Source organism: Poecilia reticulata, linkage group LG15, assembly GCF_000633615.1.
Source record: "Poecilia reticulata strain Guanapo linkage group LG15, Guppy_female_1.0+MT, whole genome shotgun sequence".
In the NCBI taxonomy this organism is placed as follows: Eukaryota; Metazoa; Chordata; class Actinopteri; order Cyprinodontiformes; family Poeciliidae; genus Poecilia; species Poecilia reticulata.
This window is the reverse complement of record NC_024345.1, coordinates 10,381,341-10,444,896: the sequence shown is the minus strand read 5'-3', so window position 1 is coordinate 10,444,896 and position 63,556 is coordinate 10,381,341. Positions and strand designations below refer to the sequence as shown.

Here is a 63,556-nt window from a genome sequence, read left to right as displayed (position 1 = left end):
TATATATATATGAAAACATTAAATTTTCTAGGGCATGTTCTTAAATAAAATGGAGTTATAAAATTATTCATCTGACCTGTTATGAGATTGTACATCAGTTAAACCAGAACCAAAATGACTGCAGTTTGGACCTGCAGCAGAGAAGAGGTTATACAACATACATCACTGGTCCTGTTATGCACTGAAGGGCTTTTCCGTCATTAGGTCGGTAATGGCCAAGAGTGTCTGCTCGTTTCCTCATTTAAACACTAATATTTGTGTTAATGTAATGTTCAATAGGCACTTAATCTTAGGTTGCAGAATGCCGACTTGGAATCAGAAACACATGGTGCCGGCTTTTAATCGAAGCATTGTCTTTGACTTTCCTGAACTGGTTTATTTTATTCCCAGCACATCATTTCAACATGTAGCAACCAAGTAAAAAAGGATGGTGAATAAAGAGCAGAAGTCCAAACAGAGAGTAAAAAATTATAATAATGAAAAAACACATCTCAAGTTTGTACCTGATTGCTGAGTGCAATTTAGTCAAAGTAAAAAAAAAAAAAAAAGGTTTTCTACTTACCAAGGCCTGAAAGTTAAACATGAAAGAAAAGTCTTGAAAGAACAGGCAATCGTGTTCGCAGAGAGAGCATTTCAATTTCTGCTGATGACAATTAAAGCAGAGATAATTACTGAGCGAACGCTAAAACATTTAAAACAAACAAATGAAAAAAAAAAAATAGAGGAACATTTAAAAAACACAGCATGAGTCCCTGCAGAAATGTCCAACGTGCTAGTTTTCTGTTTATTGAGCTTTCCCCTCCCTCCCCCTATATGCCAGGACTCCGGGGGGTAAGCTGAGAATGTGACTAGTCAGTGAACGCAAATTGAAACGTGTGAAGGAAAGCAGAAGACACAACGTTGTTAAAATCCATCTTCGGTCTGTGGAGGATTCAGGAACGCAACCTGTTATTATGCAGCATCTTTTCAGCAGAGATGATCGGAGGAGGTGTAAACACAAACTTTTCCACTTTAACTTTCACAAATTGATTCAGGAACAGATAGAAATGACTTAAATACAAAGTTTATTCAACTCGCTCTCATGGACTCTGTCGCTGCCTTTAAACCATACAGCTAAAAGGAAATCTGCAGAAAAGTCACAGCTTGTATAGAAACATCATTTATTTTGTGTATAGTATAGGAAAAAAAAATCTTTTATATGTACATATATCTTCTGTGCATACTTAAGTCTGCTTAGGGCTGCAGGGAGATAATGACAAACCATATGAGCGATCGGATGGATCCCAGACAAACTGCCCGTACATGTCAGGGCCAACACAGACAAACAAGCAGTCGGTCCTGAGGGACACTAGAGAGTCATCAATCCAACACGCATGAGGGAGGGAAAGGAAGCCAGAGTAACCAAAGAAAAAGCCACAAATCAGAGGAGACAGCATCAAATATCCAAAATGGACATGAAGGAAAAGTCTGAGCCACCACTCTACTGTACAGCTTATCGTGGAAAATGAATTATTCTCCTAAATGACTCCCACCAAAGTGATTCAGATCCTAAATTGTGTGTTAAACTCTGTAGAAGAATCAGTTTGGGTGTTTTCTGCAGCCTGGAGCAATAACACAAAGCCAAGAAGGAAAAACATTAGCAATGAACTTTAAGAAGCAATCTTTGACCTTTAACCTTAGAAATTTTTAAATGCAATGCCAAAAACTGCAGGTGTAGGTTGAAAAATTTACTTTGACTGCATTGTTTTTATTATTTATTTTTATCTTTCAGAAATTGTTGTAAATTTGTGGCAGTGTTTAGATAACAGTTCTGATGGCATCACATATGACGAAGAGGTGACTATAAACTTAACATGGCTGCCTGCTGGGATTTTAATGCATGCTCACCTCTCAGGTTTATAGCGATTGGTCTAAAAGAAAAAAAAAGTGTAAATATCCAGCAGTTCTGTGCATTCATGACCGGACGGTACCCCGTCTTTCCGAAGGTTGTAAAACAAATACTGCGCCATGCAATGTTTAGATCAAACTGGTTTCTTAAAATGTACTCCAGAAGACCTAAATCTACCTGAACACCTTTTTGGATGTGGCCAACATGAGCGATTTACTACATCTGCTTCCGACCGGCTGCAGCTACTGTGTGATGCTATCACACAGTAGCTGTGATAGCACAGTAGCTATGTGCTACTGTGGACCAAAAAAGCAAAGGTATTGCTAGTGTCCATAAACGACACTAGCAAGATGTACCTACAAAAATGGCTGGTTAGTGTATCCCTATCACATATTATTTAAAATACACACTAAAAAAAACCCCTGAACTTTTTTTTTTTTTACAACTTTTTTTATTTTATCCGATATACGATATAAAACATAAACATGCACATACAGTTTTGAGTATTTTGCAGGGGAGGATGATACTTTTTTCGTTTTAATGATCTCTCATGTCTGTGACAGGTACCAAACCGACCTCTGTCAGCACAGATCTTTGATCCAGCAGTATCACGCTGCGCCACCTCTTCGCTGTATCAGACTTGCTTTCCCGTCTCATCAGAGGTTATTTGGAAGTGGGTGTGCTTTATGATCCTGGAAAAAAAACAAAAAAAACAAGAAAAACAAGTGAAAAAAATGCTTCAAAAAATTGGCAAATTATTACAGGAACCTGTACCTGATGCATGAAATTTTCATTTGCAGTAGATAACCTAATTTTTATTTGACTCATTTCTATCATATTAAGGGAAGATTCCTGAATAATAGCCAATTGGAGCGACGACAGCATGAGAAAACCTCTAAGACCCGGTTTGGATCTTTTCTAGAGCCGCTTTCTTCTTGGCGATCCAGGTTTTTCCAGACCGTGTTTTCGCTCAGAAGAGCCAGCTCAGCAGTTCACAGTTACCTGGGAAGCGGGGCCTTGCGGCCGAGCGATGCGGCTGAAACAAAAGCTCTGACAGCAGAAGTGTGGAGAGAGTGATGAGACCCCATGCTGGTGAGTGAGCGCGCCTGGCCTCTGAGCCTCCTCTCCGGCTTTCCCTTTCACATCGCTGAACCCAGAGGGCTTTGCGCCACGGAGGCAGGAGCTCCCCGGGTTAACAGCAGTCACCTCTCAAGCTTCATGTGGCCTTTGCAACATCTGAGATATCTTAGAAAGCCTGCTTCATTCATCACGAAGCAAAAAGCAAATGCACTTCAAATTTAAAGGATGGTATTGTGTTTTTTTTGATGGCTTGAGAGTGTCCTGTGTAATGAAGATCGTATAGGACACAATGTGAAAATACTTCATCTTTTAAATATTAACATGCCTCACAGCCATATCATGTGCAACAACTATATTTCTGTTGTTGTTTTAATGAGGCACGTCCTGATGAATACCGCCTTCTGTTGATGCTAATGAGTGTTTTCTTCTTACTCTGAATTAATCCGTCCATTCCTGTGTCAAAACTGTTGCTAAGGTCCTGGCAACGGGAAATGAAGGTTGTTGGGGGTTTTTTTCTGATTATATGATTTTTCTGTTGCTATTTTTGTAGCAGAATAATTATTTTAGGAACCCTGACATGGGACATCTCAATGTGTTTAAGATGACGTGTCAATCACTCGATTGCGCTGCTTCAGAATAATCTCGTCACCTTGGAGACCTGGCTTTCAACCCCTGCATATGTTTGATACGAGGAGCCACGGCGACACCAGCTTCCACCGCCTTTGCCAGCGTCTTGTTGTTGCTGCGCTGAATGTCAAAACAAGCACTCGGCTGGCTGTAGGGACGGAGCGGGGCGGGGGGTGGGGGGGGACGTCTGGCTGCGACGGGGCGTGTGACATGATACGGGACAATCAGACACCATGACAACCTGGCTGCAATGCTGTTGCTTCAGCAAACTGGCCGAACTGTATAAAGAGCCCGAGAGGGGAGACGATAAATCAGATGCAGGGCTGACACGGGATGTTTTAATTTATGCAGAGGATTTAGCAGAAGTTTGAAATGCGAACGTTATCCCGACTCTTGCTTTCTGTCAGCTTCCTTATGTCACTTTAGAGATGATTAAAAAGTTAATGTTGAAGAGGATTAACATAAGCGTAGCATGTGAAAATTATAATCCTAGTGGACTTGCTTTCTCCCCCCCCGTTTGTTTGTTTATTTAGGTTTGTTTCTTATTCTTCCAAGATGACATCAAACAAAAATCTTTTAATAACTCTGGAGTTATTTTGGAGCTAATCCATCTACAACCCTCTGTGTAATCCTCCTAATATACAGACCAGAAACTAAAGACTCTGCAAACAACGGATTTAGATTTTAAGACTTGAAATGAGTCAAAATCTCACCCTCCCAGAATATAGTTTTTATCCTGAAAAAAAGTTAGTTTTACTTGGAAAAACATAAACTTAAGAAAAGGTCAAATAAACAGGATGAGACTTTAAATTTAGAAATAAGCGCCTTTTGTCGATGCCATCAGCTACAGTCAGTCTGATTAAACTGGAATAAACATCAGCTTTGCTGGCAACATTTTACTGCCAATTACTCATTTACATCACTAGAGTTTAGAAAAGTTAATGTAGAACTGTGCCAGAAGAGTACTGATTTATCCTGATTATGGGTGGATATTTCATTTAAATAGACTTTTCTCAGTTCATTTATTTGGTTTAACAGAAACATTGATGCACACCCAGAAAATCCCAATGATGCACCTTCAAAAATGAAGTAAGTTATGTATTGAATAACAAGGGACAAAGGATAAAATTAAATTGCTTGGTTTGCTGGATCAAACTGATATTTTTCTGCTGCAGCAGAACTTGGTGGTTTCAAGAATGTGACTATGTGGAGAATCAAGTAAAATTGTAAAAAGAAGCCAAAATTCCAGGTCTGACACATTACACACTCTAAGACCTTGATGGAAAATGTCTCACATTGTGGTGAAACAACATTTAGTCTGTCAGGACAAAATCCCAAAAATTTAGTTTAACACAAAAGACCTTGAAAGTTTTGGACATCAAGATGTGCTGCGGTAGAGTACCAGTTTAAGGGCATACAGGCTTCCTGAAACAGATTAAAGAGAGATTTTTTTTTATCTTCCTCCAACAGATTTGTGTCATTAGTGTACCATCAAGGCTTCATTTGATTGTAATGAACCAACTATAAAATCTAGCCAGCAGGTAATTAAAGGAGAACCTTTGGAAGGGCCTATCTGCTGACTGCAGTGCAGTGGTTGTCCATAGTTTAGTTTTTAGATAAACTAAGCAATGATTTAACAGCATATAACAATTATTTAGTTCTAAAATTCCCAGTTTGTCCTTGTGGATAGGCTGCGTTTAATAAAAGTAGCTTTAATAACGTGAACCTTAAACGATGACAGCAGACAAATGGCAAAGCTACGCAAATATGTACACGCCTACATTGCCACCTAGTGGTAGCAATCTGAAGTTTCTCATTTATCCTCACCTCAGCTTCATAGACGTAACTTCGTTCCTGAGACTACAGAGAGTACATTAAATGCCAAAGAGGGTGAAAAAAAAAATAAAAGAATTGCTGCAACATTTAGTTAATTTAAGAGGTGACATTCCTGGAGATTACTGTTAATTTTATACTGCAAGGTCACTGCGAGTAAAGTAAAGGAAGATCATATATAAGGACCCTAAAATTAAGAGCATGGGAGAAATAGTATCATACATAAAGACATGATTATACAATAAATAGTATCTATTGTCCCTGGAAGTTATTTGCACTGTTCCAACTTATAAACGTTATCTGCGGTAGGCATCGGTTCAGAAAGTTTTCTGTTGTGAAAAATTACATTTACGAATGTCTCTCTTCTAACTTCGGCTTAATTTCTGGTTCAGAGCTGTTTACTTTTTATTTAGCCTATAAAAGCCCAGAGATGGCTCTCAGAAATGATATTTTCAGTCTGGTGTTTTCTTTTGTTATTGTTGTTTTTGCGAATTAAATCAGATGCTGTGATTGGTCACTCAGTTTGGTACTCTGTCGTGACTATGTCCACCTTTTATAAAAACCCACTGATTGAACTTCAGTAGAAACAGATTGAAGACTGAAGTGTACCGGCTGCGGACACTAGAGGGAGCCTTTTGTTTAATTTAATCAGTGAACATGTCCGCAGAAAAACGTGACGGTATTGGAAATAGACCATCAGTTTTAGAGGCCGACTGAGTTGTACTCCAGTTTTTCATCAGTGGCAATAATGGCATGAATACATTTAAGAAAAGAAAAGCAAACTTACTCTTCAAACAACGTCCAGGTGGATAGGATCCTCAGACATCTCCTGTAAGACGCGTGCTGTTGCTGTTTACACATCTGGTGACGTTAGCTTCTCCTGAACCTCCCTCTAAATTTATCAGGGCCGGTTGTCACGTGTGTTTCTCGTGTTTCTGTGGCCGGTGGGAACAGCTAAATTTAGCTCAGCCGCGGATTAGCACAACAGGTTTGCCCTCCTACTTACTCTTTAACAAAATCTATTATGATTCATGCGTTGCTCTTAGAGTGATGAACCCCCATCGTCTACATGTGCCCACCTTCACCTTTCCCCCGTCTTTATAACTCTTCCTGCTACAGAGTCGGCACGTGATTGGAAGAGGTCAGGTAATCAGACAAGGACGCAGCATTTAACAATCGGATCATGTCTAGAATGTACCGATAAAACTAGATATGTTTTGCCATCGCCTGCCCTTAGTTTCATACAGGAACGACTAGAGAGTGACTCCTAAATGTCACATCTAATCCGGGGATGAAGACGGATCTCCTGGTGGGCTTGCCCCTTGGAGAGAAGTGGGCTCAATCAGATTCTGTTTATATAACCCATGTAAGTAAAGAAACTAAAACACAACCTATTCTACCACAGGATTCCTCACATTGAGCTCCACCGTTCAGCTGTTTTTAAGTGTTGTGAAACTCTTCAAGCTGAAAGTGCATTTGGCAGCTTTTCCCAAAAAACAGTAACCTAAGCACACATGTAGAAAGGCCAGTGTAAACACACCTGACAGTTTCTGCTAACACAAACAGCCTGGACCAAGGCTACTGAGAACCAGCTAAAAACAAATAACTGCAGAAAGCAAACTTTATTTTGCTGCCACTTCCAGTTCAGTCGCCGTTATGAAGGATTTGTTTGACTCCAGAAATGAGTCAAACAAACAAACAAACAAAAAAAATCCAAATCAAATTTCTGATCACATTAGCACAAATGAAAATGCAGTTGTATGTGTTGCCAATATAAAAGATGATGAATTAATTAAAGTCATTAATGGTTTCAAATGGCGCTATTAAACTAAACCGCCTGCCCTGTTCTAGGGAATTCAGCATTATAGAGCCCGAAGAACAGCTGCCCTCCTTTTTCTGCATCTGTGTCAGCACTGAGGCTTTATGGGTATTTATTTGAGAGTCATCACAACTGAGAGCAGTGAAAAACATTATAAACTGCAATAAAACGCGGCAGCATTTCCCTCTCTGCTGCATCACAGTCGTAGAACTTATCAGCAGCTTATCTTACCTGGCTGGGCAGAATAATAAACGTAACCTTTGTGAGATGAAAGCTGTTTATATTTAGATCATAAGTAAAGCATTAAGGAATAAATGTCCTGAGTTTTTTTTTATTTTTATCTTTTTAGATTTATTCATCTGGCATTCTTAGAGAGTTGGGTTATAGTAGAAACAGAGTTTCTACTCTGCCAGAGGCCGACACGTTTTTTGTTTACATCTTTTTGAAACGCGAGATGGCGTGCGCTCCAACAAGTGCACAAGACCATGTTGTTGCTGCAGACACGAGTCAGGCAGGGTCATGCTGAAAGGGAATTTTAATGGAGAATGAGAGAGCAACGAACTTAATGTGCAAACAAAATTGAGCACAAGACGGACCCGAACGGCGAGGCACGAAGCGGGTCATGTTGGGATCTGACAAAACTGTGGAAACTGTGCCAGTGTCCAGCTGAAACCAGATCTTTACAAAAACTGCACAAAGAGTCACACCCTTATTTCTTATTGTCTCACATAAACTCAGTCTAAAACTCTTTCTGTTTTAGGTCAGTTCCAAAAATGAGTGAGAGAATTTTAAAGTACCGTATATATTTCCTTAGTTTTCAGTAGAACTGTCTTTTAGCTGTATGACTTGAGTCAAATCTTCTGTTTCTATGAATTTGCTGAAATTCTGGTCCACTCCTCCTGACAGACCCAGTGTAAGTGAGTGACGTTTATAGACCACCTGCTAATACATAACTTTTCAGCTGTGTCCACATATTTCCCATAAGACTGAGATCAGAGGGAATGGCCACTCCGAAACATTGACTGTGTTGTCCTTTTGAAATGTTTAAGCTAATTTATTGGCATAATAAAGGCAAATGTCCATTGAAACAACTTTTTTCTAGTTATGCTTTCACTTCCTTTTCCAAAAAATTGTATCTTCTCATGACACCAGTGCCTTCTGCAGCAAAAAAATCCCAAAACATAATGCCAAAAACCCTATTTTTCAGTTTGTATTGTTTCCCAGCCTTGCCTTGTCATTTTCAAGCTGTAATTTGTTTTTATCTTGCTTTTAGATTAATGGCTTCTTCATCTCTTGAGTGGCCTATCAGTGCATGTCACTACACTTATGTTCCACTGTGGATAATGACACTTTCTGACCCTTCTCAGCCTTCACCTTCACAAGCTCTTGCTGTTGCGGGACTGATTTTTGCACCAAACAGTTAGAACAAGTCTCCTTCCTGGAAAACATAATGACTGAACATTCCTGTGCTGTTAATACTTGCATGCAATTGTCTTTGTAGATGAACGTGTCCCCTTCACGTGTGTTGCTCTGTCTCCAAGGATGAACCAGACTTGCGCCACGATTGGTTTCTGTAGATTTTTTTTTTCATGATGTCAAACAAGGAAGCAGTGTTTAAGGTGTCGCTTAAAGGGTTTATTTGGAAGTTATTAGTGGTAACTATTTCCTTAACCTGCAGGAGTAGAAAGATGTCATGTCACGTTGGAAAGGTGAATACACAGAATGGTGGAAAGCTAACACATACTATCAGTCAGCTGATTGGCCAAGATAGTGATCATTTTTCAAAAAAAAGCTATGAGAGCAGGAAATCACATGTACATACCAACAGTCTGGCGAAATAGCTACAAGTTTTATCCATTTTTGATGGAGATAGGTTGGATTGAGTCCCAGCTGATCTGGACTGATAAAGCCAAAAGGCTAAACTAGCGCTAGCTTAACACGGGAACAAGAAAACTGTTAGCACAAATTGTAACAGCTGTCTTGTGACATTGTTATTTTGTCAGACTTTTACTATTCCCTTACATACCACTCTGTTTCACTGATATGAACGGTTTCAGAGTAAGTTGTTTCAAATGTAAAGTCAGTGAAAACAGAAGGCCTACATCTGGCTAGCTTGTTAGCCTTCCATCACTAAGAAGATTGTTTTACATTCCAACAAGCTCAAAGTGACATGACGTCTTCTTCAACAGGTAAGGGAACTGCTACTTAGAATAACATCACAAAAACTTCAAAAATATTTCAACGAACTCTTTTGGCACATCCACGGGTGAGTCTCCAGTTTCCCAGTCAGAAGATTTCAAAGTCATGACATCACCGTCTGGGCTTTCCAACCTAAATGTCATTCATTGTCATATAAATGACAATGAATGACACTATATTCTATGTCCATTTCTGACTTTGATTAAATAAAATAAATTAATTAATTTAATTAAATTAAATTAAAAAATAATACCTCACTAAAAAACTAAACATAACACAGAAATCCCTCTAAGCATAAGAAGAACAAACCAGACAAAACTAAACTCAGACACTTTAATATCATGACAACAAGAAAAACAGGCACACATCATCATCCTCTACCGTACCTAAAAGTGGGTGTGAGGTATTTTTTCCTACATATTTTCTTTTTTCCACCAGGAGTGGATTGTTTTTGCCAAAAAAAACCCACCAAAAATCACAGCTCACGTAAAAGGTTTATAGCATTTAGAGAAGTCTACATACTTGTAATGGAAAGATATAAATACTTTCTTACTTGCCTCCAAAACAACCAGTTGGCATGTAGATATGGGCAATTATTATGGAGATATGGCGATCCCAATCTCACATTCTTTGCTCTGGTTCTCTGACTGATGTTTGAAGTTGTTCCCAACCCTACCTGCTAACTCACTGTGAGTATGCTGCAGTAGAGAAAATATATACTATGTAGAAATCAAGCTAAACAGGTCCTTAGCCAAAACTTGTTTCTCATTGCTCCAGTTGTTTAAATCTTTTTACATTTTGGTCTGACTATAGATATGGGCAGGTTTGGGCAAGTAATATTTTTCATCCCATACACACATCTGTCTTTCTTGAATGGCCTGTTTCTCTTTCTGGGGAAACAGAAGTTGTGGATTACTATTTCAAGCTTCCTGGAAATGGTGACTGACTTAAAAACAAAGTGTATATGAAGAAAAGTGTAAATTAGATTATAAGGATTTTATTAGGTGCAAATGAATGTGGCACATGTGATATCATACACATGCATTTCTTAATAAACAAAACTTTTTACCACTGTTTAAGCGTACTCAAACGAAAGACAGAGTTTCTCTATAGCTGTGAGACAATGCTACTGCAGCAAAATTTGAATTATCTTGAAATGACGCATCCTGACCAAAGTTGCCAAACAAAAAAGTGGGACTGAGACTGGACAGACTGCTGAGACCTCCTGAGGAAATTATGCTAATTTCCTCAGTGATAATGGCTCAGATATCTCAGTGGAATGTTGACTGAGATAAAATGCACTGAATGGGATCCTGTCAAGACAAAAGAGGAACACGGCCAAAGTTTAGTTGAAAACATTGCCAGGAGATTCTGAAGGAGTGGTAAAAATGTGTTTTCAGGGATGCAGTTATATTTTATTTTAAATATTAGATATTCTATAGTTCATTCGGGACGAAACTGAAGGCTGTCTTAGTAGATGGCACCAACCTTCAAAGAGCAAATTTTACTGTAAAACTGAACCATTCAGATAAAGTTAGAAATGTAATATCACATATGATTCAAATTTTGCTTTTTAAAAGTCTCAATAAAAATGTTGCCAAAAAATATGTTTTGTTGAGTTAATAATGTTGCTAGAGTTAAACTGTTAGTCTCTCAGTCTATTGCAGAGACACAGTCGTGGTTATATGGTTTTGAACACTATTCACACTGTAAGGCTATATCTTGTGGTTTTGAAATTTACCTTTTTTCTTTCTGTTTTTAAACTTCCTCATTTCATTTCTTATTGTTTCTTTAGGTCCTTAGCCTCTATAGTTATTTTTTTTATAATAATGGTTGTTTAATTTTATGTATATATTATATATTTAGATTTTCAATAATACGTTTGAATATTCTAGCAAAAACACAAATCATATAAAAATCAATAGTCTAGTGGTGTACTTCCATAACATTTTCAGCATACTTTGAAACAAGTACCACTCACTTTTTTATTTAGAATATATTAATGAGAAATATACTTTCAGTGACATTTATATATGGGTAAGTGTATTCAATTTACACTTTTTGTAATACATATTTCTAATCATTGAAAAAAAGTCACTTTAATTTAATATTTTGACCACTTACTAGAAGCAAATTTGTGAAATATAAATAAAACTAAAATTGTTTTAAGCATATGTTTACAAATTATGTATATTTAATTCTAGTAGGTGTAGGAATTCCTGCTACATAGGATAAGTATTACTGAAAGACCAGAACGTCTCGAGAAGCTCAACAAACATCATTGTCCAGTATCATTAATTCTCTGTTTAATATCAAGACCAACGGGATCCTCTGTCTTGGTGCCAGATCCTGCTCTGTCCAGGACCTGATGTGTAAATATGGTGGCAGAAGGCGCAGCATGGACAGGATGTTTTATCTTTGTAAATCATCAGTGGAGCTCTTTCCAACCACATTTTGTGTTCTTGCTTGTTGGAAACAATAATAAACACTGTATTTACAGTAGCAACAACACATTTGGCTGGTGTACTCTTGTAGAAGTACATAGCTTTTCACCACGGCCAAAGAAATCAAATTTAACATCCGCGTAATATTTTTATTTATTTATTTATTTATTCAAATAAGTAATAAAACGTGAATAACCAACCAGTTTAATGATAGAAAATGAGCAGATGAAAAAAAAACAACACAGCGCAGCTTTGCAACTGCTGCAGCCTGGGGGCGGAGCCTTTTCCGGCAAGCAGCGCGAGAAGAATTAAAAATGCTTGACGTCAGCCACGTCAGATTTCAGTAGTCCAAGATGGCGAAGGCGAGCGGGCCGAGGAATAGAAATCACTTCGGTTGCAACTCCAAAAGCCGACTCGAAGACGAAGGTAAACTCCCGCTGAATTATTTAGTCGAAATTTTCGAGAAAGAGAAAAGAAGTGCTACGTTTAAACGGGATAGAAAGAGAAAGCGTTTTATTAAGGTGGTCTTTGTTCCTCTCGCTTTTCCGTTAGTCAGACGTTTCTGTTTTCAGTTGGAGACCCGCGGTGTTGTGCCAAATCTGGGTTCCCCGGCCAGAATACGTCCTCTCTCCCTCTGAGACCCAAGCAGTAGCGACAGGCGGATGCAAATAAGCTCTGGTTCGGCATATTCGGTCTAGCCGTGTTTTGGCTGAGCATGTGTTGTTTGAATCAGATACTGACCCGGATACAAAACTCAACCCCGACACCTGTCGCCTCATTTATCCTAGCATTAACTTTCACCTGGCCGCTCCTTGAAAACCGCCAGTTTCCTGCTGTTTTTATCTTTAAGTTGGCCTGTTTTCCCTTAGGTCGCTCAAAAAAAAATGCCTAAAAACCATTGACATTCCGCAGGGTATATACTGTGTATACGCTAATCTTATCCCAGTACTTACTCGGATATTTTTAAATGCACTATAAGCGGGCTGGAGAGTTTGCCAGCAAGTTTATCCCCTTAACTGTGAAGGAGCCCAAACAGTGGCATGCAGTCACTGGCTCCCTTGTTATCATGAAAATAACATCAGTCTGGTAAATAATCAAATTATAACTACCAGTGTTTGTTTCATGTTTATTTGGTGCAGTCATATTTTACAATAAAATCTCATACTTTCAGCTTAAAAAAAGGTGGAAAAGTACAGCTCAGTCTCGCATCCCAGAGGACGGGTCCACTCATCAGTCCAGTCAATCTGGTTCATTTTCTTTTCTCAGTCTATGACACGTCTGTAATTCAAACGAGAGATTTAAAAAATGAGTGTGCCTCTATTTTCTGTTAACTATTTCAACTGAATACAACTGTTTACTTGTTTAATATATATATATATATATATATATATATTCTGCTATGCATTTGTAAATGTGATGCATGCTGTGCTGGTGGTCTTCTACGCAGAAATTGAGCATCAACATATTAGCTAAAAAACATCCAAAATCATGCAGTGCATGATGTTTATTTTATTTTCTGACTGAAAAAAAAATGTCTGGTAGCTTTTAGTATATGGACTAATAACTAGAATAAACACTTGCAAAATTTAATAGTATTGTGCTCATCCTCCTAATCAGCATTGGAAGTGAGGGATTGCTTTAGTTGGATGACCTAAGTGTGTCGTAACAAGTGGGGGTGGGGTAGAACTGTGTTGCTCTATACCAGGGGTCTTCAACTCCACAATTCAAGGGCAGCTATCCTGCTTCAACACACCTGAATCTAGTAATCAACTCTGGAGAACTTTACTGCATACTTTAAAAAAAATATCAGTCTTTTGATTCAGATGTTTTCATAATATGTAGCAGTTATACACTTAACCATGTGGTCTTATTTAACCTTTGTTTAACCGGTCAGGATATCAACCTTGATATGTTTTATTTACTTCCTGGAGTGGAAATCTTGTGCCATTTTCTTCTGCTATATGTGATACCATTCATATCTTTGGATTTTAAAATGTAGGATTAACAGTTTTAAAGACTTGGTTTTAGGGAAACTAAGAAAATATAATTTATTTTTTTTAGCCATTTGCTTTTTCACTGTTGCCCCATAGTTGCTCAAGTCGTCTTAGACCAGTTGTGTCAAACTCCAGTGACAGAACCCAGAGTCCTGTAGGTTTGAGACGTTTGTCTGCTCCGAAGTATCGCAGACAGACTGCTGACTTACTTTCTCAGCATGCATCACGCTCTCCAGAGGCCTGGTAATAAGTTATCATTCGATTCAGGTTTGCTGAACTCGGCGAAAGCTCTAACAGATGTGGGATCTTTGCTCTAAGGGTTTGGTCGCCACTGTCTCAGACTTTGTATTTCTGAATTTGACCATATGGCATATGAACTCAATTGTTAGAATCTGAATTTTAACTGTGGGGATTTTATGTACGGATGCCGCTCAATAAACTAGAATATTACCGAGAAGTAAATTTATTTCAATAATAGAAGGTAAAGAAAACAAAACATTTATGTTGAATAGATTCGGTGATACATTTCAAGTATCACTGAAATGTATCACTTGCTTTTGATCATGGAAACCCAAAATTTAATCAGAAAATCTGAAATAAAAAAAGGAGATGGCAATAGAAAAAGGATTTTTAAACAGAAATGTTGGTGTGCTAAAAGTATGTTTGTGAAAGCACACTTAGTACTTGGTCGGTTTCCGTTTTGCATGATTTACTGCATCAGATTGAGGTGGCATGAAAAAGGTCAGCCTGGGTCAGCCAGCTGAGGAGGTAACGTAACAAATGTCTGCAATGTTGGATCTGATGTCCCTCGTATTATTAGTATTACAGCTCTACAACACTGGGAAAATATATAATTTGACTGTTGAATATTTGGATGGAAATATCAACTAGGAGTGCATGATTTCTTGTAAACATGTAATTTGTCATTTTCCTGACATCCTTTTCAGTCATTACAGCGGTTCCACCATAGAGATGAAGCTTTAGGACCTAACTATTGCAGCTTTGCCTTGCAGTCCTCTCAAAGCCATGGCTATTTCTGCTGCATCTTTTCCTAACATGTTGTCCTTCCACCGAACTTTGCATTAATATGTTTGGATGTAACACACTTTGAACAGTTTCTGTAGCTTGACTGGGGAAACCAAGCAGTCTTGACCATGATTGGGTGCACAACTACGCAGCCACAGTGTCAGCTGCAACCCGTAAGCATCTAAATGAACAGACTCTTGTAAATGATTACGCTGTGTGTAATGCCTTTTTATAATAAAATAGGCATTTCGGATTGAAGCAATGAAGTAAACTTATTTTTCAGTAATCATAACTAGTCTCACTTGTGACTGGATGGCAGTTGTAGCTGCCTTTTTAAAACCTTGAGGTGGCATTTACTCAAAATAATGAAACAAAATTAATTTGAAGATTTCTAAGCGTATGTTTTTGAATGTGAAAATTGATCTTTTGGAGAGAAGTGACATTTAGTTACATTTTCTGAGTGATTTTTAGAGGCTAACGTACATTACGAGTATAAATCTGTTATCATATTGACCTTTATGTCTGATTTCATACAAGGCTGACTCCATCTTAATCTGCACTTTGTCCTTGTTAGTTGGCCTGAAGCAACCAAACATTTGCTCTCCCTGAAGCAAGGATCAGATGGTTTGATACTGTAAATGTAAAAATGTTGAAGTGTTTGAAACATCAGATTGCTTTTACTCTCTGCATCACTGTTTTTGTTCGAGTTGAAGCTTTAGGACAGAGTTTTTTGATCACTCAGATAAAAGAGTAATCAAGAATATTTCAAAATAGAACTTTAGTTGCTTGCAATTTTGCTTCCCATTTCTTACTCAATAAGTGTCATTACATCATTTTTTTAAAAGTCTAGATTAATGATTTAGAGCATTGCTATAGTTAGTGGACCTTGGTGTCATCAAAGGCTATGTCAGATGTAGAGCAGGAGTCACGGGAGTTGAAAGCTGAGTTTTGTGTTCGGTGTACTAATGTAGGTTAGACTGCACAGATGCAGAGTGAATGATGGAAGCTTATGCAAATTACAAAAGAGATGTTTCCTGTTAACATACATCGAACCAGTGGCATCCTTTGGTAAAATTGTGAGGCTATTTATTTATTGGGTCAGGTACAGGACGCAGTGTGTGTTGTAAAGTATCTGCTGCTCTGCAATAGTCCTTCTAGCCACTGGGGAATTAACCAACACGGTCCCTGGTTGGACTTTTCCTGGTAAAACCTACAACAAATTCTACTAGTAAGATGTTAATCCAGGGGTGGACAATCCTGGTCCTGGAGGGCCGGTGTCCTGTAACTCTTAGTTGTCTCCCTGGTCCAACACACTTGAATCCAACAGCTGAATCGCCTTCTAAGTGCAGTCAGGTTCTCCAGAGTCCTACTAACGACCTTATTATTTCACTCAGGTGTGTTGAAGTAGAGACACATCTAAAATTTGCAGGAGACCGGCCCACGAGGCCTGGAGTTGCCTACCCCTGGGTTAATCTAAAGCTCTCCATTACAAACAAAGATAAGAGACTAATTTGACTCTTCAAGTTATTGATATACTAAACATGAAGGGATACTTTCAATAACTGCCCCAAATGGATAGAAGATGTATATAAAAAAAAAACACTAGAAAAGCATTTCAGACTAGATGTGACTGCACATTTTGTTCCTGAACTAGCAAATATTAAACCTGTTTCCCGAAAAGATACAAATTTACAAGAGTTCAACTGAGCAGCTGGTGTTTAACAGCTTTCCTCCTTTGACACAGAACGATGACTCTGGGCAAGACATACTTTACAAAATTGGTAATCATTTATTCTGTTGCAGTTCTGTAGTTTCCTATCGTAATTCTAAAACAGCAGTGATGCCAGTGCATTTAAATACAAACCTTTGGTAACAAAAAAAAAGACAATGAAGTTTGCAACATGTCTACACATTATATCAAATTGCAACCATCTCCTCAGTTTCAGAGTGTGCAATATTGTAAGCACAAAGGACTGTTTGGATGCAACATTATTGCAGCCTATAATAGTTCAGGTTCCAGTATTAGTTTGCCTCTTGGTTAGACTTTCAATGTCTTCATGCCCACAACTGATGCAGCTTTAATTATTGAGATGCCAAAGCTCAAGGAGAGTTGTTGGGATATGATGATGATGATGACGACGACGACAAGGAAGACACTGAGCTGTGAATAAAATGTCATTTAAGGACAGTTGAAATTTACTACATTTACAATTAATGTAACAATTTCTTATTTTGCTTTTGCCTTGCAACCCGATTTTCTTAAACATAAAGATTTTCATAGAGTCTCTATAGATTTGGTCATTTATCGTTGATTTGACACCATAAGCTAAATGTAATATTAAAAAGAAGACAGTCACATGTCTGTTACTTCTAATCATAAAACGGTTCAGAATCAAAATCAGAAATCCTTTTCTTCCAACTTTTTCATTTCTTAGAGTGCAGTGCAGTAATTGTTGGCTGATAATATATTCCTAGTGTTATGAACTTGCATATTTCATGCTAATGTAATACTTTGCCAGTTACAGTCTGACTCCAGCAGATGTTCACAGCGGACACAAAGGACGTTGCTCAGAACACTAGAAGTCAGAGTCATAAGCATACATGAGAACTAGAAAAAAGGTTCATATCTGATGCGCCTAATGGCAATATTGTCAATATTATTCCCATCTCAAGATTTTCTAATCCAATGATCTGATATCTTGGTTACTTAAGAAGGATCAAAGTATGATGGCAGATTTTTCTTTTTGTTGTTTTTTGTTTTGTTTTTTGTTCTTGCTTTGACCTCTTTATTATAAAGGTCCAGTCGGGATATTTGAACCATGCTGTGCTTCCTTGTGTATTTTCTCTCCTCCTCCACATGTTCTCTGTTGCAGTGCAATGCTGTCTCCTTGCAGTCTCTGCAGAATGCTGTCTTTGTGTCAGTCCGCTTCTCTCTACGGCTCCAGTCTGCTCCACTTTATTTCGCTAAGTGCTTCTCTGGGCTGGATGGGAACCTGCAGTGCCACAAACTGAGGAAGTGTTCAGGGCTCATTTGTGTGCGGAGCAGATTACAGTAACCGACTTGTGCTTTAACCTTGCAGCAAGTCCAGGTTGATTACGGAATGTTAGATTTACTTTTTTTCCCTGGTATAATAGTGTTGCCTTAATGTTTTTAAATATTCCCCTTAACCAGATTCCAGAGTTATTGGTATTATAGTATGTAATTAATTATCCTTTGATCTTTACCATTAGAAAATGGGGGGGAAAAAATCAGTCAATCAAACTGAAAGTTAAAGATTTAATTTCTTTGTCAGCAAGTTTGACTTTGAGGAAGCGTCTCTTAGACTTGTAAACAAACTAAAAGTGACGAGTCTTGATGGGAGTTATTTGAGATGCTTAACTCCCCAGGTAACTTGGGGCGGCTAAGTGATTGAGTGACTGAGATATTCGGATGAGTAATGTTTAAAATTTGTGGTTCAACTTGTCTTGATACATTTTTGTCTGAGTTCAGGAAGTTTTATTCAAATCTTTAATCTGAAAGAGTTCCCCGATTGAAAAGAAGGAAGGGAGGTTGAAATGTTTTGCTTTCAAGAGACTTGATTTAAATTAGCAACAGATTTACAGCTTGAAGAAGGAGCAACTTTTCAATTGTGCACATTTAAATGCCTGAACGACTGCCACCAATATAAGCTAAAATATTGTGACACACAAGAGATGTGCAAACTGGTCGGTTATTCCTGAAAAATCAATGTGACAGACGGCAAATATAAAAATACTGTCCTGGTGACATACTTGCTTCTTGTCTTTTTTTTTTTTTTTCCGGCCCTTTGTGTATTTCACCACAAGGCTATTTTCAGTTTGACCTAGATGAGAAGTTCAGAGTGAAAAACAGTGTTCGGTGTATCGCAGAAAGCAAGAGGAAAGCATCCTCTCTCCAGTTTGATGTAGTTTATTATTTTTCCTCGCAATAAAATGTTACATCTTGACTATAAAAAAAAATGTGTATGCCTTAGTTTCGGTCTGGTTTACCTTCTGATTCCAACATTGACCTGTCACGACGAGGTGACTTTTGTTTGTATGTTTATCTTTCTCTTTTTGCTTGCTAAAGGGTTTAAAGACATGGATGATGGCCCGATCATTCGCCACAGTCAGAGGGCTCCTCTCGCGCGGCCAGAAGACCTGACGGACGGGTTAAACATCAGAACCATTACCCCAGAGTCCTATCAGACCGACAGCATCAGTCCTTCACCAGATGAAGGGATTGACGAGGAAAAGGTAATATTTTAACATGTTTTTTTCTTTTAAGCTCCTTAAGGTCTTCAGTTTTTTTCCTCCTATGAAAGACGGATGGTTTTAAGGTAAAATTGTATCTGGAAGACAAAAAGATAATCATTAAAAGAAGGGAATCTAGAATTATAAATGTGTATGGCACAGCTGGTCGGTGGGGAGAGCCGTCTTAATCTTCATGAGCTCGTTTGGATGCCAGTAAAAGCAGTTTTTTAAACTCCTTTAGCCTGTGGTGGAGGAGAGGCCGGGGCCCGTCCAGATCGTCCGAGCCAACGAGAGCGATGGCATTTTTCAGCTGGACGTCGCTGCGCTGGAGAAGATCCTGCTGCAGGATCATGTGAAGGACATGAACTTGGTGGTCGTGTCTGTGGCTGGAGCGTTTCGGAAGGGCAAGTCCTTCCTGCTGGATTTTATGCTGCGCTACATGTACAATCAGGTACGGTTTAACATTTGTTTAGGTTTTTAAAATTACAAGGGCACATATGCTATGCCAGGCAGAAGGTCACATACACTCACTGTTTCATGAAAGTCATTAATTTTATAATTTTAGTGATGCTTTGAACTCCCCCTTTTCAGGGGGGAACATGTACACAACCAACGTTTGATGTTCAGTGATCCAGAAATTTTACTCAAATAAGAGTGGCAATGCTTCATAATAAATTACTCATGTAAAAGTAAAAATACAGCAAAAATTCTCCTAAAAGTAATTTTTTTTTCAAAAAACATTGCTTGAGTAAATATAGCTAGTTACTACCCAACTGTGGTTGCAACACACAACTGGGTTCAAGACTGAACTATTTTCTTAACAAGACGTGCGTTCTGGAAAAAGCACTTGTCTTTTTGTGGCAGAGGTTAATAAGAACAATCACAATCCATCATTAAAAGCCACACATTAATATAAGTTCATAATGAGTGTATGTAAACTTTTTGTTGGCACAGTATATGTTGGGATTAACTAAATTCAGAATAGATTTTTATAAAATTTAAACATCCCAGTAATAACTTGCATAACGAGGTATTGGTGGAACTTGACAGTGTGGATCATAATTTTTTTTTACTACCTTCAGTAACTTGGGTGATTTCTTGGGTGATCTTTCTCCCTGCTCCATTTCTGCTGCATCTTTTTCATTTTAACACTCCTGTAAAAAGAAAGAAATGCAGCAGAGCACTGGCTCTGTGTTGGACCCCATGGCGGAGACCTGCTGGTGAAAAGTCCACGTCTCAGAGTTCGAATGTGCCTTATTTAAATGCTGAACTCTTTCTTTTCTCAGAAGTATAAAAAGGAAACTTTGCTAAGTGTCATGCTTTTGAGTCATGTTTCTAAATGGAAGTTTAAAGTTCTGTTTCTTTTGACACAATGATTGTTGCTATGGATGAGGATTTTTTTCTTCTTCTGTTGGACGGGACTGCAGCGGTGTTCCTTTGACAAATTATTTAACAGTTTTGCTTTGTAGTGCAACAATACTTGAAATATGGCATTTTTTGTAGACGTGGATGACGATAATTTTTTATTACAACTGTCTTTTCCCTAATGTTTTTATTGTTCGTTTTGCAGAGATCGGTCTCATCCAAAGTAAGTTTAAACCACTGTTTTTGGAATAACACCTTCTCTTCTATAACATACTCTAAACAACTTCTGCTTGTTTTCATTTGTGATATTCTGGGTTGCACTGTCAAAAGGAGCCTTAAGAGACATGGAGACATCACCCGCTGCTAATTAGGAGGATATTTACTGCTCACACAATCCTTTAAGACCTCAAGACTCCGTCTCTAGAATGTTGTTAAAAAGTAAGCCTCCTGTAGCTTTTATAGGATTTGCTGCAGGGGGATAAACGTTACAATCCAACAACTTATTAGAGCATTTGAGAGTGCTGAAACATGAAATGTACTGCAGGTGTTGTGTGCCAAGTTCTGCTTAACTTGGGTCGTTTAAGCATTTCCTTTTTTGTCTCTCCCACGCCGTTTTTCCACCATCGTGCAGCACAGCGACACGTGGATAGGAGGAGACCATGAACCCCTGATTGGGTTCAAATGGAGGGGAGGCTGCGAGAGGGAGACCACAGGAATTCAGGTGTATGTGAACGCCATCCCCAAACAAACCCGTCTTTACTTTGAGTTTTTTTTTTTTTTTTTTTTTATTCCCTGATGCAATTGGAAAGTCTTAACCTCCTTATTTAGAGTGAATTTTTCCACACTGACTTGTGTTTTGTAGGTCGCTGTACTCCTCGTCGACACTCAGGGAGCATTTGATAGCCAGTCCACCATAAAGGACTCTGCTACTGTGTTCGCTCTCAGCACCATGACCAGCTCTGTCCAGGTAACAGAAAACATGTCATTTGTAGGAATGTTTACGTTTTGTTTCTGCTAGAGACATAAATGTGTGATTTTTATTTTTTGCTCCATTTGCTCGTCTTTAGGTGTACAACCTCTCCCATAACATCCAGGAAGACGATCTGCAGCATCTGCAGGTTTGTGTTACTTCTTTCTTCAAAAACTAAATGGTTATTTTGACTTTTTATTCTTATTTTCTGCTTTTGTTTTTCATGAAGCTCTTCACTGAATACGGACGGCTGGCAATGGAAGAAACTGAATCCAAACCTTTCCAGGTGCTCACTGTTTGATGTCTGAATCCAGAATATACAAGCATTTAAAACTAATTAAACCCAATGAAGTATCACCATAAAACATGCCTATTAATTATATTTGTCAAATAAAAATATAATATAAAATTACTAAAAAATAAAAATGTTAAATGAGTCTCATACTCTATAAAGTGTTATTGGTGTTGCTGCTAGGCACTGACCAGAATCAGATTTATACTTGAAAATGCAGACATAAATTCTTGTTTGTGGGGAAAATACATCTCATCTCAACGATTCCTTACAGGTGCATCTTTTTTAGAATCTTATTGAAAAGTTTTCAGTCCTTCAATTCAAAAACTGAAACTATTGATTGATTACACTCAGGGCTATTTGATCGTAGCTAAGATGACTGACTGGATCTTTGTCCAGCAGAAGGTCATTGACATGGAGACTGAGCTGCAGCATGTCCGTGTAATTGAAGCTGGCTGTTCAGCGTGCGGTATCCAGTCAAATTAAGCTGCTGGAACAACTTTTGCAAAATAACAAGTTGTGTAGTCACTGGTTCAAAGCCACCACAGACATACTGGCCTCTCTAAGACATATGGGCTAAAACTGTCACATTTCTTGAGTTACTCCTCAGCCAGAGACACTAGAAGTTGTTTTTATTTTTGACCCAGAGGAAGGAAAAATGACAAGACGGTTGTTCAAGGGCACAAAGCTTTCTTTTTAAAACTACATTTAATCAAATTTTAGAGCATTACGTTGGTCCTGTTGCTTACAGGATGCTGTAAAGACGCTGATCTAATGTTTTTGATTCCAAGAATATACATTTAAATTTTATATTATGTCTTGAGATGTACCTTTGTTTATAGATGCTGAATAGCAGGGTGGTGTCTGAACTTAGTCGCTCTGTTTCTCCAGCAGCCTGTCCACTTTTTAACCTTGGTTTATTCCAGACGATTTCTATTCTTTAAACAATCCTCATCAAAATTCTTTGTGAGCACGACATCCTGTAAAAGCCCAGAAACTTGTGTGTGTTCATTATGAACTCCAAGGTTTTTTCCTAACCATCGTTTTTCTTTTCTTTTTTTTTTTTAGTCTTTAATGTTCCTGATTCGGGATTGGAGTTCTCCGTATGAATACGATTATGGACTGAAGGGAGGACAGGCCTTTCTACAAAAAAGACTGCAGGTGAGATTTGTTGGAAATGTTTGCTTGTTCCTAAAATGCATGGAGACGCGTGGAGTTGATCTGAATAAGAAAACGTACCTCCAGACATTTCTCCACAATCCCTTTTTCTAAAAGATTTAAGCAAAATGTAAATCTGTGCATTTACCGACCATTTTGCTCTGACAGGTTAAAAACTGCCAACACGAAGAGCTGCAGAACGTCAGGAAGCACATCGACTCCTGCTTCAGCAAGATCAGCTGCTTCCTGCTGCCACATCCAGGCCTCAAGGTGGCCACCAACCCAAAGTTTGATGGGAGACTAAAAGGTGGGCCTGAAATGAAGCTAGCTCTTACTTAGAATCCAGGTTAATATCCATGTTATGCTTGTGGTGAAACGGTTTTGCGTGTGTTCGTCTCAGACATCGAAGATGATTTCAAGACGCAGCTGGCTGAGCTGATGCCTGTGCTGCTGGCCCCAGATCAGCTGGTGGAGAAGCAGATTGGTGGAAGCAAAATCACCTGCAAGGATCTGGTGGAGTACTTCAAGGTGCTGCAGCGATTTCTGAGTAGCTTCAGTGTCGGTTTTGCTCTCACATTGTACTAATAAGTACACAAATTATACAATTTTATTGATTCTAAGAAATATGTCTGTTGCCACCAAAGACTTCTCATGGTGTTATGGATGGCAAGTCCAGTTTGAAACTTCCTGCTTTGTTTCCTCGGCACACCTGAAGATATTTGTCTGATTATAGATTTAAAAGTTTTAAAATAATGTTTGATTTGCATGTTGTTGTTTTTCTGCAGGCCTACATAAAGATTTACGAAGGTGACGAGCTTCCTCATCCAAAGTCCATGCTGCGGGTCAGTCGACGTGTCTTCAAATAAAATAAACCGATTAATGGAATCTGTTGAAAGCTTTGAAATAAATGTATTTAGTTGTTAATCTTTTCACCTCTTAAAGCTGGATGTTTTCTGTTGCCGTTTTATCCTATATTTAACTGCATGTTAATGAGCTCATGAAGTCATTTCACAATGATGAACACGATCAACTTTCAACATCTGCAGAGCATCAAATTGTGCAAACATTCAGAGAGTGTTTGAGTATAAAGGGCGAGACTAGAAACCTGTAGATGTTTAGGAAATGCTTCTAAAATCACAGGTCCGAATGAATTAACAAGTAGAACATTTTATGATTGTCATATTTGTAAAACCTTTACATTTTTCTTGGTTTTTTTAAATTTAAAATGTCTTTTTTTTTTTTTTTTTTTACTTTTTGTGATCAGGCTACAGCAGAAGCCAATAATCTGACTGCCGTGGCTGGAGCCAAAGACTTGTACGGCAAGAGCATGGAGAAGGTGCGTACATTACGATAAAAAAATAATTAAAAAAAAACTCTCCAAAGCCAAAAATCATCCAATAATATGAGAAAAAGGGCACAAAGCATTTATTACCAGACTGTTTAACGCTAAACCAGCCGTTCACTCATTCAGGTGTGGCTGCAGAAGTGACAAAACCTCAAGACTTGTAGTCAAACTGAGAAATGTCTTTGGATTTCTCATAGGATGTTTGATAATAAGCTTTTAAGTGTTTTTCTCTTAAAAGCGGAAATGCCACTATGTTGTTGAGGAATTTAACTCCACGCATAAAGCAGTAAAATTGTTTTTGCTTAAACTGGGAACATGTGTGACATCATCCTTGATTTATTTATTTTTATATAATCACATATTTTACCTATAAACATCCAAAATGGGACTACATCTATTTATGAAGTAACTTATGGGATTTACGGAAATGTAATGGCATAAAGCCTGAAGACAAAATGCTTGGTTCTATTTTGTCCATGTGACTGAGCTTCTGGTCAAGTGGATCCTGCAGCTCCCCCTAGTGGCTTCTGACAGGCAATTTGAAAAATTAATGGATAACAATATTGTTTATAACAAATCTGAGCACTGCTGCAGTATGATTTGGAAATTGAAGTTATTTCATCAGTCTGACATTTTCCTGCCCTGGAGGGGGAAAAAAAAGTAAAATGTACTGAATCAGAATCCTTTGTGGTTGGAGGAGTCTGCTCCTCTCTCTCTGTACATCAGAGCTTCTGCAGCAGAAATACACAAACACACTCTGGTGTGCTGCTGATACTGGTTGCAATAAAATTTGCCACAATTCATATAAATGTCACCCCTTTCATTATTTCCAAACTAAACCGAGCTGCGAAGTCAGGGCACCCCGAGACGGCAAAACCTAAAAACATAAAAAGTTTTGAACAAGTTTCAGATAAACACGAAAGAAGTGCTGTAGCTCGCTAAACTGAGGAACCAGATGAAGCGTTCGTCTGCACAACTAAATGGTTTAAACCTCGATGTTTGAACTGAGATTAGAGACCCACATCCACTGGTCATGTAAACGTCAAATTGATTTTTATCCTTTTGATCTCTGGGTGATTAAACTCATTTTTCTGGTAACACAAAATAGGTTCATTTGTGTGTCTGTGTGTTTCAACAAAATAAGCTCCTAAAACTACAGATGCATAACAAGAACGAAATTATGATTTTTATACAACCTACTAATGTGAAATGGAGGAAAGGAGACGATGACGCAAAGTTTCAGAAAAGTTCACTACTGCACTAATTGATGGGAGCCTTTATTCTGAGCTCAGCGTCATGTTGAAGAAAACAGTTTAAGACGATTTGAGCCGTCATGAACTCAGTCAGGAACAATACTCTGGTCATGTTTCTTTTATTTCTTTGTTTCCCGTCCCGGCAGGTTTGCGGAGGGGACCGGCCCTACATGGCCCCGGCCGACCTGGAGAGGTACCACGAAGCTTTCTGCCAAGACTCTGTCACGTTTTTCCGCTCCGTAAAGAAGATGGGCGGCGAGGAGTTCTGCCAGCGCTACCAGGACCAGCTGGAGTTGGAGCTGAAGGAGGCCTACACCAACTTCTCCAAGCACAACGAGGGCAAAAACATCTTCTATGCAGCCCGCACGCCCGCCACGCTCTTTGTGGTCATGTTTTTCACCTACGTGTTGTCGGGGGTGACCGGCTTTATTGGCCTGAGCGTCTTTGCGGCGCTGGCCAACCTGGTCCTGGGCGTGGCGCTGCTGCTCCTCTGCATCTGGGCGTACGTGAAGTATTCGGGAGAGTTTCGGGAGGCGGGAATGTTGATAGACCAGTTGGCCGAAGCGCTCTGGGAACAGGTGAGCGATCAGAGTGAAAGCTGGGCGGAGTGTGTGTTTCCCTTCATGTTGTTGTTGAGTATAAATGGATTTCTGTGGGATTATGAAGCGTAATTTTGTTTAAGAAATTCATCTTGGTCAGTAGATAAGAGGTATTCTGAAACATTTGACCAAATGGAGAATCTTGACCAATGAAGTGGAGCATTTTATGGTTTTTATTTCAGGATACACCAACAGGAACAATCTGATTGGGACACTGTTTTTGAAACCTGCCTCAAAAATCCAGTTGATGCTAAATCCAGTTTAGGCGCTTAATGCTCAAGTAATTTTCATCAGGATAAACATCAGGGGATTTTTGTGCAATTCTTGGCCTTCTTTCTCTAGTCTCTCCATTTCATGCATTTTGCTTGAAATATGTTACATTACGTAAAGTCTTTTGTTCTTATTTGGATGTATTTTGTCATCTAAGAAAAATAGACCATATGGAGTCTTCAGAAACGGATAAACACCTGAGCAACGTTCCTTATATCTGACATTTTCAATTTTTGGCAACGCAGGGCATGAATGAATAGTATTTTTAAAGACCTTTGGCCTTAATTATGAGCATCATTGCATCATTTACTTGCAGTGCTGTCCATCTGTGTGTCGTCATGCTCTCATTGTTTAACATGATTCAGTTCCCACTAAGTGGAACACTGCAGAGGAAGCTGAGTGGTTAGACTGGACACTAACGTTTATCCTGGGTTAATTAATCAGAGCAAAATGCAGGTGTAAACAAACTGAGAGCGTTTCTCTGACCACATGAACTGACGGGTGAACTGATGCACCTTCATTTGGCTAAATGTCTTCAGAGTCGATATCAGTTTTATCGAGCTGAGTTTTATTACTCAATGTTTGTTTTAATGAGGGCGCCAGGTTTACGCTTGAGCTCTAGAGCTCATGTTGTAGTTTTTCTTTCCTCCCTAAACCCGCCGTTAGCCAGGAGAAGCAGCTCTGTTTTCTGTCCCTCATGTCTCCTGTTGCTTCTCCTTCCTTCCTGTTTGTCTCTTCTTGTCTTCCCTGCTTTTCAGAGGACAGTCAGAAAGGTGAGACGTATCGGTTCCCGTTTCTCGATCTTCCGCCTGCCCACCTTTCAAAGCATCTCGTCTGATTTTCTTCCCTTCTCCTCCTCCTCTTTCTTTTTTATTTATGTGCTTGAATCCTAAGCGATGCCCCTCTTTTTTCTTTTTCCCCCCACTCAAGTCTCGTCCCCACGTCCCTCTCTCCCGCCGTCCATCTTCACGCCAGTCCTCCTCGTTTAACTCCGCTGTTCCTCCTTGCTTTTCCTTCCAGGTGATTTCCAAACTCTTGGAGCCTGTCAGGAGCCACCTGGCGTGGCCCCTCTCTCTGCTCCCTTCCCTCCCATCAGGAGCCACGCTTGGACTCAAAGCTCTGGTTCCACTCAACAACAACTACAAGAAGACCAACTAGCTGCTGGTCAGCTGCTGGACTCTCAGACTCTTAACTTTGCCTCTCATGTAGAAATGTCCTCCGTTTGCAGCCGTCTCCTTTAATCATCTTTCAGTCCGTTTTGTGTCGGATTCTTGAACTTTGTTTTGCTCGGTGCGGAAACCTGCAGAGCTGCAGCCGTCTGTGGATCTTAAAAAGGCAAACTGTTTATAATCTTATTTAAAGTAGAAAAGTGGTTTTTATTTGAGCATCTTTGGAGCATGTTGGAGTCTGCTTCCTGTGTTTCTTCAGTTTCCCTTTCTACATGAATGAATGCTGATTGTTGTGTTTTTTTTCTCCTTTAGGTTTTGAAGCCACTTGTTGAAAACTACATGGAGGACAACGTCCGGCAGACGGTCTTCAACTCCATCAGAGCCAGTTTGGCAGAACAGGGCACCCAGCCCACCAGGTTAAAGACTGACTGACCGCTCTCCCTCTTCGTCTCCCCCATCATCATCATCGTCGTGTTCCTCCCACCGCCGTCTGTCCACTGCTAGAGCTGTGGGACTAGATCAACACCAAAGCTGACCCTCTTTCTACGTTGTTTTTGTCGGCGCCCCGTCCGTCTCTGTTTCGTAGCCTTGCAGCGTGACCTGCTCTTCATCGCCCCCTAGTGCCTCACTCAACATGCTGCACAATCAAAGGACCGAGCAGAGCGTCGTCTGCCGTGATACATGTTGTCTTTTTGGTGCATTCGTTGTTTTTCGCTGGAGTCGGACTGCACTCAGTTCAAGATGAAGGAAACTGACACAGCTGTGGGCAGCTGCTAACGATGGATGCACCCCCCTTCAAAGTGTGTGTTTTCTTTTCTGTTTCCCTGACATCTTCTCAGCACTACTGACTCATCCACTCGGAAAACCAACAACGGGTCGATTCCTTGAAATCTGTCAACGAAAAACACAAGCTACGGAAATAAAGCAAAGCTGAATTTCTTTCCCAACACTAGGAGGCGACGTTTTTAATGATCAAACTCTTTGGGGTCAGGCTGCCTTCACCTTTCCCTGTGTCCCTTTAATACTTCCTATAAATTACTGAAGAGCTGCAGGTAGCACCAAGTGTTTCCCTTCTGTTGTTTCTTTAAGGGGGTCTGTTGTTTTTTGATTGTTTTTAGATAGCAAGGTGTGCTTTGAAGCAGCCTTTGGTGTCTCACAGCAGACGTGCCAGTATTGAGCTCTGTGCATGCTGTAAAGAGCTTTTAGAGCCCAGCTATAGACGAGAGGTTAATTTTTAAAGTTGTTTTTTTTTTTTTTTTTTTTTCTCATCCATGCCTTCCATTAAAGCTGCACCAGCACACACACACTGGTTGCAGCCTCAGAAGCTGTGGGAGCTCCAGCTCAGACGGTCGGTCTCATTCACGGTTTGATTTGATGTTATGTGAAGTTGGTTTTGGATTTGTTGAATTGTTCCTTTTTAAAAATGAGCTGAACTTGAATCTCTTGCTGGACGTTTCTCGGCCAGGGCTGGAACCTCCCAGAAGTAGAATGAAATGGATTTTATTGCACAACGCGAACCTCCCTGAGGAACTCCGCCATGTTTGTCGATTCTTTTAGCTTTTCACACCAACAGCTTGCACGTGTCTTTCACGCTGATTCCATCCTCACCTCGATCAGCAGTCTCATAATGTACAGTTTCTTTTCTGTGCTCTTATATTAAATCAGGCATGTATGTTGATTATTTAAATAAACAATGTACACATTTTATAGATGATCAGTTTTCCATGGCTGTTTTCTTCCAGTCTGGTCTGGTAAAGGAGAAACTCCTGCTGTAGGTTTCCATTAGCTGCTCATGGTCACCAGGACGGGCTGGACGGCTGCATGTTGTGGATACTTGTATCCAGACTGGACCGTTTGCTGGACCGGAGACATTAGCCTGACTTTTAAAGATATCTCTGGTAATTTATTTTTGTTTAAAATGTTCATTTTAAGAATAAATCATACACACAGTCCTCGTGGCTCTTTTTTTTTCCTTCTGGAATCCCTTTAAAGCCTTAATTATGACACTTTATGGCAACAAGGAGATAAATCAAACATTTGAACAGATGCTTTACAGATTGTAGATATTACAAACCCAGATTTCATAATCTGCTTTTGCGATCTCAATTATGAAATCAAAACGTTTACCAATCACTTCAAATGTTTTCTGAGGCAATTGCATAATTTAAAGACGACTCGTTTTGAAATGTTGCAATGGTTTAATTTAACCACATGATGGCGCCAAGTGTAAGGAAACTAGTGGTAAGCTAAAGACAACCAATTGATAAGATATAAAAATTTAGAAGGCACCGATTAAAGACCATGATCACTAGTAATGACCAAATATGAAACAAGCGGTAAAAGATAAATGCTACGAACACATAGTAAATCTCGGCGTAAAACGTAAATTTGTTTCTTCCAACGACATGAAATTCTCTATTTTCCTAGTTTACAAGATTGTTTACACCATCTTAAATGCAAGATATTGAGCCGTCTTTAAAGGGAAGTTGTGGGTTATTTGCTGGAGTTTAATGTTCAACAGATCTATATCATTGAAAAGTTGTCAGGAATTCAGTTCACAAAGTGAAGATCAGATTCATTATACGCAGTGATACGAAGTTCCACAAATGACCACCAGGAGGAGTCAATGTTTAAAAAAAGATTTATTCTTCCATTAAATACTGTAAGCTCATAACACCTAGGCTGCTTTTAAAGCATTTGTTGGTTACGTTGTGTACAACTTGGTGGTTTATATATGTTCAATACTGGACATCTAAAGCAGACTTATAAAATACTAATAAACGTAAACAAAAATACACACATATACTGTAGTTCTGAAGTCAGCGCTTGGAAGACGTTATAAACTATTGTATAAAAACCTAATTTTAAAAGAAGCATAAAAAATGGCACTCTTCCTGATTTAATCACTTTTCAAATTAACGTAAGCTGCAGTCATTCATATTTTCAAAACCACATGCTTGGTGTAACAAAAAACAAAAAATAACACGAAATGTGGGATTAAAATCTGAACAGACAATACTTTCCATTCAAGTCAAAATGCCATCTGATCTAAAACTAGTAATGAATCCAGATCACTGCTGTCAGAGAAAAACAATCTTCAGGACATAATTAATCTTTACACCGTTTCTGTTATTGTGGTTTGTTAAGGGAGCGTCCCTTCAGTTCATTGTTTTCCCGTCTCGTCTGTGTATTTGGTTTCTTCACAGGAGCTTGCAGTCCAGCACCGAGTGGCATTTTTACATCTGTTGTAACTAACATCGTATTCATGATCACAGCTTATAAATCGTACCTGCTGGTTATAAATACTGGCGCGTTGAGGATGTCGGATGTCATCTGAACGCATCTATAACGAGGTTTGTCATTTCTGAAAACTGATAAAACTGATCAAGAAGGACAATAAAGTTTTATAAAAGCATTATTGCTTAAATACTCGACTGTAGCATCTAGAGCTTTTGTAACACATTTGGTTTAAAGTAAACACATTTCCTGAATCTGGAGTAAAAAAATAAAAACATTAAATTAACACATTTTAGCTTTTAGCAGGACGAGTTCCTGCTCAACACATGAAGGGCCGATGGGGTTTTTTTTTTTTTAGTCCTCCCTGGTTTCTGCTCCTCCGCCCCAGACAGGCCGATGTCGGGTGGAGGTGATGAGGGTGAAGCGGTCTTATGTACAACACAAACTCAGGGTTTAGATCACGGCCCGGATAGCAAAGGAGACCGCAGCGCCCAGCGCCAAGCCGAGGGACAGGAAGAAGGCCATGATGGCGCCTGCCGTCTCTGCCTGATGCTGCGGTACCTTCCTGCAGAAAAATCACACAAGAGTTCATTAGGAGAGTACCTGAAACACCTGAGATCATAGCAGAGGATAGAATTAGCTTTTGTCCTCTTGGAAATATCTAAACACGTCATAGTTTGTCTATTTAATTAAATGTGGCTCTGACCCAGTCCAGACTTCAGCTCAAAATGGTTCAAACATTTAAACCAATCAACCTTTGACAGCTTTCCATCTAATTATGGCTGAGCAGCGTCACCGGAGGTCAGAGCGGTTCCGAAAGCCTTACTTGGGTCCGAAGCACATGCAGAGGCTGGCCAGGTATCCGTTGGAGAAGGAGAAGAGGATCATGAAGACGATGTAATAGGCGTCGTGTTTGAACCACCAGGGGAGGTATTTCCGAGGATGGACGTTGCAGAGCATGAAGAGCGGGATGAAGACGACTCTGACGCCACACAGGACAGGAAGCCAGATGCTGTCCTTACCCGGCTGGACACACAGAGGGGCGACATGGGACGGGTCAGAACTCCAAGTACACAGAGTACCGAGTGATAAACAGAGTAAGGGCAACTAGCTACACTTGGAATTTCACGTGATATTTTGTGGCAATAATATAAATGGTGATAAGAGCTTTTATGTTGCTTCTTCTTTAGGTGTAACTGTATGTCTGTGACTGCATGGCGGTGTGATCATGATAAATGACCCACAAATACTGATCTGGACCAACATTTCCATTTAAAACCGTCTTCTTCAGGACGTCGAAGTGTGATTTATATCACTAGTCACTGCATTCAAACATATTTTGAATTTACTGTTTATTGATGCTCTCTAGGAGCCAAAAGTGGAGAAAATAACAAAAATATCATTTTATAAATATTTTTTTTACAACATTGAATCAAAACACTTATAAAAATGATAAATGAGAACGAGAATATAATAAATGTCCAGCTCTAAATCAGAGCTTAAATAATTAACTTTTACATTTTATACAAATGAAGAGGAAGTTCAGATTTTCACCCTTATGTGAAGTATTTTTTTTTTCAGGTTATTTTGGGTCTTGATTTGAGAACATTTGCGACCAACAGTTTTACAAATTTCACCAGTGAAAGTCAAGATAACCTCATTATCCCTGTCGGAAACATTATCTGCCACCATCATTCCCCGACATCATCGTCTTTGTGCGCCGACCAGGCAGCAGTTCAGTGTTAATCACGGGACGAGGAGATTTCACAGAGCATTCAACTGCAGGACCAGGAAAATGCAATCAGACCCGAGCGTCTTCATCAGACGATGATAAACGAGCTCACATGCTCCCGCAGCAGCTGACCGTCACGGAGCCGCATTCCTCCGCGACGAGTTTGTGCCGTAACTGTACTCCGTTTATTCTTGATTCCTTCAAATCCGGTCGGCTCGTTTGCAGGAAATTAAAACTTCTGCGTTTTTCCTCCCGTTTTTTTTTTTTTTTTTGACTTTCTGTATAATAACCTCCATGTTGTCTTGGGACAGAAGCCAACATTTCTGGCAATATTTCCATGAATTAGCCAATGATTTTTACTGTGCAGAAAAAAAAGAAAGAAAACAAATCAGAGAAAACATGGAACTATTTTCTATCTAGCTTTGTAAAAACATGTCTACAAAATAAAATACGTCGTTTTCAGATCAAGCTGAGACAGAATGCATAAAGCAGCACAAGCGTCAGCATAATCCTGTTTTTTATTTTCCAGCTGAATTAAGATCTGGACTGAATGTCATCCAGTTGAACCGGCCTGTGTTGATTTGGAGAGATTTAAGAGCCGGTTAGGAAACGAGGGGAAACCTCCAGGAAAATGACTTCACCATCAAAGAAAAATCGTCTCCAGACATGATGTTTTCCTTTTGCAAACTTCCCACTTTGTTTGGTTTTGACTGGGAAGAAACAGCATCTTTTACCAAACTGAAGACGTTGCATCAGTTTTTCCCCGTCATGTCAGCTGACGGCTCTCTTGTTGACTCAGTGTGCAGATACATTTGCAGAGTTTGCAAGTGTTTGTCCTGCAAATGCAAATAATACGATGACTCATTGTTTTTTGTCAAATATTAACCTCTTAAATATGCATTTCTGTGTGTTTTTAAATGCATTTACAGTGGATCAGTGTGTATAGTAAGCCGTCTTTGTTCATGGTCTGATTGGATGAATGCAGCTCTTGTGCAAAGTGCTTTGAGTTGTCAGTTCTAGAAAACTGCCGTATGAATTCCTCCATTTATGATAAAAGCTGCAAATTCATGTTTCTGCACTATAAATGTTTATCGCTGCTGAGAAATAATCCACAAATGTCTGAATGACTCCAAGAGTCACTGAGTTCAGTGTCTGTGACCCCTCCGCCATTGTTCTTTCAGGATCCCCCACTGATTTTTTTTCCTCTGACCTTGATGGAGACTTCCTTCGCTCGGAGAGAAAAGACACAGACTGCTCTCCAAAGCAAACCTCTGATCTCAGCAAATAAACTCGCCTTCTGGACTTTCAACAGGAAACAAACTTTTGTTTTTCCAGCGTTCCTCACATGAGGCATAGATCAGCGAGCGTCTGAGTGCTCTCTGCAGTTCCTGCAGATTCATAGACGGTTTAAAGAGGCTCCCCTGCAGACGTACAGGTGGGTCTCTGTTGGTATGTTGTGGTTAAATCAGCGTATCGGCACCGCTACTGACCCACATGCAGACGGCCGTCAGGCTCCTGCCGGCCCAGTCCATCACGTTGAAGAGGAGGAAACATGACACGGGGATGAAGTACGTGCCTGGAGAAAGATCAAAGCAAAGAGGCTTTTAAAACGGAAACATGACCGGGTGATAAATCGACTATCGACTGAAGTTTTGGTTTTTGAAGTTATAATTTTTACAGGTGTACCTCTGGTCACCCGTCTGCTGATGGGAACAATGTAAGCACGCCCAGGGCGGCCATCTTTTATTTGGACTTTCAATTCAGATCAGCTCAAATATTAAGGACTTTAAAAATAAAAAAATACAATAAAGTTATAATATTACAAATATACAGCTGTGATAATAAGAAAATAAGATTGTATGACAATAAAGTTGGAAAAAATACCAGAAGAGCGTTTCAATATCGCCAGAGCAGTCGCAACATTGTGCGAACTCCGACACGCTAAATAAAATAAAACGAGGCGTTTCAGCATCTTGTGAAGTTGTACTCTGGTATCACTTTTAAAGATAAAGACATTCTTAATCTTTCAGCATGTCACTATCAAAATAATATCAGCAGCAGGACTTTGAAACGACGGACTGAGCTCCTCTAGCAGATCTTGATAACTCTGCAGAAGCTTTTTTTTTCCTCATTAAAACGCCTTTTTACTTGTTGTTTTAAGACGTTCTTCTGGTAAACGTTGATTAAACTTGAAAACAGGAAACCAAGGAGATTTTATTTTTAAGCCATTTCACCCAGTCCTTCTTACACTGCACTGGAAATCAAACATTTATGCAGAATGGAGGCCGAGGTGAAGATGATGTGAAAACACGACATTCTCCTCGTTAAGTGACATCCATTAAATTTTAATTTCAGTTTTCAGGCAGCAGCACGATCTCGTGCTAAAAACCAAAGTTTTTGGCGCGAGATTTTATTTAAGTTTGACTAAAATTATTCAGAAATGATTCACTTTATTTTTCACAAATTTACTCACAATAACTTCCAAACTTAAGTCAATTTTAGACAAAACATTACTGATGGTACTTGAAGGAACACCTTACTAAATTAGGATAAAACTGAAAAATTACTTGATTTTAGTAATTCAATAAAAAAAAAAAATAATTAGATTTAAAAGAGATTATTTCTCCTGAAAATCCTGAAATATTGCAGGAACCTTTTTAGGCACTGGGAACTTTATTTTATTGCATTATGGGTCATAATCTCCAGTCCCGCACTCACCCCAGGTTTTGTTCGCCACCGTCGAAACGACGTCGGCGGTCACCGCCGGGAAAATTCCTATGGTGACGGTGAAGATGAAGCACACAGACAGAGCCATCACCCAGATCTGATCAGAGAGCACAAGGATGACATTAATGATATTATTCTCCGTCTCCGTCGTACGTCTGGTCGCCTCTCTGCAGCGACGACACAACATCTGCCAACATGCTAATTTAAAAACACTGAAACGTCTGATCACGTGTTTTACTACATTAACTGAAAGCTGAGAGGTTAAAGGAGACACATTAAGCTTAAATTATCAACATTTCTGTAGGTTTTTCCACTTTAAGTCATTACTAATAAGATGTGAGCAGCCGATGATGCGGACCTGTTTGAAGATGTTGAAGACAGACGTGCCGCCGCTGGATTCCTCCTCCATCAGATCCGTCCCCGGCCGCTTCTCGTCCTGATTTTCTGAACAACAAAATAAACAAACAAAGATAAGGCTTTAGTCTGAGATCATCAACAACCCAACACACACACACACACACACACACACACACACACACACACACACACACACAGTCAAGTCACAAGCAAAATATGATTACATTTTCCCACTGCAGACGGTTTCTGCCCAGACAAGTCACATGGATTTACTGTCTCCAAACGGAAAGTTGGAGAAGCGTCTCGCTTTCTAATCTCTGCTGGATCAAATGTCATTTCAGGAGTTTCCAGTCGAGCAACAATCAGAGTTTGAAAAATATAATATTTGCCAAAGCAGAGTGCAGCACTTTTTTTCTAAAGTCTGGTAGAAAATATACTTGTTTGCTTTGCCTTTAGGAGGAAAACAGGCTCCCGGTTTGTGCAGCGACAGGTGGAGACAAATTTGGATGGAAATGCTGTTTTGTTTTTTTAGTTGAGTACCAGATGAGCAACAGGATTTAAATTTTATCTCCAGACTGCAGAAAGAACTGAAAACTTTGCATTCAGCAAAAAAATAAAGTAATGCTAAACTTTGCAAAAATAGTTGGATGTTTCTCATGACGTAAAAATAAAAACCGCATGCAGACTTCCTGGCATTTCTCAGATAGAAAGCTAAAATCTACTAGAGGCTGACAGGCTGAAGAAGTTATTTTTGTTCACAGATATTGCAGCATCTTTCTGCTGAGTAACTCAGTTTAACATTCTCCCTTTTAAATAGAGCAGACATGCGATATCGTTTCCTGTACCTTTCTTCAGCAAGTCCATCTTGTTTTCCTCGTCAGCAGACGGTGCCGGTCTGTTACTCTCCATGTAGTACTGGAAGAACTCCTGGTGACAAAAACACAACCATCACGACGTTAAAGAGGACGGCAAGAAAAGCAGAGCCGGTGTCAGAGTTGGTGAGTTTTACCATCTTGGGCAGCATAAAGTAGGACGTTATGGCCAGAAGAATAACGACACACGCCGTGATGAAGTAACCAAAAGCGCTGTCCTGCAGCTTTGACCCACCTGAAAATACAAAATCACTAAATTATAATGTCTTTTTAACATCTATATTCAGAAAAAAAAAATATCCGGTGGTGTAATTATTATAAAATACATGTTTCAATGTGCAAATGTGTCCAAATTAGAAAAATATCATGTGGATGATTCTAATTTTTAATTAAAAAATATTTTGCTCTAGGGAATCTGGTTAATAGCAGCGATAATTGAGAAATTAGGGAACTTTATATGAGGTGGTGTGATGGGTTAAGTAAGAAATAAAGTGTAAATCCCTTTAGAGCAGTAAAATGAGGAGGCGAGTGGCTCGTAAAGCTGGAGTTAGCAGCTAAACTAACCGAAAAAAGTCCCAGCAGTTTTTATTGAAAGATAAACAACTTCTAAGAAACAGATTTGTTACCGAGCAGCCAGTCCTTATGGGGGCGTTTATCTACAATTACCCAAGACATAGACTCATTACTAGGCATATTTAATAATAAAGCATGTGTGTGGGAGTATCAGTACTGATATGAGTACTGAGGTTGCTAAATCATCTTGTTTCTTGTACCTCAAGAGCCTCAGTGATGATTAAACCGGATCTATTCAGGTTTGTGTGAAACAGAAGCTGCAGATTCATCAGCTGTGAGTCGAACCTGCAGCTCTTCCGCCGTACTGGCCCGCTTCGAACCCGTACAGTTCGAAGCGGGCCAGTACGGTCCACAGTACCAGCAGAACCAATCGACATACGGCACTGAAACCATTTGATTGACAGCTGATGGCAGTCATTGATCGTCTCGTGATTTACATCACTGACGACTCCAAAATGACCCTTAGCATTTAGAGTTTAGCTTTAGATCACGTACGTGCTATCAGAGAGCTGCATGCAGGAGTTTAATCATGAGAATAATCAGGAGCAGCAGCAGGAACACATGAAATAATCATCTGGGCCTTCATCATTATGTTTGGGCCAGCATTGAATTTCTATAAGACAAAGTTAAATATCTGGACTTATTTTAATCCAGCAGAACCAGAACCTCAGCAAACATCAGCAGAGAGCCGAACACAGCAGCTGCTGCTGCTGCTGCTGTTCACGTCCCGCTAACAATACGAGGAACAGACGGTGGAACGGAAAAGCTCACTACCTGGTGTAAAACCGAACCAGTGGAAATGTGCCTTAAGTAAACCAGAATCACCCCTAGTGTGCGCAGCTGTGCTTTGACTGGGCCAGAACTTTGTAGAAAGTGCTGCCATCAGAGCGTCAGAAAGGTGGGTGTGTGTGTGTGAGTGTGTGTCTGACAGTAGATGTGGTCTAGTGGTGTGTTTTGTGAGCGATGCGTACTGGCCAGGGCGCAGATCATGGAGAAGGCAGCGAAGGTGCCGGCCAGACCCTGACCGCTCATGATGGGAGTGGTGTAGGAGGCGGGCAGAATCCCTGCGAGTCCAAACAGACTGCCCTGGAGAACGGCGCCGAACGCTGGAGAGACACGAACATCAAACGGCTTAAAACACAGAGGAGCACATACAAAGAACACGAGAGAAACTAAACCATTACTCCGCTACAGAAATGACTTCCTTAACCACAGAATGATACGAGTCTGAGCTGCATGCAGAAATAATGAGCTGAATATCAAAGCTCCAGAGGTCACCATGTTCTCCTTTAAAGAAAAAAATAAAAACACATCGGGCTCCTGGTGCATGAGAACAAGCGGGTCAGAACCAACCCAATGGGGAGAAGAAAGAGGATGAGCTTATCCCTGCTGTGCTGTGACTTGTTGCAAATAAACAAACACAGCGAGAAGAGAGACTGCGAGAATCCCAGCGTGAAGCTATGCTATATGTTGCTTGGAAGTTTTCCCATCGCCATAAAATTCCTAAAGTGAAACGGACCTGGAAGAAGACAAGTCTAATTCAGTCCGACAGAGAGGAGCTCCACCATTTATACAAGGTTGTATTGTGCTTTAACTAGGCCGAGTTTTGATGCTGAAGTCACGTTGCCCTCAGTTTAACAGTATTTGCTAATGTTGCGCATATTATCCCCTGGAAACCTAAAGGAACATATTAAAAAACATATTTTGTACATTACTATCCGTACCACTGCTCTAATGAGATACAAATAGGCAGCACTGAAAATGATCTGTTTGTTACTGCATTTAACGGAAGCCATATTGGATCATGGGGTCAAAGTTGGCGAGAGTTCTCAACCTTCATGAATCCCGTTTATATATTTTTGTCTTTAAAGTAAATGCATGTTTCAAAACATTTTAAGAAATGATAGTTAAGTAATCTATGAAAATGTGTCAGTGAGCTAACTCTCAAAACACCTGACCTTCCTGTTTGTATTTACCTATAACCTGATTATTGAGCTCCAGTAGTTTAGTATTTATTTTATTTTATTTTATTTTTTTGCTTTTGTAACCATACCATTGCATATTTGCCTTTCATTTCAGTGGCATAAATAAATCAAATCAAATAAATACGATTATGAGCAACAAAAGTAAAACCCTCAGTTCTGACATGGAGGAAGGCTGCAGATCCACGCCATCGATCTCAGTGTTCATGCACTATTTAGATGAGGATTGTATCAAAAGCTAAACTCAGTCTTTAAAGACGTGAAAGGACACGACCTCCCACACAATCTTCTTAATTTTCTCATGCCAAGATATGTAAAAATACGTCAACATGTGTTGCAAAACAGGAACGTGGTCTGTGGGCGACTCCACAAAGGGGTTTATCGTTTTAAAACTTCAGATGTAACAAAACCGCTTACAGTTGATGCAGATAATCTTAATCATGGTGAGGGTGAAGAAGGGAACAGGCTCTACGTCCACTTTGGCCATGATGGCCGTCACCATGAAAACAAGGAAGATGACAGCCAGGCTGCCTGAGATGCGCAGCTTCTGAGGGATTCTGAAACAAAGAAGAATGATGCAGAGAGTGAGAGAAAAATAATTCGCCTGTTTTCTGACCACGATTCCAACAAAATAAGTTTTAGAATAAATGTAAAGTGCAAAAAGGGAAATGCTGGAAAGTCACAATGTCCCCGCTTTTCTTCTGTGGCGGGAAGCGGAAGGAAACCAAAATACAGTAGGTGTAAAAAAAAGACAAAGAGAAAATTCAAGGTGAAAAGAGGGAAGTGGGAAACATAAATAGCATTCCTGCTTGTGTTTGTTCAAGGAAAACATTCACTGAAGTCTAATGAAAGCAAACCACATAAAGACACACATCCCTTAGGAGAGGATAAAGCGGATGCTTTGCCGGGTCTCATGTTGCATGATCTCTCCTTCAGTAAATATAGCAAAGGAGCAGCTACTTTAAAAAGTAAAAAAAAAAAAACATCCTGTGGATCTACCACAGTTAGATTTCCAAACCGTGACTGAGCATGTTTGACTTTGTGTGGCGAAGAAGACGAGCATTACCTTTGGTGTATGAAGGAGTTGAGGCAGGTGAAAATGAGCAGAGGCACCATGGCGCACAGCGTCATGACGTTGTTGAACTTTGACTCCAGCACGCTGCGTTCCGTAGTCACATTGCTGTTGTTTTTGGCCATCGGATCTTTCAGTCGGCTTGTGAAGTACTGAAGGAGAGCAGAGAGAGGAGTGCGGATGCATTAGTGCGGTTCTGCCACTGCCTCAGAGCAGAAAACAAATTACTAAAATGCTTTTTTGGGGGTTCGTCTCTACCGGCTTTGCACATCTGGACTGACGTTTTTGGCCATTCTTCTTTGCTAAAGAAGCTAAAACTCAGTCAGATTAAACGGGGAGAATCTGTAGACTTCACTTTTCAAACTCTTCAATCCCTCAAATCAAAGATGCGTCCTGCTGGAAGATAAACCATTTCCTGTAAACTCTGGCCAGCTCGTTTATCACGGCTGAAGAAAATGGTTCCCACAGCATGGCGGTAGAAGTACCGCCATGTTTCATGGTGGGGATGGTTTGTTCAGCGGTTCTTTTCCGCCAGACGTAGAGTTTACAAATGGGGAAAAAATAAAAATGTGATTCTTGTGTTCAATACTTGGCCTGGAGAAAACTACAAACAGGTCAGATGTTTTTCTCACAAGATTAACAGAGAGAACAACCGAAAGATGCACTGGTTCCTTTTGGTCTCTTTCACATTCATATTTGTGAATTAAACATGAAAAATGTGGAAGTACTGAAAAAAAAAAAATTATGTGAGGCAATCAGGCTGCCATGAGGAGAAACTACTTCAACATAAAATTTCTGTAATTTTCCTAAATTAGTCTAATTTTGAGCAAAGTCAGCATTTCTTATTGCTCATAAAAATAATTTAAATTTGTAAAGGATCAAGATAAATCCACCCAACTGGATTATTTCAGATACGCTGATTAATCTGTGAATCTAAAGAGTTAATTTAGGTTATGGAGTAAAACTTGCACTATTGCAATAGGCTCTCTGGTAAGATGAAGAAACATCTTACCATTGTTGCTGTCATGAAGAAATTCCACGGTAAAAGTGTTCCCAAGCCCAGGATGAAGAAAATAATCCATACTGCGTGGAATCTGGGAAAGGAAATCCAGACGAGAGTTCGTCAGTGAAGCCGTTCGTCTTTAGATCAACAAGCTGATTTCATCAGGCCTGGTTGTCGACAGACAAATGCTAAAGACGGGAGCGTTTCGTTCAACACAGAGATGTTATCTCTGGTTTGCAGTAACGTGTCTCACCTATCCTGAGGTGCGTTGATGGCCGTCATGGTTTTCAGTCTGTGTCTGGTTTGTGTTCAGTCTTTGATCGGGGGGCACCAGGTCTGAAATGAACAGAAAAAAACAAAACCATCAGAGAGCTAAAATTGATATTTTACCACAATCAGCAGAATCTATTCCTTCTTCATGTAAATAGATGTTCTAAAACATGGAAAAAAACGATCTGGTTCATACTGAATATTAATGTTAAATAACATGGTTTCCCTCGGTGTATTATAAGCCTGGCGGGCCACCAGGCTTCACTTGTGCCCGTACCAGGCTAAGCATTGCTTATGTATTTTAGTGTTTTTAAAATGTTTGCCTTTATTAAGACTTTATAGTCGGTGTTCACGTGTTAATCTTTGAATAGCACATTATTACTGAGTGATAATATTTACAAATTTCCTGTCAACTTTAAACATTTTTTAACTCAAAAACACGACGGGCCGCTGGATGTTTAGCAAGTTTTCTGGGGGAAACTTTGAATAAGTAACAAATATTCCGATCTTTGTATGTTTGTAACATCTCCATTTGTTTAGATTTGGTGTTTTGGAGGCAGTGCTGTTTATTTTAAATGTTCAGAGCTGCTTCCCCCACCCCAACTGGTAACTAATTATATTTACATACTGTCTCCCAAGCTTCTGCTGTAGGTTAATTAATTCACAAATTGTTATTTTCCAGGCAGCGACATTATTTATAAAAGAAGAACTAAAACTTGCAAGCTGGCACAGGCTGCTCAAATAGACATCAGCAGAAAGAAGAAGAGCCGATTTGAGCCTATCAAACGACCGTGGAGTCTTGTTTTTAGATGAAGCCGGCAGATTAACTTTTCAGCAGAAATCGCTGTGGCTTCTGGCCAGCTCAGTTGGCAGAGCATCACAAATCTTAAGAAACAGATGTGGCAACAACTCTCCTTCCTAATTGGAAACATTTCAGTCATTATGCAGCCGCAACAGCAGAAGGTGGTCAAAAGCAGCCAACAGTTCACAGAAACCTTACCGCTTGTGGATAAAGTTAGGCAACGATTGCAAAAGTCACAATTCAGAATGCCGCAATATCTCAACACATTTCTCTACACTCTCTGAATAACAAAACGTGACAAAGTACCCTGAAACAAAAGAGACTTACTGTCCAGCACTGGAGACTCCAGCTTCCTCTCACCGACTAACGCAACGGCTGAACAAGCCCCGCACGCCTCATTTATACCACAGAGGTTCGCTAGGTTAACACCCAGCTAAACACTAGACCTGGCCCACTCTGCATCTCCTCCTCCAGCCTCTGGGTTGAGGACTCGAGGGATCTTCAACCCAGCCCCTGTTGTGCAGCTTTACATTCACATTCCTCTGACACACGTGGCCATCCCTGGCACGTTGACGTAAACTCCTGAACAATTATGGAGCGATGTTTGGTCCTCAGCGAAATGACCACAAACTCCTCACACAGCAGCCCAGTCTGCTCGCTTTTTATTGTTTTTATCCTGTTTGCACCGTCCTAGCTAAAATAACACTCAATGTGACGGGACGCGTGCATGTTTTAACCTCACGTCAACACATCATCTACAATTTTGCAGTTGCAAAGAACTAGATGAAGGCAAATTTGGTTGTCAAATAACTCGACCTGTGTGTCTTGATCATTCTTCTCTGGTTCGAAAACTATTTTGTTTTGTTCATCTGAAGAACTTTCATCCACATATTGATTTGTTCTAAGCATCTGTTTGATGCCACCTGGTGACATAATGTAGAGCTGAGTATCATCTGCACAGATATAGTAGTTAATCTTATTAACTTATTATAATCTGAGCTAGAAGGGGAATGTAAATATTAATATCCAAGATGGAGCCCTGGGGAACGCCGCATGTGATTTTTCTCAGCTCCAATGAGAAGTTACCCAATGACACAAAGGAGTTCCTGTTCTTCAGGTCAAATCACACTTATGGACTATACCAGAGACAAAAAGTTAATGCATTTGTTAATTTGATTTAAAATAAATCCCAGAAACATTGTATTATTGCCTTAATTCACAATTGTTTTTTAGCATTTTCATGAATTGATTGAAAAGTGTTTGGATCATCAAGGGGAAAAAAACTAAACCGGAGTGATGGTACAAAGAAAAATAAACTAATGCATCAGTCTTCAATTAAATACACAAACATTGGATCCTGCAAGATGCATGAATATAAATACTTGTGCAAACTTGAACCTTAAAAACGTCAAATGTAGTTTACTGGCGTAACAAATCACATGGTGCATCTGACTGGTCCTGACTACACCAGGACTTCGCACACAGAGTCCTACATATGAATGCGGCTAATGCACGATTAACCCATTACGAATCACGGATCGCAGCGACAGGACTGAAGAACCACTGTCTGGGAAAGGCATGAATGTGGGCTGGGAAAACAACTTTACTTCTGCAACAAAGACATTTCTGGAGAACCCAGGAGCTATCTTGGGTTCTTCCATGATGATAGCCATCTTATCATCAGTGTCCAAAATGTTTTAAAAGCACTGAGAGCTTCATTGTGTTTGTGTGTAGGCTCAATTTTAAATCCAAAACACCCGCTGGAGATTCTTTTCCGAAGAAATAGAAAAACATCTTTCAGCAGAACTGGAAGAGATGCTATGTCTGACATTATGTAACGGTTAATTACAGACCTGCGTCTGTCATGTCTACTGGTAATTGAACAGAACCAAGGAGAGATGCCGAACGTACACATCTATTATCAAATTCACCAATAATTACATTTCGACCCAACAGTAACTGCTGTTCAGTCAGCTCTGAAACACACACACTTCTATTTCTGACATGGTGGGAGAGCAATTTAGTTTCTTACCCATCATGTTTCTCCTTTAAAATCTTCATAAAATGTAGTAATTTGTGTGGAAAACAAACACAGAGACACAATAGGGATCCCATTAAGTTCAGCTCCACCTAGCTCTGGTGTAGGTGTGGTTGCTTTGACCCAAACTTTGTGGTTTGGAAAAATCCTCCACAGTCTGAAACAACTAGGAAAATGTGAAATCTGATTCAAACATTTTCCAGGTCCAAATAATAAAAAAAGGCTATAAAGAACGAATTGTATTCTCAAGAGTTTGTTCTTGGTTCTACTGTTAATGTAATAAACATGATGTAAAATACATTAAAATAAAGAATCTCAAAATCTATCCATCCATCACTAATCCAAAAATCGGACCGCCCATCCATCCATCGTTGTCTATCATGTGTATAAACTCTGCCCCAACCCACACTTCCATTTGTCATTCATTCTTGTTTTAATCAGCTCCACGTTCTTGTCCAAACTCTTCCTGGACTGAAGAAATCATCTAAAACTTCATCATGTAATATTTTGTTTTACTCCAATAATGTTTCAGACTTTGACTCAACTTCCATCTAGAAAAGTCTGGGACTCCGTCCAGGAAAAGCTGCAGGAACTCCTGGTTTTTGAAGAAAATGTTTATGAAATAAAACGTCCATGCTGACTCTGGTTGTCACCACAAGCGTCTAATCTCTCTGCTCCGCTCAGCCAGAAAACCTTATCATAGCCAGCAGCATCATAGACAACAACAGCGACAACAGGGCCCCGTTTAAAACATACCGCTAAGGCCATGCTCCTGCAAAGTATATCTCTCTCACAGAGCACCACGCTCATGAGCCAATTGGCAAAGGTTGCCCGGTACTGGAGCGGTGCCCAGCAGAAACACAGCACTTTGCAGTCTGTGCAGTGGTGCACTTTCACACATTTACTGGTTGTCCTCTCTGTGACATTCAGAACTGGAACAGAAATGTACCAGGTTCAAACTAAAGCTCTGTTCTCGTTTTTCAATTTTAATATTCAGTCGTATCACGCCGATATAAAAAAAAAATGCAATTAGAGGAAAACACAACGCTGAAGTCTAGGACCCGTGGATGTTGAAGGAGTTTAAAAGGACATGAGTTCATGTTCCTTACTGTATGCCATCTCTAACAGAGTCACCTTTATTATCAGACTGAGGAATAGTTTGATGCTGGTCATATGATCAGGGGAATAGAACATCCTTCTGGAGGTCATTTCCTCGTGCTTATGGAAGCTAAACACACACACAGACAAGCAGAAACACACTCACGCACACGCATAGCAATGCCATTTCATCAGGACAGATTTAAACCTGAATGTTTTTCTCAGAAGTAATAGGAGGAAACAAATCAACACACCAAAGCAAGAACACTTTTAGAAATACGTTTAAAGAATATTTCATCTATATAATCCCAAATGAGTTCAAATATGTATGACAATAAATACTACAACAATATCTTGGACAAAACTCATGTTGAGGTTTTCTAATTGGTCCTCAGATCACCAATTAGAAAACTTCTACAGACTGATTCATGCTTATCCTGTTTCGTAGAGTTCAGCTATCTGCAACCAAATCAAATGTTTCATTTCAGGACAACAAAGAAAGGAAAGCATTGTCCTCCTTATCAGGTCATAAAACATTAATTGCGGCCTCAAAAGAACAACAACCATGTGATATTTGAACACATTGAGCTGCCCTTTAAATAATGGTCAATTCAGCATGTCTATAAAATGGTCTTCATGCATTATTTACTGAAACAGGATTAAAGTAAACCATTGACTTTAAGTAAACCACCGTTGTTATCAGGTGTCCTGATAACGGTGCATAAAGAGCTTTACAGATGGACAAAGAAACCCACTGGTGACAAGAATCAGAACCAGCTGTGTGGATCCTGCTGAAATATGACCAACTCTTACCGTCTGACCAGCGAAAAAGTGCAACCAGGTCACATTGATAACCACATTCTTCTGGGTGGATGTTACTGCTGAGTGGAAAAGACTTCAAAACAGTAAATCCAAAATTGATTAAGGTACAAATGTTTCTCTGGAAACGCATTTAACAGCAGCTCCTCTCTGACACACAACATGACCTTTCCTTCACTTATATTAAATATAAATAACCTCTTGAAGCAGGAAGACTTGAAAATACATATTAAACTATGTCCTTGTATCTTCTAATAATCTTTCTCCAAATATCAAATTGGAGTTGCTAAGCTTTGAAGGCAAGAAAAAAAAAAGAAAATGTTCACAAAATGTGGATATTAAGTGCCACAGAAGCTCATTTCTCTTAACCAACAGAACATTTTTATTGCAGTAAAAGCAATAAAACACTGAGGCGCACTGCAAGCCGCACACACTTTGCACGCTCTATCCACAGACGGTTGAGATTTCATACTTGCATGCTTACTAGCAAGTTTTATGAGTTATTGGAATATATCAGCGCTGCCATCTTGATAATACCAGTTCTCCAAGTATCTACATTTCAGCTGGTTGATTAATTACGAGATCTTACGGTTTGCTAAACAGTAAACAGACCAAAACCAGAAATGCATTTTGATCAGATGAGATTAGGATTGAGCCACCAGGAAAACACAGATAAATGTCGACTGTCAGGTACGGTGGGGGATTCATGATGCTGCGGGTCTCTACCCAAGCTTGAACACTGGGCAAGGCAAGGTGGTTAAGTTACCCAACGTCACAGAGTTGAGATGAGTTTGAGAAACCGCAAATGTTCAACTGCTGTGGTTCTTCTTTTGAACAATGAGAAAATGAAGCAGCAAAATGACTCATGTTTTCTCCTTACTTCAAACAAACATCATCTAACTGGAAACCACCAGTCTAGTATTTTTTTCACTTGTGGATATGCAACAATTAACTTATTAATATTTAAAACCTTTTGAGACGGTAGACAGTGTTTGTACTGAGTGTCGCTTTCATGGGGCATAAAGAACGAATCATGTTAGTGAACCATGCGAGTGCGACATTGAGTTGAAGCGCGATCAAAGTCTGAATCAACTGTGTTTTAGGCTAGAAGTGACGACGCTTCCGTTTAAACTAAGAAGAAAACCTGAAAGACATTTGAAACCTTTGTGACAGCAATAAAGTTTTCATTAATTCATTGTTCAGAAGGAAAAGGAAGAGTCAAGATGATGTATGTTTTCTAACATTGCAACATGTTTTACTTTAAAGCTGTAGCAGATGTACGCCAACCAACTGGACAGAGAGTAAAATTAATCAATTTTCCATGATTTGGCTCTAACTGAACATCAGAAGATCAAATACTGGAAACTAATGTTTTGTTCATGAAGTGCATCACAAATCAGCATCTGATTTGATGCACTTTTTGTTCATCTTTATGAAGAATCAGATAAAAGTTATGGACACACGCTTTGAAGCATAAAATGTGATCATTGTAACCCATTTTTTCTGTTGGATTCAAAACCATTACACTGATCAGCTGATCAGAGCATCTGCAACACAATTTGTCTTTTATGGCCTATGCTTGTTATCAATTGTTCACAGAAATTAGTTTGCATTTGTCACAAGCCTTAAAAAAAGAACAACCACTTTCAATAAAAGTGGAAATTAGGCTGATATTTGAATCATTAAGACAAGCTAAGAGAAAACATCCTTGAACTTAAGACACAGCAAATACTTCAGGAAGCTAACAAAGTACATACTTCCTCCTGTTTACTCAGCCCTGGTATGTTTCGCCGTTTGGACCCAAACAATATTAAACGTAAGTGATTTCAATCCTGTGAATCACTGACATTTTTATCTCTGGTATATAAAGATCCAATCAAGAACAGGAAAAAATAAGACAAGGAAACAGTCATTTACAAGATACTTTTAGAGGAGTGCAATTACGTGAGGCGGAGGATTAAAAGGTCTGACGTCTTTTGTCGTCAGCCTGCCAGCTCTCCACCCCAAATGATTCCCGCCACTCTGAGAGCAACAAAGAGCCCACCTCCAGCTACTACTCTGTAGTTTGCAGTGACGTCTCCTCACCATGTGGCAGTGAGTAAGAGGGCAGTGGCTGGTACTTCCTTCTAGTTTCAACCACGTTTTTATACCTCAAAACGACAAACTCTGTACATCCTGCCTTCACAGGCGATGTCCCTCTGGCTTTGATTTAGCTTCAACTCACCGTGCAACAGGTGTGAAAAAGAAAATCCCACCGAGGGGCAGATGTCAGCTCACATCAGCTGTTTGCTGAAAAACAAAGAAGCTTCTCTTTTTCTCCTTCTCTTCAGGGTGAACGGAGTTGGGGAAAAGCACAAACGCTCTGTCAGGACGGAATAGAGACACTAATTTTACTTTATCTTTGGCCTTTCCAAAAAGTGTCATTTTCTTCACTTGAATTTATTCTCTTGTAAAATTAAGGCCTTTGCTTCATATTCAACCCGAATATGAAACAAGAATGAACTGGTAATTGGAACAGTTCATTCTTGAAAGCAAAGAAAAGCAACGTCAGATTATTATTATTCAGAACTGAATATTTCTTTACCATCTATTTATTGTGCCACATGTGAAAATCTCACTAGAACAGCGAAGTTTGATTTCAAGTTATTTAGGTGTGTAAACAAGAAGATATGAAATGTATTTGTCCTAGGTTATGGAAGTAGTTTTTTTTAACACATCTGCTTTGTTTTTTTTTCCCCAAATTAAATTGTACTGGACATATTCCACATTTAACACTGGAAATGTTTGCCTGATGTACTATGATCAAAATGTTCATATCACCAAAAGTAAGCAATCAAGTGTAGACTTTTGACAGTCACTACACATGTAAGGTACATAAAGACTTACTGTTTTAGTGAAGGAAACAAACATGTTTTTCTTTCAGGACACCGACCAGCTGATAAAGCTTCGTCTCTTATCTCTGCTCTGTCCTGTGATGCAGCAGCCAGGACCACGTGTTCCCACTCAAGACTTCATTTATAACAGCGAACCACGTGTTTTTATACTCTATGTTTACGCAAAGATTTTAAGGTTCGAGCAAAAATATCCGACCGCCCTCCGACACTCTAAACAACGACGCCGTTTTAAAACATTTCGCCCAAAAGAACAGAGTCTCAGCCCGGCATGGTTCACGGTTTTCACCGCTTCAGGAAGAGACCGGGTTGTTTTACGTTCCGGTGGGTTTATTCACTATATTACACCGGCACGAGGAAGCGAATGGCGGTAAATTTAAGCCAGACAAAGAAATGCGGCTGAAAACAGTTATTTAATAAAAAAAAAAAAAAAAAGTCACATATTCCACCTCCATCTATTTATGACTTCTGAAACAGCAAAATAAGACGACAAAAATAGTCTTACAAGCACTAAATTATGTCCGCCGGCGGCATTTTCATCATTCTGTCCCGTTATTTTTCATGACTTGAGTTTCTGAAGCTGAAGACAAACTTCATCCAGAAGAACCGGTCCGAGCCAGACTGGCTGCGGCGTGTTCATCATTTTATTCACGTAAAGTAGCAGCAGAGAAACGCCTTACCGTGTTAAAGTCGGTGTTGTCCGTCTGAGTCCGTTTAGATACAGGGACAGCTTCAATGTCCCCCCTAGAGTTTCGCAGCTCTCTTCACACTCACTGTGAATGGATGACCAGCGATATGGGCGTGTATCACAGACAGTTCCGACTCTTACGGTTTGACACATTTATATATCTGATGTAAGTCTGAGGGGATCCTGAAGTCATTACAGCACTGTGCTCTTCAAATTATCTTTTTGTATGAAAAAACTACGTTTATATGTAGGGAAACAGTTTTAATCATAACTTTCCAACTTTCATACCTCGAAAAACTGAACGGAAATCATAAATTATATGTTCTAAATGTACCTGAAGTGTCTTAATGTAGTTTGTGTAGGAGGGGGAGTTTGTGCGGTGTTTCAGTAACCTACATTTTTCTGGGTGCTCTTTTCAAATACGTTTTGTGGTAGGTAAACTTTTCACATCACCATAAGAAATACACAGTGGCCCATAAGTTTCCATACATAGGAGAATGTCAAATGCATATTTTTTATATGTATATTTCAGATACCCAAGAAGACTAAAGTATTTGACTAAAGAGCAAGTTTTTTTATTTGCAAGTTTCAGAAAACTGGAAATGTTGCAGATCAACAACAAAGTGGTGCACGTATTAATATGTGTATTCAAAACAACGGTAATCATTTAGAGCACTTTATATCAATAAAAACGATTATCCAATATAAATGTTTATTTTTTCTATGTATGGAAACTTATGGCCCAAACTATACTAAGGACTTTAGACGCAACAACTCATTAAAATCAACTGAAAGCAAGTTACATTTAGAAGTGACCTAAAAATAGAGTCCAGCTGTTTTCAGATGTAGTGTAATATAGCTATACCTCACAGTTTGGATACTTTCTCGTTCAGTGTTTCATTTCTAAAACACAGAACAAACCAGATTATTCCCAGTTGCCTTTCTTGGTAAGACTTTCCAAGTCACCATCTGTAAGTGTTTTTTCTTACATCCTTGCAGGAGTTTCTGCACACGCAACATTTATTTCACTCCCTTCTCAAGTCCAACTTATCCCATCTGATTTGAGTTTAGTTTGGGTGTGGAGGCCGGGGGTGTCTTGTGGCTGACCGGCCTGCTGGACGCTCACAGTAATCCAGATGGGATGGCAGCAGTACTTGGAGATAATATCCATCCTTTAATATATATATTTTACAAATCTAACCATGTTGTTGAGTCTAACTTTAAATGAGTCGTGGGGTCTGCTGAACTTCGCTTCCTGCTGTGAGTTGAACTTCACAATAAATAAGTTTGACGTTATGTAATGTTGTGATGCAAGATAAAACTGGAAACCACAAATGCAGCAGCAGGTAGCATAAATATGAGCAGCCCAAATGCACAGTTCACATGTAAACGCCCCAAGGCTGCACAGTAACTGACGGGTAGAGGATTGATCTGAGGTCAAACGAGGCCAAAAACGATGGTTTGAGTAAATGTATCAAAAAAATAGAAACAGCAAGGCATGTGAGAAACCGAATAACAAACGCTGTCCTTTGTTCAAGAAATACAATGTCTGAAGAAATGCATGTGAACCAAGGCTGGGGGTTCAGGCTGACGTCAGTCTAATGCAAATGAGAAAGGAATAATCAAAAGCAGAAGATAACGGCGTGTCTGGGATGAAGGGGGACAGCACAGAAACGCACCAACATCCAACACCATCGTCCTTTATGTAACGGAGCACAAAGAAAGACAAATACTGTACTCACTTAATGCCATAAACTCATAAAGAAACAACTTGTTTTCCCTACAAAATATCACAGGTGTTTTCATCTGTCTGAACCGACAGTGAAGAGGCGTTCGGTCCAGAATATGAGCCTGCACACGTTGTTTACCCCCGCAGATCCAAGTCATCCACACCCTGTCTCTCCCCCAGGCTAAAAAAAGCTCTCCGTGGTTAAAAAACCCATCTGTGACGAAGAGCTCGAGCAGTTTGGCTGTGTTTTCCTCCAACCAAAAACCCCAGTGAGGAGGAGAACTGAGCTGCTTCTGTCTGGTGTGAGAACCCAAAATTGCTCTTTATTTCCTGAAGGGCTGCATTTAAATATGTTTACGCCACAAAGGTGAAAATGGCTGTCTGCGTTTCTTTGAGGCCTTGTTTACTTGTTTCTCTGTGACCAGCGGAGAGACAGACAGTAAGGAGATACTGTGGAGCTCCACCTCGACTGACTTTTTCCACACAGAGGAAAGAGACCGAGGAGAAGAACAGAAACGAGTAAAGTAGGGCAAAGGCAGCAGTAAAAGTTGGACTCTATCAAAATAATAGGCACAAAGCTTGAATTTTTTTTTAAATGACAGGAGATGTAAAAATGGTTGATAAAATGTACATAAACTAATTGAATATTTAAAAATAAATACTTAATCAAACCTTAGCCTCAACAGCAAATTTCCACGTGTCATATTTGGATTTTATCCAATCTTAAAAGTGTCTTTCGCGGTGAAAACGTCAGAACAAAACCTGGTGTAGCCAACCACCTTCTAACGTTGCCTAGTTTGTAAATAGAGTCCATGTGTGTGTTATGTAACCTCGGATGTGAATCTGGCTCTTTTGTGGAGGCTTCAGAAAAAACCAGTGGAGAAACGGCATCATGGAGGCCAAGCAGAGCAGGGAGCAGATGGGCCAGGGAGAAACTCAATTTCTAGTAGCGTTACGGCAACCAAACAATATCACAAAATGGAAGAATCTCACTGAGAAGTGGCAGAACTAAAAAGTGATTTGACAAGCTGAGCAAGTATTAATGACAGAAGCAGTGAAGGGGCCTGTGCTAGCACTGTGGGAGCTGCAGAGGGCCACAGATTAGGTGAGAAATCACAAGAACGTGAAAAGTCTGGTTTAAAGCTTGGCCCAAGTTTTATAGGGCATCCAGCAGCACAAGAACGCAGTGGCAGCATCATGATCTGGGATCCCGTTCTTCAGTGAGAGTGTTGGATTTTTTCAATGGTCAGAAATCCAGTTAAAACAACAAAAAAATGCAATTAGAGTTGATCTCTTTGGAGAAGCATTTAATTGTTGCAAGATAAATATTATGAGCACATAAAATCCAACTGGGAATTTGTGGCAAAATGTAAAATATATTATAATATGTTTTCCATCCAACCAAAATCCATCCAAAATGCCAGTATTCAAATGTGAACATCAGGTAGACACAGCAGTATAAGACCTACTACAGAAATTAAAAGTATTGACTCAGGGATTGAACACAGTGGTACAATTATGCATCACTGATACAATTATCATACAGACAATTATTTATCTGTAACATAAAACCCTAAAAAAAAAACACATATGGTTAATAGTTTTGACTTGACACGATTTGCAAAGGTTTAAGAGTTAAAAATACTTTTGTAAGTTCTTGTATTTGGAATATTATCCCTACAGGTTGTAAAAAAAAAATCCATTATCCATTATTTAGCTCCAATCACAGATCATAATTCAGGACTTTTTCCGCACCGCTTCAAATAGTTAATTACGAGGCAACGTGTCAGTCAAGTGATCCCTTTAAAACAAAATCTTTCAACGGTATGAATATTTTTGGGCTTTACTGTGACCCAGAGACTGATTAATTCCTTTGTTATTTTCATCACAGATGTTGTTCATTTGTTCAGTATATTTAAAAAGTTTGAGCAAATTAGTTAACAGCTCATACACCGTGTTTACTCTGTGTTAGTTCTTTTTTTTTTCTTTTAGGATAACGTTTGACAAATATTTCTTTGTGTTAGTCGTTCATATTTCACAAAGCATCCCAACCGTTCAGGAAGGACGGTTTAAAACTAACGGCTGTGGTAAAAAAGCTCACAACCACAACATAACAGACACGCATCGCACCTGTGAGTGACGCGTTTTCAAAATGCAGATAATCAGAAAGCCACCATTAGGGCGCCGCTGGGAAACCGCAGCACATTGTTAGAGGACCTGGCCTCCTTTAATTGAGCGCACTTCCATCGCTGGGTGAAAATCTTAACCCCTTTGCTTCCTGCCGACACAGACGGTTCCTCAGCAGGCAATTTTTAGAACAGAAGAGGGACAAATAAACACCGCACAGGTCCAAGTTGGGAACATCCTGCAAAATTTGTACCATCAGAGTCGTGCTTGGAGGGTGAGGAGGAGGAGGGGGGCACGACAGGAAAGGACTGGAGCTGGATTTCTGAGCACATCCTGAGGTTTTAGGAAGACCGTGACGGGAGAGGAATTCCAAAAGAACCATTGCTTTAACCCGGGATGACTCAGACACAGTGGAGCTATAAACTCTGCTGGGATTAAGGATTTATGGCCTCTGTTTGGCAGATTATTGTTTATCTCAAGGTGACGACAGGCATAGAAAAGGGATCTGCTTGAGACGCTTAAAAACAACCAGTCAACAGTTCAGCCGCTCCAACTTTACAATAGTTGCTCTGTTCTGCTGCCGTCTCACACGTTCCTCCATTAAACCTCCCAAAAATAATAATTAAACTCTTTTCTTCAGTTACCCTTCATTCCCTCCTCCAACATATACAAACTGTATTTAACACAAAGCTGGTCTCTGCTTATCGCTGAATCAGATTACGGGTGTAGGCTTCTCTGAAAAATGAAATAGTTTTGCCAAACACGTTGCACCATCGGATTAGCAGCCAATGAAAGAGTCGAAATGTTTATTGCTATTAACCCGATCGGTTTTACTGTTATTCCCAAGTAATTAAAGCCAAACAGCATGTATTGACTTTGTTGTGTTTCTTTTGGAAAGGACAAACTGTTTTACTTGCATATAAATAATGTCGAAAAGGCAAACAAACTCTTGGCTTGATTTGTGATTCTCCATCCCTTGTGACTCATCATAAAATTTGAAATATACAAAAAAAAAATCTGCTCTCTCTGTTTTATGGACGTTCCTGTGGATTTTTGCTCGAGTGCTGTTACATTTGTAGCAAGTGTGCAGAAACATTTGAGGTATACAGGGCTGCGAAAAACATTAGAAACCAACTACAATCAGGGCCAGCTGATCGTACTTATATATATATATATGACTTGGCTTGACACTTGACTATGACTTTGACTTGACACGAGTGTCAAGTCAAAGTCTGCACAGTGGGGCTGCACAGTGGCGCAGTTGGTAGAGCTGTTGCCTTGCAGCAAGAAGGTTCTGGGTTCAATTCCCAGCCCCGGTCTCTCTGCATGGAGCTTGTATGTTCCCCCACAGTCCAAAAACATGACTGTCAGGTTGATTGGCCTCTCCAAATTGTCCCTAGGTGTGAGTGTGTGTGGATGGTTGTTTGTCCTGTGTGTCTCTGTGTTGCCCTGTGACAGACTGGCGACATGTCCAGGGAGATCCCGCCTCTCACCCGGAACATCAGCTGGAGATAGGCACCAGCACCTCCCAACCCCGCCAAGGGACAAGGGTGTAAAGAAGATGGATAGATATATATAAAAGCACATTTTAAAGTGAAAGGTCAACCTCGGTTTGAGCAGAAATTTTAGCAGTTAATCTCTGGAAAATGTCAGGAAAAGGGAGGCAAGGAAAGCTTTAAAGGAGGAGTGTTAGAATTTAAGTTATGAAACATTTCAAGAAAAAAACATTCCTCCTTTAAGATCCAGGTCAACAACCCAAAAGTAAAATAAAAAAAAAACCTCCACTTCTAAACTGATATATTTTTCAAATTAGTCTTGTTTTTGGCAAAAATATTTAACTACAAAATTACAAACTCATCTTTTTACTGCTCATAGAATATGCCAAAATATGTTTACTGGTGGAGCGCTGACGCTTCCTGAAGCGCAGGATGATCGGACCTTCCCATGCAACTGTTTGTGTAAATATTAGGGTAAAATTCAATAAAACTTTTGGTTCAATTCTAAGTCTAAAGTTCTCTAGTTTCCTCTGTTCCCCGACTCAAACCGTGATAGTGCATAGTTGAGAAAGACAAGGGGAACAGGAAATAAGCAGGAGTTGAACACTATAGGTAATTTATCTAAACAAAATACACATTCAGGGGATTTTATCTGAAGTTGTGTACAAGGGAACAACAAAATGCAGGCAATATTCAGCCGTTTTTTTCCTAATGAGATCTGAGCTGCAGAAGTGCAAAAGGCATGAATGTCAGGAAAAAGGATGTTAGAGGGTTGAGGGGGCTCCAGTCGCTCCACTGTTGTGCAATCATAAATGAAAAACAGATTGGGCCGAAAACTCATGAACGTGAAAATGGCACCACTGGACAACCGGTTCCCTAGACGTAAAGGAATATCAAAGGGAAACTAAATCTTTAATAAGTAAGTTCAAATCTCTTGAGTCTTTTATGCTGAACTGTTGGGATTTTAAGTCTTAAGCTCAACTAAGCAAATAGCAGGACAAAATTTGAGGGGCGAATTTTGTCACAATTGCACCTATGACCCACGAAGGCAGATCTGGAGAACCTCGAGTCATTTTTTACTGCACAGGATTCCCTTTTGGCACCTGTTCCAACCTGTCACCAGAACCATAATGAATATGAGTTACTGTAATCTGACCAGCTGAAATTTAACAGTGGTATTTGACTTTTCTCCACATCAAAGTAAAGACAAACTTGCGTGTAATGTAACGTGACAGTGGGGGGTCCCATGCACGTGTCTGTGCGTGATAAGGAAACTGGGTTGCCCAGTTGTTTATCATGCTAGCAGCATGCGCGTTGCAGACGGTTCCGATGTTTCAGCCCTTTCCTTCATAATATGCGCAAAGCTACATCAGTACTTGTGCGTCTCCGCTTGCAAAACATCACTTGCAAGGACGATTCCATGAAAGCTGACTTCCCTCCTGACGGGCAGTATTTTAAATTCTGCTGCCAGCTCGTCATCATCTCTAGATTTCACCTCAGGGATGTGAGTCTTTGAATGGGAACCTCATCGGCCGTCACCTTTTATCTTATCAGAGGCTGACAACCATCCTGCTGGCCTGTCCTGATGGAGGAAAGCACCCGACCACAGGAGGATGTTTGGCCATTTGAAGCCCATTAGTCAATTGTTCCCCATCTCTTGTTGCGTGAGACACACGCTGTGTTTTCGCCGTACCAACTCATCGAGCTGTGAATGTTTTCTACCAACTCAAATGAACCTGAGGACCATCTGTGAAAGCCATTGGATCCGCAAACACATGCACAGTTGTTTTTTCCCGCTGTTGCCATCAGCAGAGTGAAGAGAATAAAACAAAATCCGTGCAACCAGTTTCCCCTACTTTGTAAATAGGAAGCAGGATTAGGAAGAAGCCATTGTAAAGTTAGCCACCAACCACTTAGGAGACACAGCAACTATTTTGGCCTATACTTAAAACACTGCAGCATCAAGCTGTGGCAATCATTCTCTCCATCAGCGACGGTGAATGCATGGAGTTAAATACGAGGCAGTCCTGGAAGAAAAACTGCATAAGATTTGAAACTGAGGAGAAGGTTCACCTTCACCCTAAAAATGCAAAAGAACTAAAATGGAGTGATTTAGATCAATGCAGAATGGTCTAATAGTCACAATCAAGATGTAAGCCTGACTGGAAATCAGTGGAAGAGCTGAAAATTGCCATTCAGAGAAGCTCTCCAATCAATACAAATATTTTCTGTGAAACTCGGAAATGTATTTTGAATTGCATCTCCATCAACCGTTTCTAATACTTCAAATTCCAAAGCACAGCTACTCTCTAGCAAAGTTGATAGAGACACACCTATGGAAGTGAATTTACTAAGTAGTCTGATTCAGGGACGCTGAATGCAAAAACCCACCACACTTTTCAGATTTGCTTTGTAAAACATTTTGAAAACCAGTTCATCGTACTTTTCCACCTGCACAATGATCAAATGTAGAATGGTTCCAGTAGTATGATGACTACTATAATAAATAAAAATAAACAAATCTCAAGTGGTGTTCCAAATATTGTGAAGGAGGAAAACTTGAAAAGTTGTTCCAAAGCTTCGATGCTGGTGCCGGTACTGACCTCTCTGACTGTCTACATCCAAAATAAGTTCTTTAGATGATTTAAGACTATAATGAAGGAGTTTGGGTATATATCAAGGTGGCAGCCCACGCACTGCTTTAAAAACAAAATAATGAACAAAATCTGTTTCCTGAATGAGGCTGTAACTTCTCAGGGTCAAGTTAGGAATCTGGCTGCAGTCATGATGCAGGAGCAGCTTTACAGACAATGTTACAATGTTAAAATATAAAGAAATGTAATAATCTAACTATGAGGTAATTAATGCATCCAAAGCTGTCTTTATGTCACTTTTAGAGAGGATGGGAAAAATATTTCTTAAATCCAAACCATGAATCTCCTGGACACATCTGGGACTAAACAGGTTTCTTAGACAGGAACAAATAAATGATACATCATTTTACCCCTGAACCTGCCTGATTTAATCAGCAAAAGAGATAAAGTCATTTGAGTGGCATAGAACAAATCTATCACACAAGCCACACGGCAGTGTGACACTAAATTACATGTGTCCTGAACATATACATCAACGCAACACGCACAACGAAAGGAAACACGCTGAAGAAAGAATTGAGTTCCCCATTCAGATGGAGAAAAAACCCTGAAACAGCTGTTATATTCCTGCCACTTTTTTGTTATTACATAATAATCTGGTAAAGAAACTTCTTCATTTAATAGTCAGTGAACTGTTTCCAGTCCTTTGCCAGTGCATTTTAAAAATGTGGAATTAAATGACCAATCATGTGACCCACTTCTGCAACAAAATAATAAGATTTTACTATTGTTATTACCTCAATTTAACATAGAGCATATCTCCTGTTTAGCTGACTACATCAAGATGAAATTAACTGATAATATGTTAGTCATAAGTCGTTTAGTAACACGGCTGTCTAGTCTCGTTGCGTAGTGTCTACAGAAAGAAGCCGCAAACCATATTGTGTTTCTCAAAACTTGTCTCTTTCTCACACGTCTTCCTTCGCAACAGAATAACAAGAAAAGCTGAAGTAAAAAAGCAGCATTAATCTCTTTACATATTGTACTCTGTTTCTACTAAGTTGTCAGATCATTAATAATAAGCAATTTTTAAATGGTGACTTTATTTGTTAAGGGGAACAAAGCTATTCCAAGCAGCCTGGCATTATGTTGAACTAATCTTGGTGAAAACAGCTGCCTCTAAACATCTGCTTTAAACTCGTATTCAGTCCATTACACCAAGTGTTTAAGAGATTATGTCCACTCTTCCTTGCAGAATTGCATCAATTTCTAGCATTTATTTTACTATTAAACTTAAAAGTGTTTAATAGTCAGCTTTCAGTTTCATGAAACTGAAAGCTGAGCAATTGTTCTCCTTCAGGGCGTTCATCATGTCTATATGTTTTCTCTTGTCTCTTTGGGTTGTCTTGTGTTTTATCAAAGCAAAACCAAAAGCTTTGCACTCTGTAGTCTGCAGTGTGATCTGCCACTCACCACTTAATTCCATATGTTAGATATGGTCTGGGAATAACATTGAAGTTTAAATCAAAATTAGCTGTGTTTCACTGCAAAATGTGAACATTTTGTGGATTTTGCTGGTTGATATGTTCGCTGACCAGGTTAAATCAGGCCAATAAGTCCTTTATCTGCATTTTGTATCCATAGCAACATAATCTATAATTGCATTTAGATTGTACCCATCATATGTGTTTGATTTAAAGAGATTAAAATCATGTTTATTTATTTTAATTACCATTTTCACTGTGTTTCATATCTAAAGCAGCCATGTTGGACTTTTATCTTAATTTTTCCATTTTCAAACATGGGCGTTTTAACTCTTTTCAACAGAAAAAGGAGCACATAATTAAACCACATATTTCCACCACTCATGCCATGCCACACCTTTTTCTTTTCTTTCAGCTGGTTTAAAATAAATTTATATAAGGAAGAAAGTTCCTGTCCAGGGTTTCAAATGCGGATGTTCTTACTGTGAGGCAGGCGCTTCATCCCGTGCGGCGCACCGTCCTGACGTTTGCAAAATGTACAAAATGTACAACTTCCTCAGAACTGGACTCACTGCAGCAAGTCTTATAAAATGAGGAGGAAGACATTCCAGCTTTTCCCCTGGTTTCTCTCATTCTAACCAACAACTTTTTTTTTTTTTTTTTTTTTTTTTTAGAAATAATGAAATTCCCTTTTGTTTTTAACATCACCAAGATGTTTCTAATGCCAAACACACGTGATTATTTCCCCTTCAGGCACAATGGAAGAAGTCAGCTTTAATCTCTTGATGATCATGGGTTTTCATCAGTGGATGGATCCCTTACAGTCTTTACACACAAACATTATAAGAATATCTCCCTTTCACTTCATAAACTACATTCAAGTGAGGTTATTACAAATCTGTGTGGATATTTGTTGACAGAAGATCGTCAGAGACCAGCCCTCCTCCCGCTGAACTCAACATCCTCATCAGTGTTTGTGTACGAGATACTTCAGTCGAGATTCAACAAAACAAACCTGAGATTATCTGCTTATGGAAACTAATGAGACCACATTCCAGCGGCTCTTAACTAAACTGTCTTGTTTTCTGAATAAATGCGGTGAAGCATTTGAATTATACACATTATCAAACCAATCATTTTCTTGCAGATGAATACAGGAGCCCTCTATGCTCTTGATTCTTTGTTTTCCACTAAATAAACACTCCTGCTGTGGAGATGTCTCCACTGCTTTCTGAATCTGAGGAATGAAAAACATTTGCTACCAATTAGAGGAGCTCTTGTCCATCACTCAAGATGCAAAACAGGAGGGAAAGTCAGGAGATAAGCAAAGACAGGAGCATCCATCTTGAAGGCTTCATGAAAGTCCATGAAGATTCACTTGTTTCAGGGAAGTACAATATTCTGTTCAGCACAACAGGTAGATCAACGAAAATAAAACCAACAACCAGATTTAAAAAAAAAAAATCTAAAATCAACATCACCAGTAATCAAATTAAATATGTAGCTGAACGTCGTATTAGTGAGCTTTTGGAGACATTCCTTAAATTGGGTTTAGCTGTATCCATATAGAGATGATGGATATGCAAGCAGCTTCTCAAACTAAATTAGAAAATAATTTAAACAAAAAGTATTTTTACACAAAAAATACCTGTGAACAGATAGCTGCCACCCTTTGAAAGTACATCTGCACTTATGTCTCCCAGCTTTCCGCGGCATCTTAAGTATCATCAATGTCTTTCTGTGGCAGCAGACATCCGGCTGAAACCGCAGTGACAACGACCCGGTCCAGATCAGCTGGCTCCTCTACCCCCTCCAGCATCATATTACTCTGGTGCTTTGCCCATATGCTGTGTACTTTTGCCCTTGCCTGGTTTTCAGACCACAGAGTCTAATTTTAGTTGTGTAATTGTCCTGGCACAGAAGGTGCTGGTTGGAGATCAAGTGTTTGGACAGAGCCGCAGAAAAGGACGTCGGTGAAACTGGGTCAAAGAAAGCAGCGCTGAAGGCTCGTTCCAGGGCTGGAGCGATGCATGAACGATGCATGAGCGATGCATGAGCGATGCATGAGCGATGCATGAGCGCAGCGTAAGCAGCGAGTTTTTGGACCAAAACAAACATGTCTACATGATGTCCACTGAAATCTAGATTGAGGATGAATTTGGTTTGAGTGTTTAGAAGATATTTATCCCAAATTACAAATTTTACCAAGCTCAATGATTTAAGGAGTTCAGTAAATAACAAATTTTGCATTAATTCTTATTCGTTGTGCTTTGAGGAGCTTTAAAACACAGAGTTAAGCTTTACTTTGACTATGACTATGTCTTCTAGTGCATAAAAAGAGAAGCTATAAAAACCTCACCTTCCTCTTAAAATTTGTCAGCTGAACCAAGGTTAGCGGAGACGTGGCGTCTACTAAAAGACTTTGACAAACAACTTCAGCCAAGGCACAAATTTAAGCACTAACCTTTTGAGAACAAAATAAAAACAAAATGCATTTATCAAGTATCTGTAAAAAAAAAAAGTGATGTGTATAGAGGAGCTGCAGTCAGTCGAGAGCTGCGTCAAAAAAACGATGCGCAACAACAAAAACACATGGAAAAAGCCTAAAGAAGAGAAAATCACGAAGGATGATGTCATTACACACAAAACGTTCTTTTTAGATTGACTGACTGAAGATGGTGATTCTACTGATTTTTATTGATTAATCTTAAAATATGTCTAAGAAGAAAATAAGGCTATCAAAAACAACCAATTATCTGATGGGGTGTCATCACAGGAATGTGATTAGGGACATTTTGGACCAATCAATAGTGCGAGTTAAAATATGTATAGATTTTTACCATTAGTCTTCCAATAAAATGTAAAAAAAAAAAAAAAAGTTTCCAAATCCTGTTTTAATCCTGTTAATCTAAAACAGTGTTTTCATCCAGAAAGATAAACTGTATCACATATAAGATCACAAATATTTTAAGTTATAACTTGTGCCGATTAAATTGATAATTAAATTGATAATTATCACAACACTGCAAAAACACAAATATTACCACGTATTTTTTGTCTAGTTTATAAATTATCTTCTAACATGGGAAAAATGTCTTGTTATAAGTGAAATAATCTGCCAATGAAACTAGAACTTTTTCATCAATATTAAGGAATTATTTACTTAAAACAAGCTTCTATATTCTGCAAAAAGTTACTTGTTAATTAGTTTTGTCTTATTTCAAGTATACTAAGGTATTTGCACTAGATACTAGACCAGTGGGATTTGGGGGTTTTGCAGTGAACAGTGTTGGAGCAGAAGCGTAAAACTGTCAGGGGCCAGATTTAGATGGGGCCTGCACTCCAAGGGCTCAGGCAGTTTAATTATCTCACCCTGTCACCATATTCTGCAGGAGTCTACTAATGACCCATTCATTAAAACAAATGTATTCAAGCAGGAAACCACTTCCCACCTCTCCAGGAGCAGAACTGCTTTCTGCTGAAACATTTCCCTTCTTCATCTTAACTCATTTAAATGAAGAGCCATCAGAGGTCTTGGACTAGGTCAGACGACAAGATAATGGCTCATTTAATCAGATGGCTTTGAACAACAAAAATCTTAAACATGCAGCACGTTATGTTCTGAGAACTCTTATCTGCTTTTCCTTGCTAATTTTCATTTATGCATTGTTTGCAGTTATTGCCGCCCTTAGCTTTTTGTTATCTGCTTATTCCTTCTAGGATAGTGTTTATCTGATTACAGAATATCTCGTTCCTGAATGAAGCCACTGAGTGGAACTATTGATCCTATCACCACTGTGTTCTCCCTTCATTTAACTTTCCTATAGAAAGCAGTCGTGGCCCTGCTTCTTTCTGTATTTAACAGTGTCGAAAACTAACTCCCAATAAAACAACTTATCCCCGCTGAGCGTCACGGCTTCCTCTAAGCCTTACGAGTGACTTCAAAAGTTATCGCACTCCACCGGCAACTGCATAAAGCCCACTGAGGAAGGAGTTGCTTAAAACAGCGTGCAGCAAGCGACAACATGCGGTCAAGGATTTACATGGTGCAGGAGTAGTTTTTAGCTCAGCGGGGTCTATTCTCGGAGCTCTTTCATGTTATCTGCTGCTGCAGGGGAGCTGTGTGCAAGGGTCTACATTCTCACACTGGCACCTGCTGTGGAGGTTCAAATGCAACTGTGTTCAAGTCCCAACCTCTGCTCCAGTGGTTCAGGAGTCCTCTTTCAACTTCCTGAGCAGCTGTCATAACACGCACATCGATGCAGGGGATAATATTAACACGGAAAATGATAGATAGATAGATAGATAGATAGATAGATAGATAGATAGATAGATAGATAGATAGATAGATAGATAGATAGATAGATAGATAGATAGATAGAT

General features: G+C 39.5%; 2 protein-coding genes and 1 long non-coding RNA gene across 9 annotated transcripts in view; 1 reads left to right on the top strand and 2 right to left on the bottom strand.

Moving 5' to 3' along the window:
- LOC103476689 (uncharacterized) overlaps positions 1-6,292 on the bottom strand; it is a 24,395-nt gene extending 18,103 nt beyond the window's left edge. The window contains exons 1-2 of the long non-coding RNA XR_535533.1: positions 6,216-6,292; positions 2,465-2,580 (exon numbers count right to left, since the gene is read on the bottom strand). This is a non-coding gene — a long non-coding RNA (uncharacterized LOC103476689). The remainder of the gene's footprint in view (positions 1-2,464; positions 2,581-6,215) is intronic.
- Positions 6,293-12,097: 5,805 nt separating this feature from the next.
- On the top strand, positions 12,098-29,534 carry LOC103476688 (atlastin-2-like). Its single transcript, XM_008429183.1, is given in 15 exon segments — positions 12,098-12,134; positions 12,137-12,316; positions 18,998-19,164; positions 19,403-19,612; positions 21,158-21,278; positions 21,357-21,493; positions 21,594-21,644; positions 21,726-21,782; positions 22,857-22,949; positions 23,115-23,253; positions 23,347-23,474; positions 23,732-23,788; positions 24,211-24,282; positions 25,691-26,122; positions 27,895-29,534. Coding segments are annotated over 15 exon segments (2,001 nt in total). The 3' UTR covers positions 28,015-29,534.
- Positions 29,535-30,205: 671 nt separating this feature from the next.
- On the bottom strand, positions 30,206-49,869 carry LOC103476687 (equilibrative nucleoside transporter 1-like). 7 transcript variants are annotated; one of them, XM_008429180.2, is made up of 14 exons: positions 49,736-49,869; positions 48,389-48,526; positions 41,391-41,473; positions 41,147-41,228; positions 40,129-40,286; positions 39,480-39,619; positions 38,052-38,186; positions 36,645-36,742; positions 36,481-36,562; positions 35,637-35,722; positions 35,270-35,375; positions 34,042-34,127; positions 31,646-31,845; positions 31,273-31,384 (listed from the first exon to the last, which is right to left on the bottom strand). In XM_008429180.2, the coding sequence occupies exons 3-14, from the start codon at positions 41,417-41,419 to the stop codon at positions 31,273-31,275; spliced, it is 1,314 nt and encodes a 437-aa protein (XP_008427402.1). In that variant the 5' UTR covers positions 41,420-41,473; positions 48,389-48,526; positions 49,736-49,869. The 7 variants fall into 7 exon arrangements, 6 of the variants coding, with proteins under 6 accessions (XP_008427400.1, XP_008427402.1, XP_008427401.1 ...); XR_535532.2 differs by lacking the exon at positions 48,389-48,526 and having other exon boundaries at positions 30,206-31,384; positions 34,046-34,127; positions 49,736-49,792; XM_008429178.2 differs by lacking the exon at positions 48,389-48,526 and having other exon boundaries at positions 30,206-31,384; positions 49,736-49,792.
- Positions 49,870-63,556: the final 13,687 nt, after the last annotated feature.

Bases quoted from the DNA above. Each gene is read 5' to 3' on its own strand.
- LOC103476687 (XM_008429180.2), bottom strand. From the start codon at position 41,419: ATGACGGCCATCAACGCACCTCAGGATAG. The intron at 40,287-41,146 runs GTAAGATGTTTC...GCTCTCCTTCAG, and splicing joins TCTTCATGACAGCAACAATG to TACTTCACAAGCCGACTGAA. The intron at 34,128-35,269 runs GTGAGTGCGGGA...ATCTTTCTCCAG, and splicing joins GGTGGCGAACAAAACCTGGG to GCACGTACTTCATCCCCGTG.